This window comes from Salvelinus alpinus, chromosome 3 (assembly GCF_045679555.1).
Source record: "Salvelinus alpinus chromosome 3, SLU_Salpinus.1, whole genome shotgun sequence".
Taxonomy (NCBI): domain Eukaryota; kingdom Metazoa; phylum Chordata; class Actinopteri; order Salmoniformes; family Salmonidae; genus Salvelinus; species Salvelinus alpinus.
Genome location: NC_092088.1, coordinates 46051070 through 46123158, shown reverse-complemented (window position 1 = coordinate 46123158; position 72089 = coordinate 46051070). Strand labels below are relative to the sequence as shown.

Below are 72089 nucleotides of genomic sequence, written 5' to 3'. Positions count from 1 at the left end.
AGGCTAATCTGAAAACAAAACTCCCTAAATTCTATCAGCATATCGATTGTGCTACCAGGGCTGGTAAAACCCTGGATCATTGTTATTCTAACTTCCGCGACGCATATAAGGCCCTCCCCCGCCCACCTTTCGGAAAAGTTGACCACGACTCCATTTTGTTGCTTCCAGCCTACAAACAGAAACTAAAACAAGAAGCTCCCGCGCTCAGGTCTGTTCAACGCTGGTCCGACCAATCTGATTCCATGCTTCAAGACTGCTTCGATCACGTGGATTGGGATATGTTCCGCATTGCGTCCAACAACAACATTGACGAATACGCTGATTCGGTGAGCGAGTTCATTAGAAAGTGCATCGGCGACGTTATACCAACAGCAACAATTAAAACATTCCCAAACCAGAAACCGTGGATTGATGGCAGCATTCGCGCGAAACTGAAAGTGCGAACCACTGCTTTTAACCAGGGCAAGGTGACCGGAAACATGACCGAATACAAACAGTGTAGCTATTCCCTCCGCAAGGCAATCAAACAAGCTAAGTGCCAGTATAGAGACAAAGTAGAGTCGCAATTCAACAGCTCAGACACAAGAGGTATGTGGCAGGGTCTACAGTCAATCACGGATTACAAAAAGAAAACCAGCCCCGTCGCGGACCAGGATGTCTTGCTCACAGACAGACTAAATAACTTTTTTGCTCGCTTTGAGGACAATACAGTGCCACTGACACGGCCCGCTACCAAAACCTGCGGGCTCTCCTTTAACACATTTAAACGTGTTAACCCTCGCAAGGCTGCAGGCCCAGACGGCATTCCCAGCCGCGTCCTCAGAGCATGCGCAGACCAGCTGGCTGGTGTGTTTACAGACATATTCAATCCTTATCCCAGTCTGCTGTTCCCACATGCTTCAAGAGGGCCACCATTGTTCCTGTTCCCAAGAAAGCTAAGGTAACTGAGCTAAACGATTACCGCCCCATAGCACTCACTTCTGTCATCATGAAGTGCTTTGAGAGACTAGTCAAGGACCATATAACCTCCACCCTACCTGACACCCTAGACCCACTCCAATTTGCTTACCGACCCAATAGGTCCACAGACGACGCAATCGCAACCACACTGCACACTGCCCTAACCCATCTGGACAAGAGGAATACCTATGTGAGAATACTGTTCATCGACTACAGTTCAGCATTTAACACCATAGTACCCTCCAAACTCGTCATCAAGCTCGAGACCCTGGGTCTCGACCCCGCCCTGTGCAACTGGGTACTGGAATTCCTGACGGGCCGCCCTCAGGTGGTGAGGGTAGGTAACAACATCTCCACCCCGCTGATCCTCAACACTGGGGCCCCACAAGGGTGCGTTCTGAGCCCTCTCCTGTACTCCCTGTTCACCCACGACTGCGTGGCCATGCACGCCTCCAACTCAATCATCAAGTTTGCGGACGACACTACAGTGGTAGGCTTGATTACCAACAACGACGAGACGGCCTACAGGGAGGAGGTGAGGGCCCTCGGAGTGTGGTGTCAGGAAAATAACCTCACACTCAACGTCAACAAAACAAAAGAGATGATTGTGGACTTCAGGAAACAGCAGAGGGAGCACCCCCCTATCCACATCGACGGGACAGTAGTGGAGAGGGTAGTAAGTTTTAAGTTCCTCGGCGTACACATCACGGACAAACTGAATTGGTCCACCCACACAGACAGCGTTGTGAAGAAGGCGCAGCAGCGCCTCTTCAACCTCAGGAGGCTGAAGAAATTTGGCTTGTCACCAAAAGCACTCACAAACGTCTACAGATGCACAATCGAGAGCATCCTGTCGGGCTGTATCACCGCCTGGTACGGCAACTGCTCCGCCCACAACCGTAAGGCTCTCCAGAGGGTAGTGAGGTCTGCACAACGCATCACCGGGGGCAAACTACCTGCCCTCCAGGACACCTACACCACCCGATGTCACAGGAAGGCCATAAAGATCATCAAGGACAACAACCACCCGAGCCACTGCCTGTTCACCCCGCTATCATCCAGAAGGCGAGGTCAGTACAGGTGCATCAAAGCAGGGACCGAGAGACTGGAAAACAGCTTCTATCTCAAGGCCATCAGACTGTTAAACAGCCACCACTAACATTTAGTGGCTGCTGCCAACATACTGACTCAACTCCAGCCACTTTAATAATGGGAATTGATGGAAATTTATGTAAAAATGTATCACTAGCCACTTTAAACAATGCCACTTAATATAATGTTTACATACCCTACATTACTCATCTCATATGTATATGTATATACTGTACTCTATATCATCTACTGCATCTTGCCTATGCCGTTCTGTACCATCACTCATTCATATATCTTTATGTACATATTCTTTATCCCTTTACACTTGTGTGTATAAGGTAGTAGTTGTGGAATTGTTAGGTTAGATTACTCGTTGGTTATTACTGCATTGTCGGAACTAGAAGCACAAGCATTTCGCTACACTCGCATTAACATCTGCTAACCATGTGTATGTGACAAATAAAATTTGATTTGATTTGATCCAGCTGCATTTACTGCTAAGTGAAACTGAAAGTGAAAAAAAAGTTACGAAATCTCTCTTGCTTCTCCTTCATTAAAAAAAAAATGGATTTGTTGAAAACTGTTAAACTATTGTCTTTCTCTCTCTTTGAGTGAACTACTCACCACATTTATGCACAGCTTATGCTTTAAGTACTAGATTCATTCTCCGATTCTTTGATTGGGTGGACAACATGGACGTCCTCCAGAAATTGTCATAATTACTGTTTAAGTCTATGGAAGGGGGTGAGAACCAAGACCCTCCTAGGTTTTGTATTGAAGTCAATGGAGGACAGAAGCTACCTGTCTTCTGGCTACATCATGGTGCTACCCTACAGAGTGCTTTTGAGGCTACTGTAGACCTTCATTGCAAAACAGTGTGTTTTAATCAATTATTTGGTGGCGTGAATATATTTAGTATAGTTTTATCTAAAAAGGATATATTTTTTCCAATGTTTCACAATTGACATTTTTATGAAATTCACTGAGGAGGATGGTCCTCCCCTTCGTCCTCTGAGGTGCCTCCACCGCCTTGGGGATAGTGTATACCCCAAAAAGTAGACTTCTAAATATTGTGATGTTGGTGAAATAAAGCAAATAACAGACGTTATGGACGTTACATGACATTTACATTTTTGGGGAGATTGAACATATTAGAAAATGTCTGTGAGTTTGTAAGTCTTAGGTAAAAACATGGATAACCATTACGAAGGAAACGCTCGGCAGAACAATTTGTTGACATCTGGAACATTTGTAAGTGTCAGCAGAAGCCATAATACCTTAGAACTAAATAAAGGTAGCTTGAACTGCATACTGCATAGGCTAAAGCCAGGCACCACATCTGAATAGAGCATATTCACTTTTTCCATATTTTGTTACATTACAGCCTTATTCTAAAACGGATTAAACTTCTCTAGGATATGTGGGACGCTACCGTCCCACTTGGCCAATAGCCAGGGAAAATGTAGAGCGCCAAATTCAAAAAAATGATATAAAATCAAACTTTCATTAAATCACACATGTAAGATACCAAATTAAAGCTACACTCGTTGTGAATCCAGCCACCATGTCAGATTTCAAAAGGGCTTTTCGGCGAAAGCATAAGATGCTATTATCTGATGATAGCACAATGTCAACAAAGAGAGAGTAGCATATTTCAACCCTGCCGGCGCTACTCAAAACACAGACATAAAATATAAAACATGCATTACCTTTGACGAGATTCTTTTGTTGGCACTCCAATATGTCCCATAAACATCACAAATGGTCCTTTTGTTCGATTAATGTTGTCCATATCCAAATTGTCCATTTATTTGGCGCGGTTGATCCAGAAAAAAACAGCTTCCAATTTGGGCAAAGTCACTACAAAATATCAAAAAAATTACCTCTAAACTTTGCCAAAACATTTCAAAGTACTTTTGTAATACAACTTAAGGTATTTGTAAACGTTAATAATCGATCAAATTGAAGACGGGTCTATCTGTTTTCAATAAAGGAGATCAACAAACTAACGCTACTTTTTTTAGTCTTGTGCAACTCTCAAACAGTACACATGACGTTACACTGCTTCCTGATGGCCTTCTTCTTCATTGCACAAATGAATAACCTCAACCTATTTCCTAAGACTGGTGACATCCAGTGGAAGCAGTAGGAACTGAGAACAGAGTGATTAGAAATCTGGCTTCCCAATGAAACCTCATTGAACAGACAGTGACTTAAAAAAAAAAAAAAAATGAATGGTTAGTCCTCGGGGTTTTGCCTGCTACATAAGTTCTGTTATACTTACAGATATGATTCAAACAGTTTTAGAAACTTCAGAGTGTTTTCTATCAAAATCTACTAATAATATGCATATCTTATATTCTGGGGATGAGTAGAAGGAAGTTGAAATTGGGCATTTATCCAATAGTGAATTTGCTGCCCCCTATCCTAGAGAAGTTGTTAAATAGTATTTTCCCCTCATCAGTCTACAAACAATATCACATAATGACAAAGCAAAAACAGGTTTTTAGACATTTTTGCAAATGTATTAAAATAATGAACTGAAATATTACATTTACATAATTACTCAGACCCTTTACGCGATACTTTGTTGAAGCACCTTTGGCAGCGATTACACAGCCTTGCTTCTTCTTGGGTATGACGCTACAAGCTTGGCACACCTGTATTTAGGGAGTTTCTCCCATTCTTCTCTGCAGATCCCTTCAAGCTCTGTCAGGTTGGATGGGGAGCGTTGCTGCACAGCTATTTTCAGGTGTCCCCAGAGATGTTCGATCAAGTTCAAGTCTGGGCTCTGGCTGGCCCACTCAAGAACATTTGGAGACTTGTCCCGAAGCCATTCCTCCATTGTCTTGGCTGTATGCTTAGGGTCATTGTTCTGTTGGAAGGTGAATCGTCTGAGGTTTTGAGCACTCTGGAGCAAGTTTTCATCAAGGATCTCTCTGTACTTTGCTCTGTTCATATTCCCCTCAATCCTGACTAGTCTCCCTTTCCTTGCCACTGAAAAACAACCCCACAGCATGATGCTGTCACCACCATGCTTCACCGTAGGAGCAGGTTTCATCAGACTAGAGAATATTGTTTCTCATGGTCTGAGAGTCTTTAGGTGCCTTTTGGTGAACGAGCGGGCTGTCATGTTTCTTTTACTGAGGAATGACTTCCATCTGGCCACTCTACCAGAAAGGCCTGATGGTTGTCTTTTGCTGGTTCCAAACTTCTTCCACTTAAGAATGATGGAGGCCACTGTGTTCTTGGGGACCTTCAATGCTGCAGACATTTCTTGGTACCCTTCTCAAGATCTGTTCCTCGACACAATCCTGTCCCGGAGTTCTACAACAATTCCTTCAACCTCATGGCTTGGTTTTTGTTCTGACATGCACTGTCAACTGTGGGACCTTTATAGAGACAGTTGTGTGCCTTTCCAAATCATTTCTAATCAATTGAATTAACCACAGGTGGACACCAATCAAGTTGTAGAAACATCTCAAGGATTATCAATGGAAACAGGATGCACCTGAGCTCAATTTTGAGTCTCATAGCAAAGGGTCTGAATACTTATGTAAATAAGGTATTTTTTTATTTATTTGTAATACATTTGCAAAAATGTCTAAAAACCTGTTTTCACCTTGTCATTGTGGGGTATTGTTCCTTGAGGATAATTAGGAAAGTGGTTCCATTTTGATGAATCCCAAAAAAATCTCAGATTGACATTCCGCTGGAATTGCCCTAATACCTACATAGTTTGTTTATAATGTTCTCAAATTTGGACAATTTGGACCAAAAGGTGACCACTGCATATATTCTTACATGGTGTCTCCCACACATCACACTTTGTAAGAAAGTTAGAACCACTGGGGTTGGCTATAAACAACGTTCGCTCTAAGCTGCGCAAGGGGAGAACACAGAAGAAATATCAGCCCGCACAGAGAAGAACGATTACTGACCTTCACTCAACTTATACCTTCCCTATATATGTCACTCCCTGTGGTTCCTTCCCCAGGCGTCATAGTTTCTGTTTCAGTTTCATGTGTGTGCGTTGTTCATGTTTCGTTTATTGATTAAATCACTCACTCCCTGAACTTGCTTCCCGACTCTCAGCGCACATCGTTACAGAATGATGCCTCACCTAAGGGAAGCATCAGGGAGTGTTTTTTTCCTTTTTTCGGTGTGGTCAGGGAGCCGCTACAGGCTCTCATGCCTCAGACAGATCGCCAGGCACCTCGGCCTCCGGCGGTTCGTCAGGCTCTCATGCCTCAGCCTGCTCGCCAGGCTCCCCTGCTTCCACAGGCTTGTCAGGCTCTCAAGCCTCAGTCGGATCGCCAGGCTCCCCTGCATTAGCAGGGGTGACCGGTCCGCCCCTGATCCCCGGGATCGTCCCTTTGTTTGGCGTCCTGCGACGGGAGCCAAAAACGCTTGGGAGGGGGTACCATCATGTATGCTCTCTCTCTAGCCTCTAGGTCACCAGGCTACTCGTTATGGCGCACACCTGTCACCATCATTATGCGCACCTGCACATCGTCAGACTCACCTGGACTCCATCACTTCCCTGATTACCTTCCCTATATATGTGTCACTCCCTTTGGTTCCTTCCTCAGGCGTCATTGTTTCTGTTTCAGTTTCATGTCTGTGCATTAGTCGCACATCGTTACAGCTTTAAACATTTTCAAGGAATTCTGTGTATGTCAATTGGCCTTGAGGTACAAGATTATAGATATCTTTGTGTAGTCATGTCAATACATATTAGTCAAATGAACTAATACAAGTGTGGTCACTAACAGCCATTATGCCTTTATTGTTTTATCCATTGCACATTTTTCATTCAGACTCATGGCAAAATGTGTAGAATATCAGGAAATTAGCTAAATTAAATAAAAAACATTTAGTGTTAGATTTAACATCAACTAACTCTAAAAGTTGTGATCTTATATATCAATTATCACAAAGTGTTGGTTTATCTAACACCAAATGTGCAGTGGCCTCGTCTTTAAAGTAACACAATAAGCCAGACAAAATATAACAGCACTATAATTGCATCTACAGTATGAAGATTCCAGGTAGCTTAGGTAGGTAATAAAGGTGTTTGCGTGAAATCATATCTGATAAATGAGGGCAGTGCTCCTGTGGGCGGGAGCACTTCAGTAGTATTAATGTGCTATTTTTTGCATGCAGTCTAAAACTTTTGGATAGGCTCTCCAGGGACTACGGGAATGGGTTGTGTTGTCAGATTCCCCACTGTAAAGCTTACCCACTTCAATTTGTAGTGCTTTTTCTGCCATCAGAGAGCTGGAGTGAGTGAGTGAGAGTGTGTGTGGGGGGAGGTGGGCAGTTAAGAGCACTGGGCCTGTAACCGAAAGATTGCTGGTTTGAATCCCTGACTCGACTAGGTGAAAAATCTGTTGATGTGCCCTTGAGCAAGGCACTTAACCCTAATTGCTCCTGTAAATCGCTCTGGATAAGAGTGTCTACTAAAATGTAAGTGTGTGTCGGTTGGGTAGGAAGCAGAGGTTCAAAACCAACTTCAAACGTTCACTTTTTAACCAATTGTGCTGGATGTGCTGCTTTAAGTGAAACAGGATCAGTGATGTTTTTACCTGGCACTCAAAATAAGTGATAACGCACTCACCAGGACAACGTGTCAGTGTGAGACACATGTGGTTTCAGAAATCTGGAGCAAATACTCAAGCTAAGGTCACAATGCACTAGCAGGTCACCGATTTTGATAGATCACTAACTCGTGTACGGTAACAATAGGTTATGTGGAATATACAGACAAAGCCTCTCACTTTTGCCATACATTAGATCAAACTAAATTACAAGGTGAGAAGTCATGATTTTCATTCATGACTCATGAGATTCTAGTGGGCATTGCATTTTGCTGTTCTCTCATAATTTTCTAATATAGTACCTGAAAAAACAAAACATCATAGGGAAAAGCAAAAAAGTTCAAATAAAATAATTTTCACATGCCTAAGATATTAGACATTGAACGTTCAGTGAGGCTTTACTGCCACACTGGCGGTGAGAAGTCATCCAATTTGGGTATTTTGTAGCACTGTTTTAAAATGTAATTTTTAAATGTAACCTTTTATTTATCCAAGCAAGTCAATTAAGAACAAATTCTTATTTACAATGATGGCCTGGCCAGTGACGACTTGGAAGTGCGGTTCAAGAAAGGTGTTCAGGTATTCAAACTGAAGTAGCCTACTTTCAAGGACCTTTTAAACTATATGCACTCAATATACAAGTACCCTTGCCCGACCCTGGCCGTTCTACTGCTGTAGGCTAGGCAAAAAAATCGCCACTCTCCTATATCCTGCAAATCTACAATGGTCCCAGTAAGCAAAATGTCATTGAAAAGATGTCTAAAATATGTATTTTCCAGATGTTGAAGTTAGGTTCATTTTAGGGTCTGAATGAAAGGTGAAAAGACGTATTTTACAGACGTTTAAGACACAGTAACAGTCAAACGTTTGAACACACCTACTCAGGGTTTTTCTTTATTTTTACTATTTTCTACATTGTAGAATTATAGTGAATACATAAAAACTATGAAATAACACATATGGAATCATGTAGTAACCAAAAAAGTGTTAAACAAATACATTTTATATTTGAGATTCTTCAAAGTAGCCACCCTTTACCTTGATGACAGCTTTGGACACTCTTGGCATTCTCTTAAACAGCTTCATGAGGTAGTCACCTGGAATGCATTTCAATTTACAGGTGTACCTTGTTAGAAGTTAATTTGTTAAACGTAATTTAATGCATTTGTGCCAATCAGTTGTGTTGTGTCAAGGTAGGGGTGGTATACAGAAGATATGTCACGCTCATCATAAAGATTGGACCAAGGCGCAGCGTGGTATGTTTCCATCCTTTTATTTGGAATAGAAAACTCAAAGGGAAAAAACAAACAAACGAAACGTGAAGCTCAAAATAGTGCTCACAGGCAACTATACCTAGACAAGATCCCACAAAACAAAATGGGGAAATGGCTACATAAATATGATCCCCAATCAGAGACAACGATAAACAGCTGCCTCTGATTGGGAATCACATCAGGCCAACATAGACATACAATTCCCCTAGATAACCCACCCTTAATCACACCCCGACCTAACCAACATAGAGAATAAACAGCTCTCTATGGTCAGAGCGTGACAAGACAGCCCTATTAGGTAAAAGACCAAGTCCATATTATGGCGTGAACAACTCAAATAAGCAAAGAGAAACGACAGTCCATCATTACTTTAAGACATGCAGGTCAGTCAATCCGGAATATGTCAAAAACTTTTAAAGTTTCTTCAAGTGCAGTTGCAAAAACCATCAAATGCTATGATGGAACTGGCTCTCATGAGGACCGCCACAGGAAAGGAAGACCTATTGCTGCAAAGAAACCACTACTAAATGACACCAATAATAAGAGACTTGCTTGGGCCAAGAAACATGAGCAATGGACATTAGACCGGTGGACATTTGGAGAATTTGGTTCCAACTGCCGTGTCTTTGTGAGACGCAGAGTATTTGAACGGATGATCTCCACATATGTGGTTCTCACCGTGACGCACAGAAGAGGAGGTATGTTGGTGTGGGGGTGTTTTACTGGTGACACTGTCTGTGATTTATTTAGAATTCAAGGCACACCTAACCAGCATGGCCACCACAGGATTCTGCAGCGATACGCCATCCTATCTGGTTTACGCTTAGTGGGAGAATCATTTATTTTTCGACAGGACAATGACCCAACACACCTCCATGCTCCATGTAAGGGCTCCATAATCACCCGATCTCAACCCAATTGAGATGGTTTGGGATGAGTTTGACTGCAGAGTGAAGGAAAATCAGCCAACAAGTGCCCAGCATATGTGGGAACTCCTTCAAGACTGTTAGAAAAGCTTTCCTCATGAAGCTGGTTGAGATAATGCCAAGAGTGTGCAAAGCTGCCATCAAGGCAAAGGGTGGCTACTTTAAAGAATCTCAAATATAAAATATATTTTGATTTATTTAACACTTTTTTGCTTACTACATGATTCCATACGTGTTATTTCATAGTTTTGACGTCTTCACTATTATTCTACAATGTAGAAAATAGTAAAAATAAAGAAAAACCCTTGAATGAGTAGGTGTCCAAACGTTTGATTGGTACTGTATGTATTTTTCGGACACTGAAATCAGATACATTTTAGATTCTGAATGAAAGAAGAAAACAGTTATTTTCCAGACATTGAAAATATGTATTTTCCCGGCGTTGAAATCAGGTTCAATTTCAGTTCTGAATTAAAGTAAGAAATAGGTAATTTGCAGATATACATTTTTGGACAAACTTAAAGCTGGTCCAGACCGGACCAAATCGGAACCAAACATTGACGTCTATGTTTGTGCCAATTCAAGGCTGATCCAGACAGGACCAAATCTGAACCAAACATAGACTTCTAAAATTGGATCAAGGCCGGTACAGACCGCACCAAAAAAAAGACAGACGTTCTGGTCCGTGCTTACTGGGGTGTCGCCTACACTGTTGGCCACAATGGAATTTTATGAATGTTTATCCATGTGGTAGGGCAATGTTTGTAAAACACCAAAAAAGTAATCCGGACAGGACCAAAAAAAGATGTCCAAAAGACGTTAGCGTCAGTCCGTGCTTACTGGGGCGTAGCATTGAGTGTCAGCCCACAATGGAATTGTATAAATGCCCATCCATTTGGGAGGCCTACTGTTTGTAAAACAGGCAGTTGCATTGGCTTTATTAGTCATTATTTCTGTGACTAATCAATTTGGCTGTTTAAGCTTTGAATATCAGCTACCCAACTTAACAGGAGTTATCCTGAGTCTATTTGCAATGTGTTTACGCAGTGGGAAATGCAGAAGTATTTTCTTTTTCGCTATGATCAGCCTGATACAAACTTTAAACCACGGATAATTCCTCTCACGGGGTAAAATTCCTGGACAGCTGTGAGTAGCCTGATTGTCCATTCCATATTGTCCATTTTACTCTGACCTGTTTTCATGAAATGGTGTTTGTTAACATGTCAGCACATTTTTTATGTGATCAGGCGCCATTTAGGTTACAGGCTGACTACACTGTTTGCGTCGCGTGCGCGAGCATTGCAATTATTTTTGTTGAAATCTATATTATTCAATTATTGCACCCACACTGTTCGTGCGCTCCAACGAGCTTCTGCGTTGCCAAGGGTTAAAATAGATGTCAGTTCTATTTCTGACGCAGATTGCGCTGCGAGTCCTGCCTCTCCAATCTCCGCATTGGTTATACCCACGTGGGTGACTGAAAGACGAATGAGGTCAGTGGCGGTAATGCACCTAATTTATGAAAGTTGCCAATCGCAATATAAAGTCAAGAGAAGAAAAAGCCTAGAAGGAGGAGAGATGACTAGAAACGATTAGGGTTGACCGTTTTATGTGTGGATTAATATTGTGTGGATTAATAGGGACAGGTCGAAAAGCATGAAACATTTATGGCAATTTAGCTAGCTAGCTTGCACTTGCTAGCTAATTTGTCCCATTTAGCTAGCTTGCTGTTGCTAGCTAATTTGTCCTGGGATTTAAACATTGAGTTGTTATTTTACCTGAAATGCACAAGGTCCTCTACTCCGACAATTAATCCACACATAAAACGGTCAACCGAATCGTTTCTAGTCATCTCTCCTCCTTCCAGGCTTTTTCTTCTCTGGACTTTATATTGCGATTGGCAACTTTCATAAATTAGGTGCTACCGCCACCGACCTCGTTCGTCTTTCAGTCACCCACGTGGGTATAACCAATGAGGAGATGGCACATGGGTACCTGCTTCTATAAACCAATGAGGAGATGGGAGAGGCAGGACTTGCAACGCAATCTGCGTCAGAAATAGAACTGACTTCTATTTTAGCCCATGGCAACGCAGACTCTCATTGGCGCGCGAGAGCAGTGTTGGTGCAATAATTGAACAACATAGATTTCAAAATTTATTTTGCAATAAATTAGTCAGCCTGTTAGGCTATTTGATCAGAGAAACGTGCATGATGTAAAAATGTCTTTATTACATTGTCATACACTTTATCTACAGCCTGTAGAACACAGAAAGAACACAAATTATTTATACCTTAGGCTACAGTATATTTTGTACATGATTTATGTTAGATAATTTTTTGATGGAATGTTGCTGGCTCCAACCTGGAGAGGCGCGCTGGGAATGGACAAGCGTTATTTTTCGCACCTGCTTAGAGGGCACTGCTTATCACAGGGCGGCTCAGCACTCACCTAAAAAGCCCAAATGCCACTGGTTGAAAGAAATGTTCATTGTTTTTGAGCAGAATTATGTGAGGTTTTATGTGTTGTTGGAGGTGAGTATTGGTCAGTTTAGCTTGGAAAATGCCCCCCTCATCATAGCCTAATCTTGTCTAATGGGCAGGTTGGCCCTGCAAGTACCAGTGGACTACTTTTGTGAAGAAAATGATAACAACAATACAATTAAAATAATAATAATTTCAGGGGGGTACTGCAGCACCCTGCGCATCCCTACTTCCCACGGCTATGGGCATGCTGGGTGTCACGCCCTGACCTTAGTTCCTTGTTTATGTCTCTATTTTGGTTTGGTCAGGGCGTGAGTTGGGGTGGGCATTCTATGTTTTGTTATATGTTTTGTAGTTCTATGTGTTTGGCCTGGTATGGTTCCCAATCAGAGGCAGCTGTCAATCGTTGTCTCTGATTGAGAACCATACTTAGGTAGCCTGTTCCCACCTGTGTTTGTGGGTAGTTGTTTTTTGTTTTGTCTGCACCAGACAGAACTGTTTCGTTTCGTTCACTCTCTTTGTTGTTTTTTGTTGTTTCAGTGTTCAGTTTATTTATTAAATTAAAATGAACACTTACCACGCTGCATTTTGGTCTCCTCCCTTAGACGATCGTTACACTGGGAGAATGTATATTTCTTGATACCATACCAAAATGTAATCCCCATAGGTGCTGGGAAAAACAACCTACACTGAACAAAAATATAAACGCAACATGTAAAGTGTTGATCCCATGTTTCATGAGCTAAAAAAATCCATATGCACAAAAATCATATTTTTCTCAAATTTTGTGCACAAATTTGTTTACATCCCTGTTAGTGATAATTTCTCCTTTGCCAAGATAATCCATCCAACTGACAGGTGTGGCATATCAAGAAGCTGATTAAACAGTATGATCATTACACAGGTGCACCTCGCACTGGGGACAATAAAAGGCTACTTTAAAATGTGCAGTTTTTCACACAACACAATGCATAGATGTCTCAAGTTCTGAGGGAGCTTGCAATTGGCATGCTGACTGCAGGAATGTCCACCAGAGCTGTTGCCAGAGAATGTAATGTTCAGTTCCTTGACAAAAGCTGCCTCCAACATCATTTTTGAGAATTTGGTAGTAGGTCCAACCGTCAAAACCACATTGGGGGGGTATTTCTGTCTGTAATAAAGTGTTTGTGGGGAAAAAAGTGGCCACTGCTTATCACAGGGCGGATCAGCACTCACCTAAAAAGCCCATCGTGTTTTTGTGGGGAAGAACTCATTCTGATTGGTTGGGCCTGGCCTATGCCCGCCAAGGCCCACACATGGCTGCACCCCTGCCCAGTCGTGTGAAATCCATAGGTTAGGGACAAATGAATTAATTTCAGTTGACTGATTTCCTTATATGAGCTGTAACTCAGTAACATCTTTGAAATTGTTTCATGTTGCGTTTATATTTTGGTTCAGTACAGATCATCACATTTTAATTTGGAATTATAAGATCTATCAAGTGTGTGTGTGTAAAAATGTTCACTTTCCTCCAATTCTTCGGTTGAGAGTCGTGTTAATATCATTATTTAGTATAGGATCGGTCTGTATCCCATATTCACTATGTAGCGTATATTCAAAAAAATGTGCCTGTGATACAGAGGCGCGCGCAGGCAACCGCAACGATCATGTGAACGCGCCCTCTGTCGTGGCTTCCAATGTCATATGACTAGCCGCCGCAGTGTCATTTAATACCGTACAGAAATAGCTAGCTTGTTACCAGTATCTTTGAGTTAATACCCTTAGCTACTAGCACACCAGCTATACTGTAGCTCAGGTAGAGGGTTTCGTTTATGGCAACCTTGGTGGGAAACAGAACAATGGACATCAACGGTCCTGCTGCGGCCAGGACACACACACAAGCTGTGACCAGAAACTACATCTCTCAACCAAGGCTGAGTACGTAGCTAGCTACCTAGCCAGATGCTTGATTCTCCATAGCTTGCTAACTACTGGATTGTTTGCGCGAAAACAAATACTTAGTGTATGTGAAATATTCGATATAAAATGCATTACCATTGAACCGACTGTCACTGCAGCGACATAAGTAAAATGCTTAAAGGTGTGAAATGGCTAGCTTGCAAACGAATATTAGCAAGCTAGCTAACCTGTGTGCGGAGCTATTTTGCAACCGTCCATTTATAATTTTGCTTGTATGTTATGTAAAAGTATAATCTACCAGTTTAATATTAGCGTACACTTATAAGTATAGCTATGCATGTAACTATTTACTATTTGTTAGTCATCAAGCGTTGTGCGAACATTAGCTAGCTAGTTTAAGGTAAAGACAAAGTAAGCTAACTAGCTAGCATAGCCAAATCAGCTGACTGCTCTTGACAGAATAACCGTGTGATAGCAAAATATAGCGTGTCACGCAATCAACACCTTTACTCTAATGTACAGAAGATTGATGCATTTCATGGAAATTGTAACTATGTAGCTAACTAATCGTATTGGTTTGTGGTGTGGAAATTATTGCTAGGAAGATATAGTTATAGACTGACAAATGGGTTGATTATCCCACTAAGACGTAATCACGTGAGGCTGAAGGCACAGAGAACAATGAGACGGATGTTTCACTGGATGTACAAATGTGACGCATCCGGTTAGCTTTTCTACTCACTACCAAATATGGTAGTGAGAGGAAGCCAACTGGCGTGCAGTGGGAGAAGATGGATTTTGGCCGATATTCAGCAAATCTATTCCTCAATTAAACATTTTAATCTCAATACAGTTTTCTGTTCCCCAAACTAGAATCTGTTATAAACAGAACGGACTAAGTTTTGTAGACTTCACCTGTTGCAAAATTTAAAAAAAGTGCGCTGTTTGAGTGTGAAGGTGAACTGAGTTATTGCACACGGTCACCTCAGAGTAGGCGTTCCCTTACAGAATATGCAGATGTGTACTAGAACGCGCCAATAGGATATAGTTATTGCTTGTTCTGCCCACTGACTAATTTGTTCCTATTGGAAATGACAAGCTGTGGTCTATCTTGGTCTAGTTATCACTGTACATTGTTTTTTTCCTATTGTGTTTTTGACTGTACGTTTATGTGTAACTCTGTTTTTGTCGCACTGCTTTGCTTTATATTGGGCAGTTGTAAATGAGAACTTGTTCTCAACTGGCCTACCTAGTTAAATAAAGGTGAAATAAAAAAACATAATAAAAAAAATCTTTGTAGTAGGCCTGCTGCTGGTAGTCATTAGATATCACGTTTTTGCCCTAGCAGTACACAACTGACTCAAATAACCAACTCATAATCAAGCTTTGATTATTTGAAATGACTTGTCATGCTAGGGCAAACAACAAAAAGTGCACCCCTGGGTGGGTGGGGGCAGGACAGAGTTTGGGAAACCCTGATGTAGACCACCATGGCCAGTGAAATGCTACTTACGGCCTTTCCCAACAATGCATAGAATTTTAAAACACAATAAAAGATACAGTGAGTAATGATAACTTGGCTATATACAAGGAGTGCCAGTAATGAATCGATGTGCAGGGGTACGAGGTAATGGAGGTAGATAAAGTGCATTCGGAAATTCATACCCCTTGACTTCTACATTTTCCTACATTACAGCCTTATTCAAATTGATTAAATAGTTTCCCCTGATCAATCTACACACAATACCCCATAATGACAAAGCAGAAACAGGTTTTAGAAATGTGAAAATGTATTAAATTAAACATCACATTTACATAAGTATTCAGACCATTTACTCAGTACTTTGTTGAAGCACCTTTGCAGCAATTCCAATCAAGGCTTCTTGGGTATGATGCTATAAGCTTGGCACACCTGTATTTGGGGAGTTTCTCCCATTCTCTGCAGATCTTCTCAAGCTCTGTCGGGTTGGATGGGGAGTGTCACTGCACTGCTGTTTTCAGGTCTCTCCAGAGATGTTAGATCGGGATCAAGTCTGTGCTCTGGCTGGGCCACTCAAGGAGATTCAGAGACTTGTCCCGAAGCCACTCCTGTGTTGTCTTGGCTGTGTGCTCAGGCTCGTTGTCCTGTTGGAAGGTGAACCTTCGCACCCCGAGTCTGAGATCCTGAGTGCTCTGGAGCAGGTTTTCATGAAGGATCTCTACTTTGCTCTGTTAATCTTTCCCTCAATCCTGACTAATCTTCTAGTCCCTGCTGCTGAAAAACACCCCCACAGCATGATGCTGCCACCACCATGCTTCACCGTGGGGATGGTGCCAGGTTTCTTCCAGATGTGACACTTGGCATTCAGGCCAAAGAGTTCAATCTTGGTTTCATCAGACAATCTTGTTTCTCATGGTCTGAGAGTCCTTTAGATGACTTTTGGCAAACTCTAAGCGGGCTGTCATGTGCCTTACCGAGGAGTGGCTTTCGCCTGGCCACTTTACCATAAAGGCATGATTGGTGGAGTGCTGCAGAGATGGTTGTCCTTCTGGAAGGTTCTCCCATCTCCATAGAGGAACTCTGGAGCTCAATCAGAGTGACCATTGCTTTCTTGGTCACCTCCCTGACCAAGGTCCTTCTCCCCTGATTGCTCAGTTTTGGCCGGGTGGCCAGCTCTAGAAAGAGTCTTGGTGTGTTCTTGGGGACTTTCAATGCTGCAAACATTTTTGGTACCCTTCACCAGATCTGTGCCTTGACGCAATCCGGTCTCGGAACTCTACTGACAATTCCTTCGACCTCATTACTTGGTTTTTGTTTTGACATGAACTGTGGGACCTTATATAGACAGGAGTGTGACTTTCCAAATCATGTCCAATCAATTGAATTTACCACAGGTGGACTCCAATCAAGTTGTAGAAACATCTCAAGGATGATTAATGGAAACAGGATGCACCTGAGCTCAATTTTGAGTCTCATAGCAAAGGGTCTGAATACTTATCTAAATTCATGTTTCTTGTTTTTTTTTTAATACATTTTGTTAAAAATAAAACAATGTTTTTTGCTTTGTCATTATGGGGTATTGTGTGTAGGTTGAGAATTTGTATGTATTTAATACATTTTGGAATAAGGCTGTAACGTAACAAAATGTGGGAAAAGTCAGGGGCTCTGAACTTTCCCAATGCACTGTATGTACATATCTCTAGGAATAAAGTTAGATTGTTAACAGTAGCAGCAGCAGCAGCATATGATGAGTCAAAGTTTATACAAAAAGGGTCAATGAAGTTAGCAGACTTATGGCATGGGGGTATAAACTGTCCAGGGTCCTGTTGGTTGCAGACTTGCATCTGTTCTGCTTGCCATGCTTAAGCAGCGAGAACAGTCTATAACTTGGATGGCTGGAGTCTTTGACAATATTTAGGGCCTTCCTCTGACACTGCCTGGGCTGTCCACACTACCCTCTGTAGCGCTTTATAGTTGGATGCCAAGCAGTTGCAATACCAAGCGGTGATGCAGCAAGTCAAGATGCTCTCAATAGCACAACTGTATAACTTTTTGAGGATCTGAGGGCTCACTTCAAATAATTTCAGCCTCCTGAGGGGGAAGAGGTGTTGTCGTGCCCTCTTCATGACTGTTGGTGTGTTTGGACCATAATAGATCCTTAGTGATGTAGACACAGAGGAACTTGAAGCTCTCGACCCGCTCAACTACAGCCCATCGACGGAGGGCCGAGCACGCCCCCATTCACGTTTCCTGTTGTCCATGATCAGCTGCTTTGTCTTGCTGACATTGAGGGAGATGTTGTAGTCCTGCCACACCACGCTGCCAGGTCTCTGATCTCCTTTTACGCAGTCTCATTGTCGTCGGTGATCAGGCCTACCACGTCGTGTTGTTGGCAAACTTAATGTTGGTGTTGGAGTCATGCGTGGCCACACAATCGTGGGTGAACAGGGAGTACAGAAGGGTATTAAGCTCGCACCCCTGAGGGGGCCCAGTGTTTAGGGTCAGTGTGGTGGATGTGTTGCCTACATTCACCACCTGTGGGCATCCTGTCATGAAGTCCAGAATCCAGTTGCAGAGGGAGGTGTTCAGTCTCAGGATGCTTAATTAGGTTAATGATGAGCTTTGTGGGCACTATGGTGTTGAACGCTGAGCTGTAGTCAATGAACAGCATTCTCATTTTGGTGTTCTTTTTGTCCAAGTGGGAAAGTGCAATAGAGATTGCATCATCTGTTGGGGTGGTATGCTTATTGGAGTGGGTCCAGGGTGTCTGGGATGATGGTGTTGATGTGAGCCATGGCCAGCCTTTCAAAGCATTTTATGGCTAAAGATGTGAGTGCTACGGGGCAGATAGTCATTTAGACAGATTACCTTGGCGTTCTTGGGCACAGGGACTATGGTGGTCTGCTTAACGTAGGTATTTTTTTTAAATTGCTCATTGTAAGCTCATTTACTTGTGTGGCTGCTAGCCAAATAGCATTACAATTCTGTCATCTGATGAAAAGGAAGCTATATTCAGCCGAATGTGTTACAGTAATATATTTTCTGTGAAGGAAAACTTTAGTTGCACGCCACTGATCACTATTGAAGCAAAAACAAACACTGACTTTTAATATAAAACACAGGTGAAATGGATTAAAACACAGATGTTTGAAAATGCAGAATTCGGGACTCTAACGCGACCCCTGAGTATTAGACTGGGTCAGGGAGGTTGAAAAAGTCAGTGAAGACACTCGCCACTTAGACAGCGCATGCTCTGAGTACGCGTCCTGGAAACCCGTCTGGCCCTTTCCCTTTGTAATCCGTGATAGTTTGCAAGCACTACTATACCCAACAAGCATCAGAACCGGTGTAGTAGGATTCCATCTTAGTCTTGTGTTGACGCTTTGCATGTTTGATAGTTCGTCGGAGAGCAAAGCAGGATTTCTTATAAGTGTCCGGGTTAGTGTTCCGCTCCTTGAAAGGGGAAGCTCTAGCCTTTAAAAAAAATAAAACTGTAATCCTTGGCTTCTGGTTGGGATATGAACGTACGGTCACTGTCGGGATTATGTCATCGACGCACTATTTAATGAAGCTGGTGACTGATGTGTTAACCTCTTCAATGCCATCGGATGAATCACAGAACATATTCCAGTCTGCTAGCAAAACAGTCCTGTATCTTAGCATCCACTTCATCAGACCGTGTCCGTATTGAGCACGTCACTGGTACTTCCGGTTAGATTTTTTGCTTGTAAGCAGGAATCAGGAAGACCGTTATGGTCAGATTTGCCAAATGGAGGGCAAGGGAGAGCTTTGTGTGCGCGTTTGTGTGTGGAGTAAATGTGATCTACAGTTTTTATTTTTTTGTCTCTAGTTGCACAGGTAACATGCTGCTAGAAATAGGTAAGACGAATTGCCGTTTTCCTGTATTAAAATCACTGGCAGCATCGGTTTGCGGTGGTAAATATACGGCTATGAAAAATATATATCTAATTTCTTGGTAAATAGTATGGTCTACAGCTTATCATGATTCAAGCATTAAAAAGCAAATTCCTTCCCAAACCATACATTTTTCAACAAAACGTGATACTACATTCACTAAAACTGTCAAGTGCAATTTTAGGCGTTCTCTGGTCATTAGTTCTATTCGTATTAACTGCCATGTAAAGCAAAACTACCCAAGCGCTGGTTGATAGTTCCAGAACTTTGCAGGTTCTTATGGCAAACAAAAATGGTTATGGCAAACTATCTACGTTTCGTGTTACCTGTTTCTATTGGCATTGCTTTGTATATATCAATACAACTTATGCTGATTCAGTCTCATCCCGACACTTTAATTATTATGGGACACATTGTAGATCAAATGTCAATATTGCAACAGTGTTGCAAATGTTGGTGATGGTGTCTAGATGCTTTTTTTCAGTGGATATCAAGTTTATAAATTGCCTGGCTGGGTAGATGAGACAGTGGCTCTGTAGAAGTAACAGTTGCTAGGTAACGTTGTCAACAATGGCGCTTTTTAGGAATGTACTGGCCATGTGTATATGTTGTCTAGTATATCGTGTGCAGGATAGACTCTAACAATGGGAATTCCAAATCAACCGTTGTTTAAATCAAGATGGTTTACCCAGAGGCGCAACCTCGCTAGACTTCCGGGAACACTTGTGAAACAGACCAAGCAGATCAGGCTTTGAGAAGTCAGAGGGAAGTGAACAATTCTTACTTAGTTCATTTTCTCAATCTAAAGGCACAACCTTGATTCGAGCCAATATCTTAAGTACTTCAACATGTTATTACTCCAGCCCTGTGAAAGTGACAAACTGACATGTTCTTCAAAAACAACTAATATCGAAGTAGTGCCTTTGATTTGACGGCCTGCGCAGTTAGGCTCAAGACGACAGTTAGACCCAATGACGTGTTCCTGCGCATAAGCTTAGCTAGCCATCGTTGCCATGACATCGCCCACAAGTGAGGTCTGGAATTTCTATTGGAGAAGCATTTTCTGTCCATCTTCATACGGTCTTTCGTTTACCATTGATTGAAAATAAAATTTGGCAGTTCCGGTCTACTGTACCAGGATGGGTCTCCCATAGACACCAATGCAATAGCAGCTTGGTCTGGTCTACTTAGTTAATTTACTTTAATTGAACCAGAAAAAAACAGCGGGTGGGGCATCTAGCTTCCTTTCAATCTCTGAATGTGTCATGCATTAATTTTTTCATTGATTCATTCCCTCTTGTATTGCCATCCTGTATATATATTTGTAAACATGTTTGACAATGACTTTGTCTACGACACTGCAAATATTAAAACTAATCATCTAGCTGATGCCCCGTTCTAAAATATCCATTCAATGGTTGAAAAAGGCCCAAGATATAGCCTAGCCGACTGCAATTTAGGTGAATTGACTCATGTTAGCAGTAGGGCAATTCCATGGTAATGAAATTACGCTGACTCAGATTTTTCACTTTACAATGTATACCAGATGAACAATTGATTTAAAAGTTGAACAAACCATAGAAATCTATGCACTATGACTACTTTTAACAATTTCCACAGAAAATTGTACAACACATTTACAGGAAGAACTGTGCAGATACAAGGTTTGGTTTCTGTTACCTAACTGGACTTGCCCATTATCAAATTATGACTAGCTTTATCAATTGAACTGGAGCTTGCAGATCTTTTTTCTTGTCTGTACAAAAATACCTGTCTGCATTGTGTTGCTAAATAATCAATTTTTTGCAGCTCAGCTTTTACTTACATTTTTATGAATCTTTTTGCCTAAAAATGGATAACATGTGGTTTTTGATGTGTTCTTAAGTAGTGGCCAAAATTTAATACTGGATTATATGAAAGAGAAATCACATCCCCATGTTATTATTTCATGGTACAGTTAATGGGGTCACCATCCATCTGTGATATGCCTCCATCTCGCAGGCCTTTTAGCAGTGGTGTATTGGGAAAGGCTGCCTTTCAGAGATCTATTCTTCACCACAGTGTGAAAATAGGCCTGGCCATCATCCTGCTGTCTCTGATTCCGTCTAAAGGCAGTACACAAACAACCTTAGAACCATATTAGGAACACAAGCATTTCTCTACACCTGCGATAACATCTGCTAAATATGTGTATGTGACCAATAAAATGATTTGATTTGATATTGTAGTCTCAATTCAGCCTTCTGCTCTTGGTGACCATATGCGACCTGTTTCAAAAAACTAGGCGTATTTCGCACGTCACTACTTCCCAGGAGAGGCATTTTAACGTTTTTTTGTAGTTGATCAAAATATGTTTTTTTTTGGTCAAATTTCTTCAGGAACATGTTCATGTGCCTTAACAAACTTGTATGCCATCTGTTAATACGAATAAAATATGTAAATAACAAGCCTAGTTGGTTTACCCACGGAAGAAATGCCAGCCATGATTGGCTGAGATAATGGATGCTTCTGTCTATAACATGAGCTGCTAAGTATGTGTGGATAATTCGGTCTACCGCAGCTTTTTTTGAAAGCTATCATGAAGAACTGAACGGTTTGCTACTGCTCTCTACACTGCTGCCCTGAAGTTAATAGCGCTATCGACAAAGCTCAGTGAGAAAAATGTTGGAGTACTTTCTAGAGGATGATCGTGCCATGCTTACTCTCATTGACTATGAAAATGAATCAGCAAATGAGGAAACCCCTGATTTAGTTAACATTTTCATTGAACCAGATGTTATAGTGTCTTCTGATGACTGGTGGGGAAGGCTGGGTCGCTAGCTAACGATAGCTGGCTGGCTCGCTAGCTAACGATAGCTGGCTGGCTCGCTAGCTAATGTTTACGATCTGTGTAGGACCCCTCCCGAGTTGGATGACCGTTGGATGACCGTTCAAATTGTATAAAAAAAATTCCCCCCCAGTCAGTTTTTTTTCTCTTGCGTTCCCAGTTATTTTCAGCGCAGTATTAGAGTTGGGATTATGGTTCATTGTTTAGCAAGCTAGCTAGCTACATGTCTTAACTTCTTTGATATAGGGGGCAGCATTTTCACTTTTGGATGAATTGCATGCCCATAGTGAACTGCCTCCTACTCTGTCCCAGATGCTAATATATGCATATTATTATTACTATTTGATAGAAAACACTCTGAAGTTTCTAAAACTGTTTGAATGATGTCTGTGAGTATAACATAACTCATATGGTAGGCAAAAACCTGAGAAAAATCCAAACAGGAAGTGAAAATTCTGAGTGGTCGTTGTTAAAGTCATCGCCTATTCAATTCCCTGTAATATATGGATCTGTTTGCACTTCATACGCCTTCCACTAGATGTCAACAGTCAGAACGTGGAATGAAGCTTATGCTGTGTTGTGGGACCGGATGGGAGGGAAATTAGTCAGTGGTCTGGCAGATTGCCAGTTCTTGGTCACACACGCTTTCCTCATGTTGTCGCCTTGCGTTCCATTACTTATACAGACATGAAAGAATGCTTCGGTTGGAACGTTATTGGATATAAATGATAACAACATCCTGAAGATTGATTCTCTACTAAGTTTGACCAGTTTATTCGACCTGGAATATAACTTTTTGAAGTTTTCGTCCGACGTTTGCCTTCATCTGCGCGAGCGTTTGGACACGTGTACTACACATGCTAGCAAAATTAGCTAATTGGACATAAGTAATGGACATTATCGAACAAAACAACGATTTATTGTGGAACTAAGATTCCTGGCACTGCATTCTGATGAAGATAATCAAAGGTAAGGGAATATTTCTGATGTAATTTCGTATTTCTGTTGACTCCAACATGGCGGAGAAATGTTGTTAAATCTGAGCGCCGTCTCAGGTTATTGCATGGTGTACTTTTTACGTAAAGTTTTTATTAAATCTGACACAGCGGTTGCATTAAGAACAAGTGTATCTTTTAATTATATGTAAAACATGTATCTTTCATCAAAGTTTATGATGAGTATTTCTGTTATTTGACGTGGCTCTCTGTAATTACTCCGGATATTTTGGAGGCATTTCTGAACATGGCGCCAATGTAAACCGAGATTTGTGGATATAAATATGCACATTATCGAACAAAACATAAATGTATTGTGTAACATGATGTCATCTGATGAAGATGTTGAAAGGTTAGTGATTCATTTTATCTCTATTTCTGGTTTTTGTTACTACTATCTTTTGCTGGGAAAATGGCTGTGTTTTTCTGTGGCTATGTACTGAGCTAACATAATTGTTTGGTGTGCTTTCCCCTTAAATCCTTTTTGAAATCAGACATGTTGGCTGGATTCACAACATGTGTAGCTTTAATTTGGTGTATTTCATGTGTGATTTCATGATAGATTTTTATAGTAATATATTTGAATTTGGCACGCTACATATTTTTCTGGATTTTGGCCAAGTGGGACGCTAACGTCCCACCTATCCTGGAGAAGTTAACAAAAGACTCCACTATGCAAGTAACAATTTCACTGTACTGTTTACACTTACTGTATCCTGTGCATGTGCGTTTAGGGATCCTGAGTGGCGCAGCGGTCTAAGGCACTTCATCACAGTACTCTAGGTGTCACTACAGACCTGGGTTCGATCCCGGGCTGTATCACAACCGGCCGTGATCGGCAGTCCCATGGGGCGGCGCATAATTGGCCCAGCGTTGTCCGGGTTAGGGGAGGGTTTGGCCAGGATAGGCTGTCATTGTAAATAAGAATTTGTTCATAACTAACTTGCCTGTTTGAATAAATAAAAACGTGACAAACAGATTTTATTTTATATAGTATATGTTTACCAGAGACTGTAATGTGAAGAACAGCATTTTGTTGTTACATCCTGAATTTAATATTGATAAAATATTTTTTCCCTCACTCCTCTACACACAATACCCCATAATGACAATGAAGACATGTTTTAGCACATTTTTTGAAAAATGAAATACAGAAAAATAATTTGTACTGTACAAAAATATAAACGTAACATGCAACAATTTCAAAGATTTTACTGAGTTACAGTTCATATAAGGAATCAGTTAGTTAATTTAAATGATTAAATTGAAGCCCTAATCTATGGATTTCACAAGACTGGGAAACCAGATATTCATCTGTTGGTAAGATACCTTAAAAAAAAGTAGGAGCGTGGACCACCACTTGCCTCATGCAGCGTGACACATCTCCTTCGCATAGAGTTGATCAGGCTGTTGATTGTGGCCTGTGGAATGTTGTCTCACTCCTCTTCAATGACTGTGTGAAGTTGCTGGATATTGGTGGGAACTGGAACACTGGTGGAATATTCAATTCAAGTGAGAGACTTTGTCATGTCTTCAAACAATCATCTTTATTTAATATCGATACATTTTTGCAATAATGAAACCGATCAACTCCACAGTCTTCACTGTTGGGATGAGCAGCCTAACTGAAAAGGAACAAACAGATATTATATAGGACCTAAAAATGCTTAGTCAGACTGGTTCCAACCTTCCCATAAGCCACCTTGGTCCATCTCCTGGTTATCTGCACGGGATGTTTGACTAACAACCCTGCTTAGTTTCCCAGATGCCAGGAAGATGAGACGATGAGGCATTGTTCTAAACTCTCCCAGGCTATCTCGGGTCACACACACCACAGGTTTTTATCACCAAGTCATTGTCAGCTCAAGCTATCTCTAGCAAAACCTATTTTTCTTGACCATACGCCCAGAATAACTGCAGGAAGCTAGAGTGGAAACCACCTCTTTATAGAAACGCAGTTTTAAACAGAGCAGGATAGTCCTACTATTTAAGTATTGATTGCTAACTATTAATATCAAACAAATCAGGTAAAATTTATTTTTTCTATCACAATCCCCCATTTTGAGAATTCTCTTAATTTTTAAGAGAAAAATTACAAGGTTTTAAAGACATTTCCTCTGTTTAGTGCCTAATGAACATGACCCAGGACAAGCATCATGATTCCACTATGTATAAGGCAACGCCTATTAACTCTGTGCCATTAGCACAAACCTGCTATAGTTCCTAAGTATTATCATCAAAAATTGCAATTTGGCAATGGATATAAATCAAATAGATTAGGATCAGTTTGACTCAGGATCAGAGTTCACCCCTCCATTCACCAAGGCATGCTGGGAATAGTCTCAACATAGTACACAACTTCTTTACCCATGTCATCATTAGCATAACAATCGATCCATAATACATTCATTGCTCCACTCACATAGTTATCATACAAAACTTACTCAAATGAGTAATTAAAAAAAAAAAAAACATTCAGTTTCCAAATCATAAATAAAACACCAATTTAATTATCCAACCCAAATTTAGAATGACATTCACATTGGTTCTATCACTCAAAATGTAAAACCCTCAACTTAACACACATCAACACTGGCAGAATGTACATTTATATTAACATACAATACATTCACCTTATAATTAACCCAATAAACTTTCTCATCAGGGTTATAATTACAGATCAGTAGCAGTGTATAGACCTCAATCAACCTGATATTATAAATCAATTACGGGCACAGTTGGCCAACCCCCTCCCTTTCCCAGCACTCAATCTTCTGGCATTTCTTCATTTTTCTTCTTCAGATAGCTTCAAAGTGGATGGCACATGACGATGCCACAATTTCAATGTCTCACCTGAACCCCACCAAAATGATTGTCTTGTCAACCAGTATACCAGCAATGTGAGAAGTTTTGGAACGGATCTCTCTTCATGCTCACTCCACATGGACTTCTTTTGCACTCCTGATAGAAAAGGCAGTTGATAGCTTCAACTGGATGCTGTACACCGGTTGCTGGATTGGACTCAGATCTCTCGATAGAAGTGGTGTAGGACAAGGCCGTATTGAATGCCATTTCTTCAGCTGGTTAGAGGGGGTTTTGAGGTCCACACCCTGTTTGTCAAATGATCCCTTCCATGCATCTACAGTGGTTCCTCCTTTAAAAGTTGCAAGCTTACACCGCAGGACTTAGAGGTAATTTGTGGTTTAGTACGGTACCCTGCGTCACCACTTCATTGCTCCAGACCAGCGCAAGGGGGAGTTAGAACACTGATTATCCTTTTGGGTCCTACTGTGTCTCTAACTGACAATGAATGGGTGACATTAACCTAAATAGAAACTGATAATTGTGCACAACTTCAGTATTACTTACTAAAATATTATTTTATTTTGTTAGCATTATTTTGGTTTTACTGTAGTACTGTAGGCCACTCCCGACCAGTCACGTTGTACATGGCACAACGGTCTAAGACGCTGCATAGCAGACTGTGTTGCTGCAGATGCTGGTTCAATACCTGTGCCGGCCTCAACTGGGAGACCCATGAGATGACTAGGTTTTTGTTTTTTCTCCCTCTTAAAAACAGAAATAAATAATTCTAAATAACAAACTGGCTTTATTTACAAATTAGTAACAATGTCTCACCTCCTATTCAACAATGCCCTTTTTTATTATCGATTTAGAATTATATAAAAGCCCGTTGGATATTCTCACAAATATATTATTAACCCTGTTATTAGCAGGACAATATATTTTGGTCATGGCTCCCGAGTGGCGCACAATGGGATTGCCATGCAATTCTCCAGCTGTACCCACTGAAAACGTGCGACGTTCAAGGCACGAGGGCAGGGGGCACGGGATGGGCCGCAGAGCCGCGCACAGAAGACCGACCTAGCCCATGGGGAAGGGAGGAGGAGGACCTCCACACTGGCAACACTTTAATTAAAGGGCATTACACTAATAATGGCGCTGACTTGGGAAACGTTCCGTGTTAGGGCCAGTCTGCACGTTCAAACTAAAACCATGTAACTAATAATGGCATCTTTATGCTTTCGTTAATAAAATAATCATAAAAATACTTTCAAAATGTGGATGTTTATTTAGTTATGGATCCATAACAAATTACTATGGGAATATATATCACTGAATTACAGAAATATCTTCTATGTAATTATTGGCAGAGTCACATATTTTTCAATATACTGTAGGCCTACCGTAGACAACATGAGTCTCAATAGTGTTGTGTAATGTGCTGTTAAGTGGTGTAGGTCTTATTTATTTAAAGAGCATATTGAAGGTAGAAGCAATAGGATTTAAAGCGATAGCCTACAACTATTTTAGCACTGTTTCGCGCTGCTCTGAGACAAGCATGGAAACTGGTCTTGATAAATCAATAGATTTTTATTTTCACTGAATCTCCGTTTGGTTATTGGTTAGACTAGAATTAGAAAATTAGGGTATAGAAATGTTATGCTCTTAGTGTAACCTTTATTTAACTAGGCAAGTCAGTTAAGAACAAATTCTTATTTACAAGGACAGCCTACTCCTTCCTCGCCATCGGGGATTTGAACCCTGGTGTCCCGCTTGCCTGCAGGACATGGGGATTCTTTAGCTAAATAGCCCAGTACTGTACTCTCGACCGTCACGTTGTACAGAGCCATATTTTCAGTTCCATCCTAACGGAAACCCAGAGGGTATTTCTTGGAATCGAAACACTAACACTAACACACTATTTAATTAAGAAATTAACAGTCAAAAGTTTGGACACCTACTCATTCCAGGGTTTTTCTATATTTTTACTATTTTCTACATTGTAGAATAATAGTGAAGACATCACAACTATGAAATAACTCATATGGAATCAGTTAAGAACAAATTCTTATTTACAAGGATAGCCTACTCCTTCCTCCCCTTCGGGGAATTGAACCCCGGTCTCCCGCGTGCCCGCATTCTCTAGTACAGCCATTTTTGAAGGCTATCAAATGCTTCTCAAAGATGTCCTCTGGTGGTAAACCTAGCACTAACTAGCATTACTGGTACCAGTGGTTCACACTTAAATAACGTGCCATAGAATTCTGCCGCACCATGCAAGCTGCGCCGCAGTACGCTGCAACTTTTAAAGGAGAAACCACTGTAGGCAGGTTACCAAGAGTGACGAAATGCTCCTCGCCCCAGCAAATGGCTCTAAACTGTTACTATGGTGTCATTGTTCTTTCGATTTATAGTAACTGCACCACTCTGCCACCTTTTGCAGAGGCTGTGGGTTTAACCAGCTGTCTCTTTGAATAGGTGTCTCCATCAGTATGCGCCCTGCCAGCAAAAATATCCCACAGATTAGTGTTGCCAGCCAATTCTACCCCGTTTTCAAGCCTGATTACACATGTCCCAATCAATGCAGTCAGGTGGGGAGTCCTCTTTACATATTGGGTCCATCTACTTGCAGGGTTAAAAGCCTGCCCATTTGATTGGGTTGTCATCACTATAAGGAGCATTGTTAGAAGAGCCCAGCATTAGAAACTTGAAAGAGCAAGGTAATGGCAAATTCGGCAGCATCCACATTTTTGGTGAATGCCTCAGACCTAGGCTATTCATTAATTTAAACCTATTCATACTATTTGATTAATGTCTTAATCGTTTGCACGCTTACATTTTTGTATGATGACTGTTGGAATATTTCAAGATGCTTAAAATTAAACCTCCTTTTCCTTTTTCCTCTCCATCCATCATACGAGGGTGGATGTTCTATTTGGCTTCTCAGAAACGTGATACTTTCTAGTTTGAGGTTCTGCCATTTCAAGAAATTAGTCAACGTACCAATGCCTGTATGCAGGCTTTTATAGCCTTGAATGATTTTATGAAGCAGGCTGATTTAGGCTATTCAATGTCATATTCATTTAAATAATACTGCTATACTGTCCTTGTACCATATAATATATTTTTATTAATTGTTTTTTGTTTGTGATCTCTCTTACACTGATTTTAACAGCCATTGAGATTTTACTGAAGGTTGCTTTAATTCAGTTTTGCAAGGTCTGTCTTGACTCTTGTCCAATGTTCCCTCTAAGCTGCCACTCATCTCCCCCAGGACTGCTGCTCAGAAATATAAGTCCACAGAGAGAAGCACGAGATTGAACTTCACTCAACTTTATACAGCAGTGATCACCAACCTGGACTGGTTGATCTCCAAAGCAATTCCTAGTCGGCAAACATTTCTGTAAAAAACCCAACGATTGGCCTCCCGGGTGGCGCAGTGGTCTAAGACACTGCATCGCAGTGCTAGCTGTGCCACCAGAGACTCTGGGTTCGAGCCCAGGCTCTGTCGCAGCCGGAAGCGACCGGGAGGTCCATGGGGCGACGCACAATTGGTCTAGCGTCGTCCGGGTTAGGGAGGGTTTGGCCGGTAGGGATATCCTTGTCTCATCGTGCACTAGCGACTCCTGTGGCGGGCCGGGCGCAGTGCGCGCTGACCAAGTCGCTAGGTGTACCGTGTTTCCTCCGACACATTGGTGCGGCTGGCCTCCGGGTTGGATTCGCGCTGTGTTAAGAAGCAGTGCGGTTGGGTTGTGTTTCGGAGGACGCATGGCTCTCGACCTTCGTCTCTCCCGAGCTCGTACGGGAGTTGTAGCGATGAGACAAGACAATAACTACTAACAATTGGATACCATGAAATTGAATAATACATAATTTTTTTTAAATTAAAAACCCAACGATAAAGCCTTGTTCCTATTTTTTGGTGTTCTTCTCGGGCTGTTCGCGCACGATTCAGCTGACCAGCACGTCGGGTAGGCGGACTGTTTCCATTTTGAGACATTTCATGTCTCTGAAGGTACAAACTCCCTCTTCCCGGTGGGCCCAGAGCAAATCAAGTGCACCATACGCCTACCGCTGGCCAAACGGATGGCTCAGATGAACGCGTCTGCAGTAACGTAGCAGGCATAAAAGAAAGCGACAGCAACGTTGATACTGAGATTTGAAAAAGTTATCTTTAAACCATTACTAGAGAGAGACTCAACGAGTTCGTTTAAGATCTAACTCAGCACTGTCAACTTTTATAAGCCATAAAATGTACGTTCTTCCTATTTCCACTCAGCGCTACAACAAGCACTGCAGAAGTAATGAATTAGTAGGAAAGTGTATCTATAGGCTTGTTGTTATTATTAGTAGAGGAAGAGAGGAATATTTCACTTTCTCTGTTCATAGGAGTAACTCGAGTTTTGCATCTGGAAGATGTCCCTTTTTGGTCAGTGTCAGTGGAGGAAAGGGAGAGCGAGGGATGTTGAGAGGCAGACCCTCAGTCTGCTACTCTCTCTGTCAGCTGATACTGACCATCAGATGCAGGCACCATCAGCCCAGTAAAATAAAAAGCATTTTAATAATAACATAATCACTCAGCTGTGCTTCACAAGTAATGTAACAAGTCTATTACCGGTGTGATCATATCGCCTGTCTCAAATTTTTAAATATATATATTTTTTAAAGGCCTGACAACAGTACATTAGCAGGGTAATTGAAGCAAAGCCCATATGTGGTCTTAATGTATTGGGCCTATAGCTTACTGCAAAAATTGGTTAATGTTGCATAGGCTTAATGTTTAAAGAGTCATACCCCCCCCCAACAAAAAATACATGAAAAATAAATAAAATATATAAAATATAACACTTAACCTGCACTTTACCCCCCCTTCTAGCTCTGACTCTACTGATAGCTACATTATTTAGGAAACATTTACTTTCTATGCCTGTTAAGATGAATGCACTAACTGCAAGTCACTCTGGATAAGAGCGACCAGCTAAATGACTAAAATGTGTTTTTGTTTTTAAATACAAATAATAATCTGAGCGGTAGATCTTAGCTTGCATTTTGACTCAGTAATCTTGACTCAGAAAATGTTGGAGACCACTGTTCTAGTGTTTTCCCTGTTAGGACTATCAACGTCTCCCTTTACTGTGGAAATTGTGATCAAATCCAACAATATTAGCCACTTTCAATGCAACATACCGAAACAAAACGAACTATGCAAGAGATCTTTTTGTAGGCAGAGCGCATCAGCGTAGGATTCTATTGCATTGACACGCACTAATCAGCCCGGACTCTACACAGACCAGTGCAGCATAAGCAATCAGAGCTGCAGTAGGCCTTTATGCAAATAGACCACTTCCATATATGGATCTGTGCCATTTACTTTGAACTGGACTGTGTTTACTGCATGAGCGGTCGTGAGTAGATGCCTTGTTTTGAGATCAAAGCGAAAGCTGTATGTAGCCACACGTGCACATTTTGTTTATATCCTTTGCTAGTTAGAGTTATTAGCCGAATTCATAGATCATTTGTAGTCAGCGATAAGGGAGTGATTGTTAAGAGCACAAAACGTGTACATTTCTAGACATCTTTGACGTTACATCTTTTTTTTGTCTTCCTGACATTTAGTCCTAGTAAAAATTCCCTGTCTTAGGTCAGTTAGAATGACCACTTTATTTTAAGAATGTGAAATGTCAGAATAATAGTAGAGAGTATGATTTATTTCAGCTTTTATTTCTTTCATCACATTCCCAGTGGGTCAGAAGTTTACATAAACTAATTTCGTGAAACTTTGGTCAAACTTTTCAGGTAGCCTTCCACAAGCTTCCCACAATAAGTTGGGTGAGTTTTGGCCCATTCCTCCTGACAGAGCTGGTGTAACGGAGTCAGGTTTGTAGGCCTCCTTTCTCGCACACTCCTTTTCAGTTCTGCCCACAAATTTTCTATGGGATTGAGGTCAGGGCTTTGTGATGGCCACTCCAATACCTTGACTTTGTTGTACTTAAGCCATTTTGCCAGAACTTTGGAAGTATGCTTAGGGTCATTGTCCATTTGGAATACCCATTTGCGACCAAGCTTCAACTTCCTGACTGATGTCTTGAGATGTTTCGCATTTTGTGAAGTGCACCAGTCCCTCCTGCAGCAAAGCACCCCCACATCATCAAATCAAATGTATTTATATAGCCCTTCTTACATCAGCTGATATCTCAGTGCTGTACAGAAACCCAGCCTAAAACTTCAAACAGCAAGCAATGCAGGTGTAGAAGCTCGGTGGCTAGGAAAAACTCCATAGAAAGTCCAAAACCTATAGGAACCAGGCTATGAGGGGTGGCCAGTCCTCTTCTGGCTGTGCCGGGTGGAGATTATAACAGAACATGGCCAAGATGTTCAAATGTTCATAAATGACCAGCATGGTCAAATAATAATCACAGTAGTTGTCGAGGGTGCAACAGGTCAGCACCTCAGGAGTAAATGTCAGTTGGCTTTTCATAGCCGATCATTGAGAGTGTCTCTACTGCTCCTGCTGTCTCTAGAGAGTTGAAAACAGCAGGTATGGGACAGGTAGCACGTCCAGTGAACAGGTCAGGGTTCCATAGCCGCAGGCAGAACAGTTAAAACTGGAGCAGCAGCACGGCCAGGTGGACTGGGGACAGCAAGCAGTCATCATGCAGGTAGTCCTGAGGCATGGTCCTAGGGCTCAGGTCCTCCGAGAGAGAGAATTAGAGAGAGCATACTTAATTTCACACAGGACACCGGATAAGACAGGAGAAATACTCCAGATATAACAGACTGACCCTAGCCCCCCGACACATAAACTACTGCAGCATAAATACTGGCGGATGAGACAGGAGTGGTCAGGAGAAACTGTGGCTCCATCCAATAATACCCCCGGACAGGGCCAAACAGGAAGGATATAACCCCACCCACTTTGCCAAAGCACAGCCCCCACACCACTAGAGGGATATCTTCAACCAACTTACCATCCTGAGACAATGCCGAGTGTAGCCCACAAAGATCTCCGCCACGGCACAACCCAAGGGGGGGTGCCAACCCATACAGGAAGACCACGTCAGTGACTCAACCCACTCAAGTGACGCACCCCTCCTAGGGACGGCATGGAAGAGCGCCAGTGACTCAGCCCCTGTATTAGGGTTAGAGGCAGAGAATCCCAGTGGAGAGAGAGGAACCGGCCAGGCAAAGAAAGCAAGGGCGGTTCGTTGCTCCAGTGCCTTTCCGTTCACCTTCACACTCCTGGGCCAGACTACACTCAATCATAGGACCTACTGAAGAGATGAGTCTTCAATAAAGACTTAACCTCACTAGGGTATGTGGGACGGTAGCGTCCCACCTCGTCAACAGCCAGTGAAACTGCAGGGCGCCAAATTCAAAACAGAAATCCAATAATTAAAATTCCTTTAACATACATGTATTTTACACCATTTTAAAGATACACTTGTTGTAAATCTAGCCACAGTGTCCGATTTCAAAAAGGCTTTATGACGAAAGCAAACCAAACAATTATGTTAGGTCAGAGCCAAGTCACAGAAACACAGCCATTTTTCCAGCCAAAGAGAGGATTCACTAAAAGCAGAAATATAGATAAAATGAATCACTAACCTTTGATCTTCATCAGATGACACTCATAGGACTTCATGTTACACAATACATGTATGTTTTGTTCGGTAAAGTTCATATTTATATCCAAAAATCTCAGTTTACATTGCCGCGTTATGTGCAGTAATGTTTTGATTCCAAAACATCCGGTGTTCTTGCAGATAGCCACAGAAATCCCAGAAATACTCAAGTGTTTTTCACAGAATTAAAGATAGACTTCTCCTTAACTTAACCGCTGTGTCAGATTTCTTTTTAAATGTACGGAAAAAGCATAATCTGAGTACGGCACTGAGCCCAATCCAATCCAAATCCAGCCAAAGAAATTTCCGCCATGTTGGAGTCAACAGAAGTTAGAAATAACATGATAAATATTCACTTACCTTTGATCTTCATCAGAATGCACTCCCAGGAATCCCAGTTCGACAATAAATGACTGATTTGTTCCATAAAGTCCATAATTTATGTCCAAATAGCCACTAGTTGTTAGACTGTTCAGCCCAGTAATCCATCTTCGTGAGCACTAGGTCCAGACAAAAACTCAAAGTTCCTTTACAGGTCGTAGAAACATATCAAACGAAGTATGGAATCAATCTTTAGGATGTTTTTAACATAAATCATCAATAATGTTCCAACCAGAGAATTCCATCGTCTGTAGCAAAGCACTGGAACGAGAGGTAACTCTGTCGGGAGCGCGCGTCACGAGCCTGAGACACTCTGTCAGACCACAGACTCAAACAGGTCTCACGAGCCCCTCCTTTATAGCAGAAGCCTGAAACAAGTTTCTAAAGACGGTTGACATTTAGTGGAAGCCTTAGGAAGTGCAACTTAACCCCATAGACCCTGTATTCGGTAGGCCAAGCTTTGAAAAACTACAAACCTCAGATTTCCCACTTCCTGGTTGGATTTTTCTCAGGTTTTCACCTGCCATATGAGTTCTGTTATACTCACAGACATCATTCAAACAGTTTTAGAAACTTCCAAGTGTTTTTTTATCCAATACTACTAATAATATGCATATATTAGCATCTGGGACAGAGTAGCAGGCAGTTTACTCTGGGCATGCATTTCATGCAAAAGTGAAAATGCTGCCCCCTATCCCAAACAGGTTAACTGCCTTGTTCAGGGGCAGAACGACAGATTTTTACCTTGTCAGTACGGGGATTAGATTTTGCAACCTTTCGGTGACTAGTCCAACGCTCTAACCACTAGGCTACCTGCCACCCAGGCACATGGCCAGGAATCAGATTTGTATCAGACTTCAAACCACCTATGTAGGTGATTTGAATGTGGCTTGAAATATCAGATTACATGTGGTTTTTGGCTGTTCAGAATGCAGGAAAAATAACCAATTGGATTTTGATTCACTTCAAACTGCCAACGTGAACACTGCTTAAGAACCCTGTCTTGGTGAATTACTTTCAAGTTTCAAGTGCTTTGAGATTCTTTGCTTGTTGCTTCATGATTATTGGACAATTTAACAATTTGTTGCATGCTCCGTGATTTGTAGTTGCACAAACATGAAAGGCTCTGAGTTTGAACATTTCTGGGGGTGTGCTTCCTTGAATCCTTTTGTCCTGTAAATGATCATTGAAAGTCTAGGAATATACACTTTTATTTACCATCAAGGACATCAAAATTGAGTTGAAATTGCCTCCCTATTACAAATTGATTGATGCTCTTGGTCCATTTGTCTCCTTTGCCTTGGATTTTGCTCCATTGAAGATTCACCAAAGATCCAACACATCCATCTCAGAGTAGCATATCTGTCCAACTTGAGTAAGCCAGAGAATTGTTTGGCAATGGGCAGGCCTTTAATTTGCCTAAAGATAGTAGGGATGTTTTGATTCCAACATCCAATAAGCCTATTCTGATACTATACAGGATTTGTACTGTTTGTTTTAAATGCTGCCATATTTATTCTGATGAGTGGCAACAAGGAGGTTGTTAGGTTTAGGCTGATCTAAGCAAAAAAATTTGGTTGAGTGTGTTTGTTGGCTAAGAGTTGCATGTTTGAGTTAAGGAGGTTCCCTGGTTTCAGGCTTGGGCCAATTAGCATTCCCATCTCCTGGTGGCCTGTGAGAAGCCTCCTGCTTGTGGTCGGGTAGAACTTGATTGTGAGCCGCATGTCACTGTTACCACTGCTTTGTACCATGTATTCAGCGTTCGAATGATGCTGCGCCCCATCCCAGCACCCACAGAGCCCCTTCTTTTTAGCTGGGAAATTCAATTGTGTTGGAATGCTCTGTGCCTCTTTTCTCTGGTACTTGAATGGGCCCTTTAGTATTTCACACCAAGGTGTCCTTCAGGGTGTGAGGTCAGGCTACCAAAACAGTTTCTAGTGGTGGATTAGGACCAATTAACATCTTTGTACACAAAGGGCTCTGGCAGCTGAACAGGCCGGAGGGTGACCCACACTGCCGTTGCATGCCAAGCCAGGGGGCTGCTGCACTTGAGCTCAAGTAGCAAAAGAGGGGTGGGGAAAGTTTTTCAAACCTAATGAGAAATGTTGCTACTTCACATCATATGAATGTGTAGCGCATTGATTAATCATGATCTTGTGTAATGAGTGGGTACTATATTTCTTTTAGCTGTGTGCAACTGTCTCAGAGGATATCGCTGAGTTGTTTTTTTTCATTATTAGGGAAGTTCTGGTGGGCCTAGTCTAAACCATCATTTCAACAATGTGTCAGTGCAATGCACCACAACATTTTATTTGCTTTCTTGGAAGTACTTATTGTGTTCTAAAAGGGTACCATCCACCAGAGGCAACTATGGTCATTTTTTTCACACAATAAATATGAAGATGGTCTCTGCAAATAGGGCTATCTTGAAATTGGGCTTATGTTCCCATTTTCTGTTTTCAAATATTTTCCATTAGAGCTTTGTGGACTTGTGGAAAGATCTTAAGAGGTTGATGTACAATTGTACAGCCACAATTTTCTTGCATCATAATTATTATAACCCTTCAGTAAGTAGCCATATGTATCTCCTTTGAGCCATATATGGATAATTTGTAGGGTAAGTGTAGCTATTAAGTCCATAACAGGTCTAACACGACCAACCAACGTACATTCTGCAATTTGTCTGAGGAGAAAGGGGCAAACAAAAAAAACTGTACAACACATACATTAACCCGCTTTTTTAAAGGGGGTATTTGGATGCAAGATTTGTCAGAGGCGAAAGTATAATCATGTCAATCATGAGGCTAATCTTTTATTTAATTGACTGTTGAGCTTGTGGGCCAATAGGAGATAAGGGTGTGCTGATGACTAGGAGTATGTCACACATTTTTGATGGCCTGCACTACTCGTTATTTGGGATATTGACGGTGCTTCTGCATATTTCTGCAGTTACGTTTTTGTATTTTTAGTTTTGGGAACAAATTCAAGTGGGAACTCAAGAGCTTTAGGCTATGAAGTAGAAGTCCATCTGAGATGAGGTTGAATTTTTCCAGATTTTAGATGCAAGGTTATTTGCAAGGTTTGAATGCAACGTTTTCAGTCTGAGAAAAACTAGTCAATTGGCACCTAACCTTAAGTAAATAAAAATGATAAAGATTTGCCTATATTTTTATCGACCGGGTAGTTATAACCAAAACTCAAATGCTAGGCTGTATTATGGTTAATAATTCAATATGTCAAGATATCATCTAGGCTAGCCTACATCATGATTATCACCACTGCATTCTTATATTTAATTCATATAGGCCTACTTGCAGATTGTTTTGTTGTGCCAAGTTATGAAATAGAGCTAACCAGTATTCATAGCTCATTAGGAGATCATTTCAAATAAAACAGTTTTGAGACGGGGATCGTGGTCTCGCACTGAGACTTAATCCTAGACTACTCATTAGCCTACGTTCAAGGCCTGTGCTGTAGGGTAGAGGGAGGCCAAACGGAATTAATCAATGGCTTTACTTTCTTTTTCACTGGTAGGCGCTATGTTTCTATCAGGATGAGATGCTGCATAATTGTATTGTAGATTTTGGAATCTTTAAGTCTCTTTACGCCTCTACAAATGTCTTTACTCCCAGTGCCAGGAGTTGATAGAGTAGTCCGAGCAGAGGCAGTTTATTTGGAGAAGGAAGGGAAACTAGTGCCCCTCTGTTGGGGTGGTCCTTTTATCACACTTGAGCACTCCCTTTGTCTCTCACACTCTGTCTCACTCTCTCTCACTCTTCCCCATCTCTCTCTTACAGCCTGTCTGGGTAATAGGGGTTGAAATGCAGGTGTGTGTGTGTGTGGGAAATGGCTATAGCGCTATAGTGCATTGACAGGTTATTTGTTGGCCACTGCCTAATTAGTGGCAAAGTGGATGCACCCCGCCAGGCTTTAGTGCTCTGTGTTAGAACCAGTCTGCTCTAATTTCCTTGCAGCTTTGATATTGGCCAAGAGATTGACGGTTCACACAAAAAAAGAAACACAAGGGCATGATGGAAGACCTGGTGAAAACAATGCCCCCGTACTCCCCTTCACTTCGCCTCCTCGGGCTATAGCTGTGCGAGGAGAAGCAGACGGAGGCCCCCGGTTTTTGCAGACACTACCAAATTGGCTCTAATGTCAGCAGAGCTAATGTTTTCCCAAAGAAAGTAAGAGGACAAAGTTTTGGACCACACCTATGCTCTTCTGTTTCTCCATACTTGGGCCTTTAAAGGGGGGCCTGAACTTCCTGATTTTGGCCTAGTTTTTCGTCTTGGTCATTAAGCAATGCAGCGGCCATGACTGAAGCCAAACAAGAGTTGGTGGTTTCAAATCAAATCAAAGCACCTTACAGATGAAATGCTTACTTACTTGCCCTTACCAACAATGCAGTAAAAAAATAATAATATATGAATAAGAAATAAAAGTAACATTAAAGAGCAGCAGTAAAAGAACAATAGCGAGGCTATATACAGGGGGTACCGGTACAGAGTCAATGAGCAGGGGCACCGGTTAGTCGAGGTAATTGAGGTAATATGTACATGTAGGTAAAGTTATTAAAGTGACTATGCATAGATAATAACAGACAGTAGCAGCAGTGTAAAAGGGGGAGGGGGGGGGCAATGCAAATAGTATGGGTAGCCATTTGATTAGATGTTCAGGAGTCTTATGCCTTGGGGTTAGAAGCTGTTTAGAAGCCTTTTTGGACCTAGACTTGGCGCTCCGGTGCCGCTTGCCATGCGGTAGCAGAGAGAACAGTCAATGGTGGTTGGAGGCTTTGACAATTTTTAGGGACACCGCCTGGTATAGAGGTCCTGGATGGCAGGAAGATTGGCCCCGGTGATGTACTGGGCCGTACGCACTACCCTCTGTAGTGCTTTGTGGTCGACGACCAAACAGTTGCCATACCAAGTGGTGATGCAACCAGTCAGGATGCTCTCAATGGTGCAACTGTAGAACCTTTCGAGGATCTGAGGCCCCATGCTAAATCTTTTCAGTCTCCTGAGGGGGAATAGGTTTTGTCGTGCCCTCTTCACAACTTTCTTGGTGCGCTTGGGCCAAGTTAGTTTGTTGATGTGGACACCAAGGAACGTGAAGCTCTCAACCTGCTCCACTACAGCCCCGTTGATGAGAATTGGGTCATGCTCGGTCCTCCTTTTCCTGTAGTCCACGATCATCTCCTTTGTCTTGATCACGTTGAGGGAGAGGTTGTTGTCCTGGCACCACACAGCCAGGTCTCTGACCACCTCCCTATAGGCTGTCTCATTGTTGTCAGTGATCAGGCCTACCACCGTTGTGTCATTTTAATGTGTGTGTCTCTTGTGTGTGTGTTCGCACGTAGCAAAAGTTTGTACATTCACCTTGCCAAAACAGTACACAGTTAGTCACTCACTCTTCTCGATAACTTGAAACAGTCTAACCAGGCCTTGTCTTGAAGTCTCCTAGGCTAGCTAGTGCTAGCCAATTTACAGTTAGTTATGGACCGTCAATAAATTACACAATGTAAATGGGACAATCTTTTCATGTTTAGTTGTCTCAGAAATTATTTCAATAGTTGTATATTCATTTCTATAAACAATAGTTGGTTTGAGATTAAGTCATTGAAATTTGGCGCTATTTACATTTTACAATATTGTCCCATGTAATTAACCGACGGTCCCTAACTAGCCCCTTAGGGAAATCAAATGTCAAAGCAAATTGACCATGGGAATTACAATTGGGTCGCACCCAATTTATGATTACTTACTTACAGCTGCCAGCTGTGGGCAGGATCGAAATAAACCCAACCTAAGGAAAACTGTTAGAGGACATGAGTGTTTCAGCATGATATAGATAATGTTTAATGGGGTAGGGGAGGGTTTTTTGGGGGAGGGTGTGGTGGAAATTAGTAGGGATTTATTAGGTTTATATTTTATTATTGTGGTAGTACAGAATTGGGCAGATCATGATTGATCGTACATTCCAGCACAGTAAGTTGCGGCATGCACTTAAACGGTTGTTTGCGGACCGCCATGATATCATAGAAGAAGTAGAAAACTGTTATGGTACCCTTCATTCCGTGACACAGTTTTTTTCTGGCATCTTGCAAACTTCTGTTTTGGACAAGATTAACTTTATGACAAATTATCCTATTTACACTTTGTAGTCAATTTTGACACTAGATTAAGTGTTTATGACTCATTGATGCCACATAGGCTGTTTTCAAAATGAGAAGTTGCTTTTTAGGGGCAGTCGCTCTTTAATCATAGCCTCCTGGCCCGCCTCCATCTATTCCTCCACCTGCATATTTTCCCTTGACCGTGACGGCTTCGGCTCCTTAATACCCAGCGTGGTGAATTTGGTTAGTTAAAAGTCCTATTTCAGATGAAATTATTCAGCAAACATTATTATTGGGTGTTCTGTAAAAAAATGCATGATCGTCTAGTTTGCCCTGCATTGGTTGGCAAAGAGATGGTTTTGATGGGGAGAGCCGGTGTTTGTGTTTTGGAAGCAGGAAATAAACAAAAGAGAACCAAAGCGGCCCACCCGTGCTGTAGTAGAAAGTCGGTTATCTACCATACCATGTGTGTTTGGGAGGGCTCTGATCACTGGCGTGGTGTTGGGCTCCTAGCCCGTCCTTAAGGGAGGGATGTGGCCCTTCAGGTGGTAAGTGTTCTAATATGCGTATTTACAAAGGGGTTAGGATCACGGAACCAATTGAACACGAGGGCTGAATTCTCCTTGATACATCTAAAACTGATGTTATGGAGTTGGATAAAATACATTTTAAAGATTGAGTATTAGGCTAATCATTAATTGTTTTATTGCACAGACAAAAGAGATGGTGGGAGCCATAAAACCTAACATACTAGCCAAATCCGAGACACTGGGGTGAATCTTTGAGTACAGGGAATGAATTATGGATTGTGTTTAGGCAGGCCTAACTTATAATCATACAAAATTCCCAGTAATTAAGTAACATTCACCACTACGTGTCTGGCGTATTGTTTAATAAATTGTAAACTTTGGCCTATGTAAATTCCATTTTAGCCCATATGTTCAAACTGCATCATGTTTTCCTTGATATTTTCCTGGTCTTGACATTTGGCCATGAAATGCATGAAAAGGATTTAAACCCCTTTACGAAAGTATAGTTTTAATTGTTTTTTAAATGTTTTTCATGTTTTTTCCCCTATTCTGATGGTCATTGTTTTGATCAACTACTTGTAAAAAAAAAAAAAAGAGGATTTTAAATATATGATCTTTTTTTAATGTATTTATTTATTATTATTTATTTTTACTGTTATTCTCTATTTCAGCATATTCTACTGTGTCTGGAGTGAATGGCCCCCTGGTGATTCTGGATAATGTGAAGGTGACTAAAGATTTAAAATGACTTTTCTATTAGGGCTCAGACACACCAATAGCATTTCCTGAATGAGTACTTAGCACCTCGATCAGCAGACCCACGCTAGATCCACATTCGGTGCGATGTGTGCAAGCCTTTAATCTCTTGTGGAGAGACGCACATAACATGAATGGTATTGTAGCTTCTGTCAACAGACTGGGATGCGACGACTAAGGAGGAACTTTTTTCCGGTATGCAGATTTTTTGTCGCTGATCATTTAGAACAAATCACAATTTCTCAATGCTCGCATAATTTCAATTTTGAAAGGGAATGGAACATTTGGCCATAGACTTGCGTGAAACTTGCAGAGTTTTCTTTAAGGAGGGTGGAGACTTTGCAAATCACGTTTGTATCTTTCCCTTGTGATGCAATTATGCAAGATTTTTGTTCTGTGGTTCTGGCTTGCTTAGTGAAATTGATAGTCTTATTTTCTGCAGGGTAAGCCTAATTGCTGGTCATGTATGTTTTCTGTTTTGAAAGACCCGAAATAAACATGTTTGTTAAATGGAGTTTTCCAACCTTTTTTTATGTGGCAGTTTCCCAGGTATGCAGAGATTGTGCACCTGACTTTACCTGATGGCACCAGGAGGAGTGGCCAGGTGCTGGAGGTGATAGGCACCAAGGCTGTCGTACAGGTGAGTCCCTCACAACACACACACACACACATACCGCAAACAACTGAAAGATACCGTTTAATGTCATTTTCAGGTGTTTGAGGGGACATCTGGTATTGATGCCAAGAAGACGGCCTGTGAGTTCACCGGTGACATCCTGCGCACACCTGTGTCTGAGGACATGCTGGGTAAGATGAGCCTTTCACGACGAGCGGAGTGGCATCCGGTGGGCGCTAGGCAGGAGGAAGCATGAAATCCACCACTGATTAAGACTAATGTTTTCATCACTCTGTATAACTGTTTCCGCCCACCCTCCTTCTCACACAGAAGAAAATACCCTGCAGGCTTTACTCTCTTGGTGTGCTAAATACAATTGTTCTGTTCCATTTTTACCTCGCCTCTGTTAATGCCTCAATTTGAGTCCTGCATTGAGTCTTCTCCGTGAGCAAATTAGGGGAACAAAACATTGAAGAGAATCTTTGAGGCTTGTATGACTTTTTGTAAATCTCCCAGTCATACCACCTCAGTGGGACTCAAGGTTAGGTGTATTTGAATAGTTGAGTGAACCATCTGTTGCTAGTATCATTTAATAATGGACCTAAATTAATTGGAAATATAAAATGCAGCATCTCTACTATTGTCTGAAACCTGAAGTAATTGCTCATATTCTTTAACGAATCAGAGGTAGAGATAATTATGTAGATAGCAAATTAAACTAAAAGAGAATGTCTTTCATTTCAGGACGTGTTTTCAATGGCTCAGGCAAGCCCATTGACCGTGGCCCCACTGTGCTGGCTGAAGACTACTTGGACATCATGGGTAGGACGGAGCTATGATTCAGTTCATTCAGGAAGCAAAAGATATTCTTAGATAACATTGTCTGTTTTGAAATGCAATTGACCCTGATGTGCAAAAATAGAAACATGGTACCTGGGCTATATTCTTAGTATACTGAGCTTACACCGATCAACCCCATCTTTACTCTGCTAGTGGACTTAGATGTGAAGCTATACATTAGCTTGTATAGTGTGAGTTCAGTCTTTAGTTGTATCTCACTTCTACAAGGCCAAACACTGTCTTTTATATTGACTGTTGATCCCATCCCTGAATCCCTTTCACGTGTAGCATACCATTGTGTAGGCATGGCATCCCAATGAATAGATGACTTGAAGAGGGTCATGAGTCTTCCATCTTAAGGGCAATAAGGTCTTTGATCCTGACCTCTGGTCCGACCATTTGTTCCATCTCGGGACCATGTATGGATGTATAACCTTTTGGGGATTTCATGCATCTCCTACAAGTGTACTTACTTCATTTTCTTTTCTAAACCATAGTTTATGTGTATGTATGTGTGAAACTGCACATACAGTGTAAATGGCTGAATTGAAACTATTACAAGGCCAACTCTACCATTTATATCCCTAATATGACTACTACCTGGGCAATACCTGGGTTGAAAGTGGCTAACCCTCTGGTATGTGTTTCTGAACCTCTGCTGTGACCGCTGCCCTGTCCCAGGCCAGCCCATCAACCCTCAGTGCCGTATCTACCCTGAAGAGATGATCCAGACCGGTATCTCTGCCATCGATGGGATGAACAGCATCGCCCGAGGTCAGAAGATTCCCATCTTCTCTGCAGCCGGCCTGCCCCACAACGAGGTACGATGGAGACGCTTGCTCTGCGAAGGCTAGGACACCCAAACGCATAAGCTATATGTGCCTTAGGCTGCATTTTGCCATATTATAGCCTCAGTCAATAGCATTGGAGATGGGTTTTCTAACATTACCAGTGGACTAATCTGATCTGAAACCTGAGGCAGTCCATTCTGTTAGACACCTCAGCCATTCGTAATATCGCAGCCAGGTTGATTCTAAGTTAGTGTTGTCTGTTTTGGTATGTTGTAATCTATTCTTCTGTGCTTAATTTATTTGTCAAACACCCCTTTGTGAATGTGTGTGTGTGTGTGTGACCAGCAAATTGAAAGTATTTGTGCTAATAGATGGAAAATATTTAATTGTTTTGTCCCTGTGGTGCAGGAGCTGGCAGAAACAGCAAAGTGGGTCTGGAGGACATCTCAGAAATCCACTGACATTTTACTGATTGTGGAGGGTGTTTTCTTATTTCACAGAGAGCTTCGCCCTGTCTATCGTCACACACAGCATTCCAGAAATTCACACACATCTACTAATTTTACTCACTCCATATGCCTTGTAGTGTTTGTTCAATCACGCACCTGTCATATTTGATAGTCTGTATCAGACACACTGTTAACTAGATGCTTATTTTATATTTCATTTTAGGCTCATATATTAACAGCCTATTTAGTTACAATGGTGTGAACACATTGCATTAAACCTACTAAAGAGAAACCTGAAGGTAGCTTATAACATTATTCTACGGCACTGCTATTAGTTGCCAACCTGCCTCTAAACATGAGTCAGATCCATGTCTCTGTGTGTCAGTGTGTTAGCTATGGGCACATGGCAGCCGTCTGGACTTCACTTCCTGTCTCACCGCCTAAAAAATAGGATGGACCAACCAAACCACTGGTGTCATAAAGTATTTAATTTGGATTTGGAGAACAGAGTTGAACATATTTGCTTATCGCAGACAGTCATTTAAAATTGGATTCATTGGAGAAGTTTACTTTTTGTGGAAAGTGCCACAGTTAACTTACTTGGCGTGAACTCAAGTGAAGAGGACATTCGTCAACTCTTGGAGGACAGTCGAAGTTGGTAAAAGTGCTTATTTATTGTTGAAAGTAAAACCAACATGTTTCTGTCAGGGTTTTACCTTTGAATGAACTTGGAATGGGGTGAAAAATAATCTCTTGTCATTGCCAGCTTGACTGTTGTTCATCTGACTCAATCTTGGGAGTTATGGCACATCACAGGTGCAAGGTGCTGGGCACTGTTAAGGAAGTCAGAATCATTCTCAATTCCAACATGTTCTTATTACAAGCCTCATTTTGTGTTAGTTTTATCAGTCTCCATGAGCACTTGAAATCTCAGGGAAAAGATAAGAAATATCAATGCTAAAGGACTAACCAAACTATTGCACAAAACAAAGCAAAGTTACGAGTTTCAATAGTTCATATTGTCATATCAGACCGTGTCCATAGTTTCCCATGACTGAAGAGAGGCTATTTTCTGATGCCTTGGGGAGAGAGCGTGATGGCTCCCGAGGCCTCCTGGTTGAACTGGTAAACGAATTAAACTAATAAGACAATGGTGGCGAGAGGAGATTAGGCGATCGTGTGAATAGCACTGATTTAATGTAGGATTGGTAGCCCAGCCATGAGGTCGTTAACGCTTGAGGTGGCTGTCCTCTCACCAGGCGTCACTGTTTGTAAACAGCCTCATTATGACCTTATGACCGTCAGGGCACACTGCCAAACTAAAGCATGCACGATCAAATTCCACCGGAGGGGGAGCCTCAAACAAATGCATAGAATCCCACTGAAGCAACGGAATAACAGTGATTTTGGGCAGTGTAAATAAATAAAGAAGATAATCTGGTCGCTTGATTAGCAACTTTGTTTTGGATGTGAATAAAATAATCAAAAGGGGGTGGTTGACTGGAGCGCCCACTGTAGAATCCTACTGTACTAAAAACAGTGAACAGGGTACGCCTTGTCTGACTAATGATGCTGGTCGACTTCTCGTGTCACTGGAATGGTATAAAACGCTTCTCGTTTCATTAAACAGATGTCATGGGGTCATTTGTGCCGCGGATCTCAATGGGCCAGGTGTCTCAGCTCAGGGTGCACTGAGAGGTCAACCCTGATTTAACAGACAGCAACCATTTTAAGTGATAAGCGTGAAATTCCTCCCCTCTACATTCCTAATCACTGAGTTTTTATCCAACTATGCACCTCCGACACAAGCATAGTTGGTCACACACGCATGCCGACACACACAGAAGACTCCAGTAACTAGCTGGCTGGACGGGGCGCTCGCTGATGTCCAAACATTTGAATAGACTGGCTGTTTTATCAACGTATATGTTTCAAGACCTCGTCATTTTTAATCCTGTGTTTTGGTTCTCAGATTGCTGCCCAGATTTGTCGTCAGGCTGGCCTGGTGAAGAAATCCAAGGATGTGATGGACTACAGCGACGATAACTTTGCCATCGTCTTTGCCGCCATGGGGGTGAGCTGAGCGGCACCAGATAGACAAACATAAAAAATCTTCTGTTTTTCCTCTAGTGTGTGGCTAATTCTTCCTCTTAACCCAACGTGACACTGCCCCGGCTCCTTTTCTCACTCTCATTCACCAGGTGACTTAGCGTTTAAGTCCCCTGTTACGTCTGCTCCTTTGAGCAGGTTCTGGCCACGTCGACAGGTTATTATTCAGCAGTCTTGAACACATTCAGCCGGCCAGTATCAAGTTCTCTCTAGTTCAGCTGCTCTGCTCATGACTATTTAACACCGGGTGGGGAATCTTCTGTGACCTGTGGCAGAGATGTTAGTGACCCCCACCTCTGCTCCTCTGGGCCCCTTTATCCTCTCCCTGCTGATGGCTAATTCACACACCATTGAGGGCCTTGTAACATAAGCACAAACTCTGTAACAGGGTAGCGGAAATGCAATGCATAGGGGCAGACTGGTATGAAAAGGGATTAGGACATTTTGAAGCATATGTAAAAGAGATTCCAATTTAGGGAAAGGACACTGTGTAAAGGACAGTGTATTAACACTTAACCCTGTTTTCACATATCAGAACATATTAAGTTACCTTGAGTTGAAAACTGTTGAACCAGTAAGCTGCAGAATAATTTGCACTACATTGCCCTCTGTATAGTATTTGGGAAGAATTTACCCTAATTTGTTGTGACATTTGAAAACAGGAGCTCCTTTTTCTGATATGCATGTTTTTTTTCTTCTTACCCATGGGTGACTAATATATTCCTGCTTTTGTTGAAGAATGTTCAAGGCCTTCTACTATAAACTTGGTGTGTCATCTCAAACCGAAACTATCTTTTCAGGTGAACATGGAAACTGCTCGCTTCTTCAAGTCCGACTTTGAGGAGAATGGATCCATGGACAATGTTTGCCTGTTCTTGAACCTAGCCAACGACCCCACGTGAGTTCATTTGCATAAGCTCTGTGCCAAATCAGTAATGCACTAGCTCCCTCCTATAATAAATAATCTATGGAGTCATGGATTCACGGCAATAAAGTGTCTGTATAATATTGCTACCTTTTTTTATTATGTTAATTAAAATTGAATTCCTTCCTTCTTCTTTCCTTTCTCAGTATTGAGCGCATTATCACCCCTCGCCTGGCTCTGACCTCAGCTGAGTACCTGGCCTACCAGTGTGAGAAGCATGTCCTGGTCATCCTGACTGACATGAGCTCATACGCCGAAGCTCTGAGAGAGGTGGGCAACCAAACTAACTCAATGAAGTCTGCTGTTTACTCCTGGGAAAAAAATAACTCATACTTTATTTTTGTGACGTGTCAGACTTGCACATTAATTCTGTCAAAGTTTGAGAGCCTTAACTTTTCTTTTGAATATGGGTAGAAAATTCAATATGCTGGGTAAAGTTTGGTCAGTACAGGCTACATGGTTGTGATATTGAAAACCTCCACAAATCAAATAACATTTTATTGGTCGTATACACATATTTAGCAGATGTTATTGCAAGTGTAACGAAACGCTTGTGTTCCTAGCTCCAACAGTGCAGTAATATCCAACAATACACGCATCTGAAAGTAAAAGAATGGAATAAAGAAATACAGAGATGTTAGGGTGAACAATGTCGGAGTCCGGTGTGTGTACAGTGCATTTGGAAAGTATTCAGAGCTCTTGACTTTTTCCACAATTTGTTACGTTAGTCTCATTTTAAGATGGATCAAATAATTTTTTTCCCTCATCAATTTACACACAATACCCCATAATGACAAAGCGAAAACAGGTTTTTAGAAATGTTTGCTAATTTAATAAAAATACAAACTGAAATACCTTATTTACAATCGTTACGAATCCAACCACCCAAGCCATAGACTGTTCTTTCTGCTTCTGCACGGCAGGTGGTTCCGGTGCATCAACTCTGGCACCAACAGGCTCTTGAACAGCTTCTATCCCCAAGCAATAAGACTGATAAATAGCTACACAGACTATCGGAGGTAACCTTGTATCCTCATTGACTTATTTATTTTTGTATCTATTCACACTCACAGGGCCCTACACACTCACACATTCACCCCATCATCATCTGCTCACTCACATAACATCTGTCGTGGAAATTCTCACACAGGGGACACTTGAAGTCAATCTTAAATGAATCATCCTTTATTTGTCAGCGCGCTGGAGAGTTTCCAACCAACTAAATGCACCATAGTACACATGTTAATCAGGAGCTCTGCCTGTGGGCAGTCCCAGCAGTTGTCTTATATACGGCTATGCACAGACAAGTTAGATTTGCATGATTTAGCATAATTAATTAATCATTACCGTTTTGTTTCATTCATGTGACCGACCAATACCTCACGAGACTTCTCTCTAAGCTGAGACCTTGAAACTGAGATCTTTCGTTCGTACTCAAAACAAGGTCTGGGCGTACTGCCAAATTGCAGCTACTGATAGTGAGGATTTGTACAGTCAGCCACTTGCATGAACACAGACATTGGTTTATAGAACAGCGCATGAATAGAACACAAATTAGTTATAAGAAAGGCACAAACATAAACATTTCCATTACACATCCACATACATTGCCTTTGGAAAGTATTCAGACCCCTTGACTTTTTCCACATTTTGTTACATTACAGCCTTCTTCTTAAATGGATTAAATGAATTTAAAAAACAGCGCAAACAACACAATACCCCATAATGACAAAGCGAAAACACAAATACCTTATTTACATAAGTATTCAGACCCTTTGCTATGAGACTCATAATTGTGTCCAGGTGCATCCTGTTTCCATTGATCATCCTTGAGATGTTTCTACAACTTGATTGATTGGACATGATTTGGAAAGGCACACACCTGTTTATATAAGGTCCCACAGTTGACAGTGAATGTCAGAGCAAAAACCAAGCCATGAAGTCGAAGGAATTCTCCGTAGAGCTCGGAGACAGGATTGTGTCGAGGCACAGATCTGGGAAGGGAACCCAAAACATTTCTGCAGCATTGAAGGTCCCCAAGAACCCAGTGGCCTCAATCATTCTTAAATGGAAGAAGTTTGGAACCACCAAGACTCTTCCTAGAGCTGGCCTCCCGGCCAAATTGAGCAATCGGGGAGGTGTGCAGGAGGTGACCAAGAACCCGATGGTCACTGACAGAGCTTTGGAGAACCTTCCAGATGGACAACCATCTCTGCAGCTTGACTGGGATGTGGATTTTAAACGTGTTTACATACTGTTTTACCCATTTCATATGTACAGTGCATTCGGAAAGAATGATGGAGGCCACTGTGTTCTTGGATCTTCAATGCTGCAGAACTGCTTTGGTACCCTTCCCCAGATCTGTGCCTCGACACAATCCTGTCTCCGAGCTCTACGGAGAATTACTTCGACCTCATGGCTTGGTTTTTGCTCTGACATGCACTGTCAACTGTGGGACCTTATATAAACAGGTGTGTGCCTTTCCAAATCATGTCCAATCAATTGAATTTACCACAGGTGGACTCCAATGAAGTTGTAGAAACATCTCAATGATGATCAATAGAAACCGGATGCACCTGAGATCAATTTTCGAGTTTCATATCATAGGGTCTGAATACTTATATAAATAAGGTATTTCTATTTTTGCCTTGTCATCATGGGGTATTGTGTGTCGATTGCTCAGGATTCTTATTTTTTTGAATCCATTTTAGAATAAGGCCGTAACATAACAATGTGGGAAAAGTCGAGGAGTCTGAATACTTCCCGAAGGCACTGTAAATGTATGTGGATGTTGTGTGAGTGAGCAGATGAAGTGAGTGTGTAGGGCCCTGTGTGTGCAATAAAAAGGTCAATGAGGATACAAGGTTAACTCCGATAATCCATGTAGCTATTTTGTTAGTTATTTAGCTGTCTTTATTGCTTGGGATAGAAGCTGTTCAAGAGCCTGTTGGTGCCAGAGTTGATGCACTGGAACCGCCCGCCGTGCCGAAGCAGAAAGAAGAGTCTATGGCTTGGGTGGTTGGATTCTTTAACAATTTTCCAGGCCTTCCTACCACACCGCCTGTAGATGTCCTGGATGGCAGGAAGCTCGGCCCCAGTGAGCTCGGCCCCAGTGATGTACTAGGCTGTCCGAACCCACTCTTTGTAGCGCCATGCGATCGAGGGCGGTGCTATTGCTATACCAGACAGTGAGGCAGCCAGTCAAATTGCTCTCAATGGTATAGCTGTAGAACTTTTTGAGGATTTGAGGGCCCATTACAAATCCTTTCAACCTCCTGAGGGAGACGAGACGCTGTCGCGCCTTCTTCACGATTGTGTGAGTTTGGACCATTATAAGTCTTTAATAATTTGGACACCGAGGAACTTGAAGCTATCGACCTGCTCCACTGCGGCCCCGTCGATGTGGTTGGGAGCGTGCTCGCCCGCTCCGTTTCCTGTAGTCCACTATCAGCTCCTTGGTTTTACTGACATTGAGAGAGCGGTTGTTGTTCTGGCACCACACTGCCAGGTCACTGACCTCCTCCATGTAGGCTGACTCGTCGCCGGTGATAAGGCCTACCACCGTCGTGTTGTCAGTAACTTGATGATGGTGTTGGAGTTGAGCATGACCACACAGTCGTGGGTGAACAGGGAGTACAGGAGGGGACTAAGCACACACCCCAGAGCGGCTCCCGTGTTGAGGATCAGTGTGGCAGATGTGAAACTGACAGTGTTCACTACTTTTGCAGATATGAAACAAACTATCAAAAAAATATCAGTCAACAATATCAAATTCCTAGTTTATGCTACAAAACCAACTTTATAAGATGTTTTAAAAATGGGTTCTATTTGACTCAACATTCCATGATGTCCACTAAGGCATTGTTGGCAGAATAGATGGATGCAGTTCAATGCATGATTAATATAATTCACCAATACTTCCTTGGTAGTCCCAAAAATATTGCTACCAGGTTGTAAATCACAGCTGGCCTGGTACATTGTTTGCTGCCTCCATTCAGGATGCACTGTTTCAGTTTCAATGACTCAATATTTTGGACAAAAACAGACGAATATAACTAAGGCTGGGAATGTCATTACAATCCAACTAGCAAGGGCAATGTCAGTCATAACGTGGCTAATATGCTAGCATATCTATATGTAGCAAACTAAAAACACAGAGCCTAACAATAGCTAGGAGGACGTCATGTCATTGGAGGAGTTGGTGAGTGACTGACTTTTTTCCCCCTCGTATCGTTTTTCGGTGGCTACACAGCTAGATGCACATGTCATTTGGTTAGCTAGTAAGAAATGACTGTTATCCATTTAGCATATCTTGCGTTTGCAAATTCACTCTGGCTAGCCATCTAGGCAAAACGTAGGGAAAATAAGTAAGTTAGTCACGAACACTCTATAAAACATGTCAACAGCCTAACCAGCTCTGCTAGAGTGAGTGAAATGGTCAGTGAGGTGTTCTCATGTGTGTCTGGAAGTAGCTAGCTACTAAGCTAGCCAACTTTAGCCAGTTAGCTTGGGTGCTTGGTTGGGACAACGCGTGCATTGACAGGCAAGTTGCAGAAGGACGAGCAGGCTATTCCCCATTTGTTTATCAGTGCAATTTTGATGATCATCTAGCTTAAAAGGTTTGAGAGGGTTTAATCAAATCAAATCAAATTTTATTAGTCACATACACATGGTTAGCAGATGTTAATGCGAGTGTAGCGAAATGCTTGTGCTTCTAGTTCCGACAATGCAGTAATAACCAACAAGTAATCTAACCTAACAATTCCACAACTACTACCTTATACACACACAAGTGTAAAGGGATAAAGAATATGTACATAAAGATATATGAATGAGTGGTGGTACAGAACGGCATAGGCAAGATGCAGTAGATGGTATAGAGTACGGTATATACATATGAGATGAGTACTGTAGGGTATTACATTACATTTAAGTCATTTAGCAGACGCTCTTATCCAGAGCGACTTACAAATTGGTGCATTCACCTTATGATATCCAGTGGAACAACCACTTTACAATAGTGCATCTAACTCTTTTAAGGGGGGGGGGGTTAGAAGGATTACTTTATCCTATCCTAGGTATTCCTTAAAGAGGTGGGGTTTCAGGTGTCTCCGGAAGGTGGTGATTGACTCCGCTGACCTGGCGTCGTGAGGGAGTTTGTTCCACCATTGGGGTGCCAGAGCAGCGAACAGTTTTGACTGGGCTGAGCGGGAACTGTACTTCCTCAGAGGTAGGGAGGCGAGCAGGCCAGAGGTGGATGAACGCAGTGCCCTTGTTTGGGTGTAGGGCCTGATCAGAGCCTGAAGGTACGGAGGTGCCGTTCCCCTCACAGCTCCGTAGGCAAGCACCATGGTCTTGTAACGGATGCGAGCTTCAACTGGAAGCCAGTGGAGAGAGCGGAGGAGCGGGGTGACGTGAGAGAACTTGGGAAAGTTGAACACCAGACGGGCTGCGGCGTTCTGGATGAGTTGTAGGGGTTTAATGGCACAGGCAGGGAGCCCAGCCAACAGCGAGTTGCAGTAATCCAGACGGGAGATGACAAGTGCCTGGATTAGGACCTGCGCCGCTTCCTGCGTGAGGCAGGGTCGTACTCTGCGAATGTTGTAGAGCATGAACCTACAGGAACGGGTCACCGCCTTGATGTTAGTTGAGAACGACAGGGTGTTGTCCAGGATCACGCCAAGGTTCTTAGCACTCTGGGAGGAGGACACAATGGAGTTGTCAACCGTGATGGCGAGATCATGGAACGGGCAGTCCTTCCCCGGGAGGAAGAGCAGCTCCGTCTTGCCGAGGTTCAGCTTGAGGTGGTGATCCGTCATATGTAAACATATGTATGTAAACATAAAGTGGCATAGTTTAAAGTGGCTAGTGGTACATGTATTACATAAAGATGGCAAGATGCAGTAGATGATATAGAGTACAGTATATACATATGAGATGGGTAATGTAGGGTATGTAAACATTATATTAAGTGGCATTGTTTAAAGTGGCTAGTGGTACATTTTTACATAATTTCCATCAATTCCCATTTTTAAAGTGGCTGGAGTTGAGTCAGTATGTTGGCAGCGGCCGCTAAATGTTAGTGGTGGCTGTTTAACAGTCTGATGGCCTTGAGATAGAAGCTGTTTTTCAGTCTCTCGGTCCCTGCTTTGATGCACCTGTACTGACCTCGCCTTCTGGATGATAGCGGGGTGAACAGGCAGTGGCTTGGGTGGTTGTTGTCCTTGATGATCTTTATGGCCTTCCTGTGACATCGGGTGGTGTAGGTGTCCTGGAGGGCAGGTAGTTTGCCCCCGGTGATGCGTTCTGCAGACCTCACTACCCTCTGGAGAGCCTTACGGTTGTGGGCGGAGCAGTTGCCGTACCAGGCGGTGATACAGCCCGACAGGATGCTCTCGATTGTGCATCTGTAGAAGTTTGTGAGTGCTTTTGGTGACAAGCCGAATTTCTTCAGCCTCCTGAGGTTGAAGAGGCGCTGCTGCGCCTTCTTCACGACGCTGTCTGTGTGGGTGGACCAATTCAGTTTGTCCGTGATGTGTACACCGAGGAACTTAAAACTTTCCACCTTCTCCACTACTGACCCGTCGATGTGGATAGGGGGGTGCTCCCTCTGCTGTTTCCTGAAGTCCACAATCATCTCCTTTGTTTTGTTGACGTTGAGTGTGAGGTTATTTTCCTGACACCACACTCCGAGGGCCCTCACCTCCTCCCTGTAGGCCGTCTCGTTGTTGTTGGTAATCAAGCCTACCACTGTAGTGTCATCCGCAAACTTGATGATTGAGTTGGAGGCGTGCATGGCCACGCAGTCGTGGGTGAACAGGGAGTACAGGAGAGGGCTCAGAACGCACCCTTGTGGGGCCCCAGTGTTGAGGATCAGCGGGGTGGAGATGTTGTTACCTACCCTCACCACCTGGGGGCGGCCCGTCAGGAAGTCCAGGACCCAGTTGCACAGGGCGGGGTCGAGACCCAGGGTCTCGAGCTTGATGACGAGTTTGGAGGGTACTATGGTGTTAAATGCTGAGCTGTAATCGATGAACAGCATTCTCACATGGGTATTCCTCTTGTCCAGATGGGTTAGGGCAGTGTGCAGTGTGGTTGCGATTGCGTCGTCTGTGGACCTATTGGGTCGGTAAGCAAATTGGAGTGGGTCTAGGGTGTCCGGTAGGGTGGAGGTGATATGGTCCTTGACTAGTCTCTCAAAGCACTTCATGATGACGGAAGTGAGTGCTACGGGGCGGTAGTCGTTTAGCTCAGTTACCTTAGCTTTCTTGGGAACAGGAACAATGGTGGCCCTCTTGAAGCATGTGGGAACAGCAGACTGGGATAAAGATTGATTGAATATGTCCGTAAACACACCAGCCAGCTGGTCTGCGCATGCTCTGAGGACGCGGCTGGGAATGCCGTCTTTATCTAATGTTCCTTCGTTAGATTTTTGCTCATCTTGCTCTGACTAGCATTAGTTGTTGATCTTGTTGTTGAAGTGCATATAGGGAGAGATGGTCTACCTTTTTATGGTTGTTTAATCGGTAGCACTGTAAAATTCCCAAATGTAAGAGGACTCTTGTAGTATTTAGCTACGTATTTGCAGAAATCCATTCAAGTGTGTTTTGTGGCTTTTGACGAATGCATTCTAATGATCTAAGGTCGCACTGTTGCAATTGCATGTAAACACAGTCCAATTCAAAGTGAATGATGGCAGGCCCTTGTGGAAAACTGCTTATTTGCATATAGGACTACTGTACCGCTGATTGGCAATGGCGCACTAGTCTGCATACTCCGGTCCTGGATGACTCCGGTCCTGGATGAGACGGATGTTTTTATTAGGTTTGATTAACTGAAGTGTCTTAATTGTCCAAACGCATGACGCTTTCCCACTCTATATTGCTATAGAATTTTCACAAATGCCTTAGTATACGTAATTCCTAAACTTTCTAACAACTTATGAAAATGACAATGTCTAAGCGCTTGCTTGTCAGAATTTTTTAAGTGTAATTTTTTAAGTGTAATTCTTCCTGGGAGTGTACAGTTGAAGTTGGAAGTTTAAATACACCTTAGCCAAATACATTTCAACTCAGTTTTTCACAATTCCTGACATTTAATCCTAGTAAAAATTCCCTGTCTTAGGTCAGTAAGGATCACCACTTTATTTTAAGAATGTGTAATGTCGAAATAAGAGTAGAGAGATTGATTTATTTCAGCTTTTATTTCTTTCATCAAATTCCCAGTGGGTCAGAAGTTTACATACACTCAATTAGTATTTGGTAGCATTGCCTTGAAGTTGTTTAACTTGCGTCAAACATTTCAGGTAGTCTTCCACAAGCTTCCCACAATAAGTTGGGTGAATTTTGGCCCATTCCTCCTGACAGAGCTGGTGTAACAGTCAGGTTTGTAGGCCTCCTTGCTCGCACACACTTTTTCAGTTCTGCCCACAAATTTTCTATATGATTGAGGTCAGCGCTTTGTGATGGCCACTCCAATACCTTGACTTTGTTGTCCTTAAGCCATTTTGCCAGAACTTTGGAAGTATGCTTGGGGTCATTCCGGACTGATGTCTTGAGATGTTGCTTCAAAATATCCACATAATTTTCCTGCCTCGTGATGCCATCTATTTTGTGAAGTGCACCAGCCCCTCCTGCAGCAAAGCACCACCACAACATGATGCTGCCACCCCCGTGCTTCAGTTGAGATGGTGTTCTTCGGCTTGCAAGCCTCCCCCTTTTCCCTCCAAACATAACGATGGTCATTATGGCCAAACAGTTCTATTTTTGTTCCATCAGACCAGAGGACATTTCTCCAAAAAGTACGATCTTTGGCCTCATGTGCAGTTGCAAACCGTAGTCTGGCTTTTTTATGGCGGTTTTGGAGCAGTGGCTTCTTCCTTGCTGAGCGGCCTTTCAGGTTATGTCGATATAGGACTCATTTTACTGTGGATATAGATATTTTTGTACCTGTTTCCTCCAACATTTTCACAAGGTCCTTTGCTGTTGTTCTGGGATTGATTTGCACTTTTTGCACCAAAGTACGGTCATCTCTAGGAGACAGAACGCATCTCCTTCCTGAGCGGTATGACGGCTGAGTGGTCCCATGGTGTTTATACTTGCGTACTGTTGTTTGTACAGATGAACGTGGTACCTTCAGGTGTTTGGAAATTGCTCCCAAGGATGAACCAGACTTGTGGAGGTCTCCAATTTTTTTTCTGGGGTCTTGGCTGATTTCTTTTGATTTTCCCATGATGTCAAGCAAAGAGGCACTGAATTTGAAAGTAGGCCTTGAAATACATCCACAGGTACACCTCCAATTGACTCAAATGATGTCAATTAGCCTATCTGAAGATTCTAAAGCGATGACATAATTTTCTGGAATTTTCCAGGCTGTTTAAAGGCACAGTAAACTTAGTGTATGTAAACTTCTGACCCACTGGAATTGTGATACAGTGAAATAATCTGTCTGTAAACAATTGTTGGGAAAAATACTTGTCATGCACAACGTAGATGTCCTGACCGACTTGCCAAAACTATAGTTTGTTAACAAGACATTTGTGGAGTGGTTGAAAAACGAGTTTTAATGACTCCAATCTAAGTGTATGTGAACTTACGACTTGAACAGATTTGAATAAGATTTCATGTTGCTAAACTGCTGTCCATTCCACTTTAAATCTTTGACTCAATCACATGCTCTAACAATGAAATGTTCAGTAGTTTGTGTTCAGGGTCCCATTTCCTATTACCTGGTTCCACCTATGGCTCACTGCTTTGTCCCATGTCTCTTCAGGTGTCTGCTGCCAGAGAGGAGGTCCCTGGTCGTCGTGGTTTCCCTGGTTACATGTACACTGATCTGGCCACCATCTACGAGCGTGCTGGGAGAGTGGAGGGCAGGAACGGCTCCATCACTCAGATCCCCATCCTCACCATGCCCAACGATGGTGAGACATGCTGGCTTTTCTCAGAGAAAAACAACCTAGATTTATTTAGAAAAGAATGTATTTATATAATGTATTATTTTATTTATTTACTTGTCACATTAGCAATATTGGCCGGTGTAGGCCGTCAATGTAACTGACTTGCTTAGTTAAATAAAAAAATAATTGTTTATTCTCCGGTTTCGTCTCTGAAGAGCTGCATTTTTTTTGGTTGTTGACAGGGAACAAATTGTTGCTTGCCGTTACTATAGTAACCTCTTGATGGGCCTCCAATCTGTATTTGAATGGGAGTCCCCCCCCTTTTAACGTCAAAGAGAATTTGAGCGAGCATATTTTAGATCACTATCCTCCCAAGATGTGGATCAAAACACTCATTGTCCTTAAACTGGGAAATGCTGTAAACTTTACATTGGATCTGCATTCCAGTATCTATATGCATTATACTCTTAAGTTGTAGACATTTTAAAGTGTATGCCTGGTTCAATGACAGTTATTTGGGGAAAAGTGATTTAAGAGCGTGCTCAGTGAATGCTTTATCAAACATACGCACGCATATACTGTACATTCAAAGGCCACTTGATTTATCGTGACTTGAACCCTGGATATTATCTCTCGACGTTGACCTCCAATGTTAACTGTGTTTTCCAGATATCACCCATCCCATTCCTGATCTCACAGGGTACATCACTGAGGGACAGGTCTATGTGGACAGACAGCTGCACAACAGACAGGTAAAGACATACTCACTGATGATAGACGTGTATTCACATTCTCACTAATATGTCTCAAACCCACCCTTTGTACCTGACTATTGAGGAGTATCTTGAGTACTATAGTTCTCTCCTGACAATTGTCCAATTGTTGCCCAATGATCATTTGTTTACTACTTCTTTGTTGAACATTGAATTGACTATTATTGTTCTATTATTTCATGCTTTCCTTTCAGATTTACCCACCCATCAATGTGCTGCCCTCTCTGTCTCGATTGATGAAGTCTGCCATCGGTGAAGGAATGACCCGTAAAGACCATGCTGATGTCTCCAATCAGTTGGTAGTTGTCAATATCTTCTATAATGAAGCCTAATTTCTAATGAACTACAATACACATTAATCGTTTGTTGCATTCAGCCCCTTTAATTCAATGACCTCCCTCCACGCTTCTCTCTCAATGGCTCACATCAACACCATCATCCCAGAAACCCTAGACCCACTCCAATTGGCATACAGATCCACAGATGACGCAATCTCTATTCCACTCAACACTGCCCTTTCCCACCTGGACAAAAGGAACACCTACGTGAGAATGCTGTTCAATGACTACAGCTTAGCATTCACCTCCCTCTGCAACTGGATCCTGAACTTCCTGATGGGCCACCCCCAGGTGGTAAGGGTAAGCAGCAACACATCTGCCATGCTGATCCTCAACACGGGGGCCCCTCAGGGGTGTGTGCTTAGTCCCCTCCTGTACTCCCTGTTCACCCGTGACTGTGTGACCAAGCACAACTCCAACACCACCATTAAGTTTGCAGACGACACAACAGTGGTAGGTCTGATCACCGACAACGTTGAGGCCGCCTATAGGGAGGAGGTCAGAGACCTGGCAACAACCTCTCCCTCAACGTGACCAAGACAAAGGAGATGATCGTGGACTACAGGAAAAGGAGGGCCAAGCACGCCCCCATTCTCATCGACAGGGCTGTAGTGGAGCAGGTTGAGAGCTTCAAGTTCCTTGGTGTCCACATCACCAAGAAACTATCATGGTCCAAACACACCAAGACAGTCGTGATGAGGGCACGACAACACCTATTCCCCTCAGGAGACTGAAAAGATTTGTCATGGGTCCTCAGATCCTCAAAGTTCTACAGCTGCACCATCGAGAGCATCCTGACTGGTTGTATCACCGCCTGGTATGGCAACTGCTTGGCCTCCGACCACAAGGCACTACAGAGGGTAGTGCGTACGGCCCAGTACAGCACTGGGGCCAAGCTTCCTGCCATCCAGGACCTCTATACCAGGCGGTGTCAGAGGAAGGCCCTAAAAATTGTCAGACTCAAGCCACCCTCGCCGTCATAGACTGTTCTCTCTGCTACAGCACGGCAAGCGCTACCAGAGCGCCAAGTCTAGGTCCAAGAGGCGTCTTAACAGCTTTTCCCCCAAGCCGTAAGACTCTTGAACATCTAATCAAATTGCTACTCAGACTATTTGCATTGACTCTGTTTTGATCTATGCATAGTCACTTTACCCCTACCTACATGTACATATTACCTCGACTAACCTGTACCCCCGCACGTTGACTCTGTACCGGTACCCACTGTATATAGCCTCGTTATTGTTATTTTGTTTTTGTGTATTTCAGTTTATTTAGTAAATATATTTTTTGACTGCATTGTTGGTTAAGGGCTTGTTAGTAAGCATTTCACGTACTACACCTGTTGTATTCGGCTTATGTGACAAATAGAATTTGATTTGAATCTCCATGTCTTGATCTACCTCTTTTCCCATGCCTTTGTCCCCCTCCAGTATGCCTGCTATGCCATTGGTAAGGACGTGCAGGCCATGAAGGCCGTGGTGGGAGAGGAGGCCCTCACCTCCGATGATCTGCTGTACCTGGAGTTCCTGCAGAAGTTTGAGAAGAACTTCATCGCTCAGGGTGAGACAGATGAGACTCAATTTATGACCGTAGCACCACAACCAGAGAGCATGCCTAGTAAACATCTAGTTGTATGGCATGATTAAATCAAAAGGTGAAAACGGTGGCATGGCATTCTCCCGGGGTCCAGTTTTTGGTAACAGAATGAATGGGTGTTTTGGCAGGCTTTTCACACCGTTAAGTGAGAGACATTATGCTTGGCCAGGTCATTGACACTCCTGCTCAGCGATCTTGTCTGGAGATTTTATTTACATGTTGCATTAAATATGAGATATTATACATTTGCCACCATGGCTTCTCCTGTATCTTATGTTTGTCTTACCTTTATTCCACAAATTCCTTTAAATCATTGACTGGTCATGTGTTGCCTGAGGTCTTTGACCTTATTACCCCAAAATTCTGCCTGAATAGCGGTATCATTCAAGTGTGATATTAAAATGGAGATTGATTTTGCCCAATGACTGAGAAATATTGTAGTATTATTGGATTAATAATATTTTGTATGCATGTTGAATCACATTTCAGCTATTTAAGGTTTGTTAGATGTTTCTTAATAAACCATTTTGTTTTGCATGTCATTAATTGCCGATATTATCATAAAATGTTGCATCGCTGGGTTTTGAAATATATTTTACTGAGATCTGCCAGCTCTTGGCTCGAGCAAAGGACCTATGAATGCTGGACCTGTTCATTCTTCTTTCCTTCAGGTCTTAGTTAGTAAAAGTTAATTTTCAATGCCTTCAGGCATTATCATTTTTATCAGCAGAGGGAAACAAAAACCAATGGCAAACTTCATGTCAGATAAAACATTTCCCCTCAACACCTTGGTGACATTCAGCGATAATGTGTGCATGTCGTCAAAGCATTATGCCAAACCTATTCTCACACTTGTCCTTGGATTGATGAGATTGCTAAAGGAAGGATTTGTGAGCAAATCTATCCAGCCGAGTGTGTAGTGAGCCTGAATTCCTTTTTTAACATGAGTCCAAGCCTAATGCGATCCATTAAAATGAGAATCTCATTAGTATCGAGTCTACTGACGTGAATTGAAACCTCAAATCGAAAACCTCGCTCCGTAGAAGTAATATGAAATGCAAGTATCATGTCAGACTTTTGCGTCTTCTCTCTCAGCTGAAACAGACAAATGGGGACCGTCTTTTGGGCGAAAAACAAGTGCCTGCCGTTCAGTCTTGTCCTTCAGATAATGAGATTACAAAGCAGGGATTGCACTATTGTAGGCGATGTTTCACAGGGACCTGATGCTTGAAATCCTGTTGTGACACGATATGATTATTGACTTAATATCTAGCCTATAAATGATCTCTTTCCGACAGAGTAAGCTGTGATGTATTGTGTGTGGGGGGGGGGGGCAGGGCATTTCAGACATGTTAGCTCCATGACCTGACATTGACCATGGCGCCCACAAGTGTTCTGGAATATTGTTGTATTCATACTCTTAATAAAGCCTCTGAATAAAATATTAAATTGGCAATTAGTCATCACATGGAATATTGTCAAATTGTCATAGCATTCAATATCTAAAACAATGTAACTTCACCCCTCAGGCCCTTATGACAACAGGACTGTGTATGAGACCCTGGACATTGGCTGGCAGCTGCTCCGAATCTTTCCCAAAGAAATGCTGAAGCGGATTCCCCAGAGCACCCTGGCTGAGTTCTACCCCAGGGAGTCTGCAGCTCGTCACTGAGCGCCCCTCAACTCAGAGATCAGAGCAATAATCTCAGCTCCCTCTGTAATGTATTGTACTGTATCTGTGTCCAGAATCCCGTATGGATTGTCTGATTTATCTCATTTTATTTAGAGATTTAAGCTTACCCTTAAATCAAAGAATGATCCTGTTATTTATTGGGGTATGTTACTGTTGGATTTTGTTCATTGAATGTTGTCCCCGCCTAAAGTAAATGAAACTTTCCAAAAAGGTGAAACATCCTATACATTTAGATCTCAAAGGAAGCTGTGTGTTCTCTTTCACATTTCAATGGTTTAAATTTGTCCAATATGTTTGTTACTGTCACCCTGAAGATAGCACTTCAATCACTTATTTCAGATGGTGTGGCAATTACTGTCAAATTGTAGGACTTCATCAGGTCCTACAATTTGAAAGTGACATCACATAGTTTAATTAATTACACTGAACCTCATTGGTACTTAAATGTTTACTTGTGTAGGCTTCAGGTAAGGGTTTCGATATTGGACAAATTTTTGGGCTACTTGAAATTGATTTATATTGTAGATGTTGAACTTTGTAGACTGTAATTGCTTATTTATTGGCCTCTAATTACTATTGAAAGAATTGTTTACATGGTTTGTTATTGCTATATGTATGTGCTGTAAAAAGGATACTAAACATTCCCCTGTTTCGTTGTTAATTCTCTTGTTCGTTTGCCGAAATCATCTCTGTTATGGTTCTTCTGTTTTCCTGTCCATAAATAAATTGTATTAGAACTATGAAGGATATGACATGTTTGTAATCCCACCTGACATTGCATGCAAAATCGATGTTATTTAAAGGGGCAATCTGCAGTTCAAACAGCCGCTACGCTACCACTGATTTGGTAAATAGCTTAGGCATGGGGCTTTAGAAACGTGAACACTGTCAAATTCATAGATGGAGCTATGGTTGCAAGGGCGGCCTGTCCATCCATGATAATACAATTATAGTCTAAACCATGTTTTGAGGCTATACGGTGTTTGTTTAAAAATAGGATGGGTTAAGACCAATTAACGAAGCTCATGAGGCATTTATAAGTCATACCTTTCGAGAAACAATGGGTATAAATGAATTTAAGAATCCCAAAATGGATATAGCAACAGCAGATTGACCCTTTTAAGGTTGATGGTCTCGCACACTTGTAGTAGGGCTTAGTAATGACTGTCAGCAAAAAAGCCCAATCGTAATCCAAACTCGAAGAATTTTTTTTTACATTAAGTGTCTGAGTCATAGACCGTAATATAGGCCCAAGTTAACAAAAACATGCATTTGTATCCTAGATCAGACCTGAGGTTGTAAAATATGGCCAAAGGTGAGTCTTGTACATAGGCAGAAAGGGAGAGGCCTAGCGAGAGGGTCCACTCCCATTAAAATCTGTCCACATGGAAATACAGCTATAAGCAGAACACCTGCCTTACTGTGTTTGGGACAATGACTCCCATTGCGGAGACGAGACCATCTCGCCATTATATACAGTATATCTGGCACAGGTGTGTCAAGGTATCAATTTCCTGTTGCACGTGCCAGTAATGTGTAGCCTACTCACTGTACTGTAATTTTAGAATTTCTCGCAATAGTGACCCCAGAGGAACTAAATCAAATAAAACTATACTGAACAAAAATATAAACGCAATATGTAAAGTGTTAGTCTGTTTCATAGAGCAGAAATAAAAGATCCCCCAAATTTTTGTGCAAAAAAAGCTTATCTCAAATTTTGTGCACAAATTTGTTAATCATTGATAAGCATTCCACCTGACAGGTGTGGCATATCAAGTAGCTGATTAAACAGCATGATCATTACACAGGTGCCCCTTGTGCTGGGGACAATAATAGGCCAGTCTAAAATGTCCAGTTTTGTTCCACAACACAATGCCACAGATGTCTCAAGTTTTGAGGGAGTGTGCAATTGGCATGCTGACTACAGGAATGTCCACCAGATCTGTTGCCAGAGAATTTTATGTTAATTTCTTTACCAAAAACCACATCCTACCGGCCTCACAACAGCAGACAACCTGTAACCACGCCAGCCCAGGACCTCCAGCTTCTTCACCTGCTGGATCATCTGAGACCAGCCAACCGGACAGCTGATGAAACTGGGTTTGCACAACCAAAGAATTTCTCCACAAACTGTCAGAAATCATCTCAGGGATTCTCACCTGCCTGCTTGTGATCTTCACCAGGGTCTTGACCTGACTACAGTTCGATGTCGTAACCAACTTCAGTGGGCAAATGTTCACCTTCGATGGATACTGGCACGCTGGTGAAGTGTGTTCTTCACAGATTAATCCCTGTTTCAACTGTATGGCGTCCAGTGGGTGAGCGGTTTGCTGATGTCAACATTGTGAACAGAGTGCTTTGTGGTGGTGCAGTTATGGTATGTGTAGGCATAATCTACGGACAACGAACACAATTGCATTTTATTGATGGCAATTTCAATGCACAGAGAAACCGTGATGAGATCCTGAGGCATTGTCGTGCCGTTCATCCACCGCCATCACCTCATGTTTCAGCATGATAATGCATGGCCCCATTTCCCAAGGATCTATACACAATTCCTGGAAGCTGAAAATGTCCCAGGTTTTCCATGGCCTGCATACTCACCAGACCCATTGAGCATGTTTGGGATGCTCTGGATTGACGTGTACAACAGCGTGTTTTCCAGTTCCCACCAATATCCGGCAACTTCGCACAACCATCGAAGAGGAGTGGGACAACATTCCACATCTTTCAGAACTAACCTGCTCCGGGGTAGGCTAACTCCACTTACCCTGAATGAAATTACTGAGCCATTACTGAGCCGTGAGGACCAATGAAATCAGATTCCCTCCATCTTGCAAAGATTGCGTCATCATCCCCTTAATTTGAGGAAGGCGACTGGTTAAATATTGTATTAATTATATTGTATATATACACATACATACTAGCTACTACTTTGAAATATTTTTACCCTAACTGAACGTATGATGTCAATGTAGTCTGTCTGAGGTGTCCTCTGAATCACCTATTTGGAACACCGTGAATGCACATTATTCACTCCATTATTCACCCACTCAACCCCAAATTCCAGCTCCTTCTCTCTGGCTGCAGCTACAAACTACCTAAGGTTAAAAAAATAGGGCCAAGTATTATTTTATTCCGAATGCAATTCTGCACTTTAGCGCTTGTACTTTAACTATGAAATTGCACTTACACAGCCTACTGCTTGTTTTATTATGATTTTTTATATGTTTTATGACTGCTGCAAAATGAATTGCCTCTGAGGACATAAAGGTTTTCTGAATCTGAATTAAGTGTGAAATCCCAGCAAAAATGAATCACTGCATTCAGAGATAGGATGCGTTTGGGGGTAGGGTGCTAGCCAGCATGATGTGTTAGAGCAGCAGTGTTGAGTAAGCACATGTGACCTGAATGTTGTACCCTAAAGGAAATAGTACTTGACCTGGTTTGTAGATTGAAATATGACTTCACAGTGCCTCACAGTAGGGTACCTACTAAGCAACCAATGCTGATTATGTTACATGTAAGTCAGAGTTATCCTCAACTGCAATTAGTACTAAAGGTACAGTAGTAGACTTTTATCATACCACTGTGTAGAAATATCACACTGGGCGCTCGTGCTAGTGAGTGAGAGAAAGATGCTTTATTGTGGCGGGGTTTAGAATTGTGGCAGACATGGCTTGGGAGACCAGGGGGCAAATTCAACCAGTGTCATTTCCCTACAATTCTCCAGATTGTGGTTGATTTAGCATGGCAGACAAAACAAGCAAACATGAACTGCCCTGGACATATGATACTTGTCAGGACTCACTGAACTAACTCGATTATCCACTGCCAGGCTGGTCACATATCTCTTACTTTTAAGAGGGAAAATAGAACATTCATTGTACTATCATATCAAATTAAACTACTGTTGTGATGAAATCTCAATCTCATGCAGTACACGCTTAGAAAAAAATACTTCCACAAGGGTTCTTCGGCTGTTCCCATAGGAGAACCCTTTTTGCTTCCAGGTAGAACCCTTTTTGCTTCCAGTTAGAACCATTTTGGATTCCATGTAGAACCCTCTATAAAAAGGGTTCTACCTGGAACCAAAAGGGTTCTTTCTACCTGCAGCCAAAAAGGGTTATTCAAATGGTTCTCCTACGGGGACATCTGACGAACCCTTTAAGTTTCTAGAAAGCACCTTTTTTTCTAAGAGCGTATGCATTGTGCCTTAGGACCATCAATGTAGTCTGACTTTGGATGTTTTTGCTTTTCTCATTTCACTTTAAAGCTATATGGCAGCGGTTTATATAGCACTTGTTAAGGTTCACATAAGGTTCATTCATATTGGGAAGCTTTATTACATCGCCCATCATCCTCATGACCTCAGCTTCTCTCCCTCTGAATATCTAACTCAGATTGAGTTTAAGTGGAGTCTGATCTTGCATTGACTGGCTCAGTGAAAGTAGGCCACTAATGAAAATGAAAAAGAGACATTGTCAAAGTGTTTTGTTCTCTTCTGTGCTTTTGGTCATATCAGTGTCAACGTTTACCTTTGGTAAAAAGCACACCCTAGCAGAGATTTATTTACTCTTGCTGCCCCTTCTGTCAATGCAAAATGTATTCATCTTTAGTTTAATAGAGAAACATACAGTAATTGGATTTTCTTTTGTGAATGCTAGTGTTCAGAATGCAAAATGACACCTAAAGCATCTCTGCCACTTCTCCTCTTTTACTTTTTCACATACACATACAAATGTGCTTGAAATACAATGTATTTCTGTGTTATTTTGCAGGGACAGTTTTTCTTAAAACCAAAAAATGCATCACTCAAGCCAGTGATTTTGATCTCTGGAATTTAAAAAAAATATCTAAGATATTTGAAATAGTTCTTTGTAATCGTTGCAGTCGAGGGATTTTTATCTGAATAAATGTGGCCTTTGCTCATACATCCAGTGTTTCTCCAGTCAAAAAACACACATTGTGTTTGACTTCCACTTTAAGAGTGGAAGCTGGATATGTGTAAGAGTGGAAGCTAATATGCAGCTGATATGCAGCTGCTTGGCATATGCTATGCCAAGCAGCTGCATATTAGGACGTGATTTCATAGCTCTTAGAAAATTGCTCCTATTCACGACGAAACACCGGGGCTACAGAGGGAGAGAGAAAAAAAGCCCCCCAACACACAATCATGTCTTTTCAATTGACGATGGCAAGGTTGATGACAACATGACCATTGTGCTATAATGATAACACCACAAAGGCATCTGCCCCCTCATCAAGGCTTCCGTACGGCTGCAGATACAATTTAATTCACTTCTCTGTCTGCGCTGATACCATTATGTAGCACGTCGGCACAGGGGTAATCACTGTCTTCCCCGATAGGAGGGAAAAGAGGGGAGAAAAAAAGATGGACTGATGATGGTGAGGCCGAAACTTACAATTAAGACGGCCAAATCTGACGTGTCAGAACCCCTGTCACCCCGCACTTGTACACTTCCAGGCCTGTTTATTTACCATGTCGACCAGCAATTATAATTAACGTGTAATTTAGTTCAAGACGTCCTTTTCTGGTGTTGAGTGAGTTGGGCATTATGGAATCTGTGAAAGAGAAGAGCAAGAGAGAGGCTGGGATGAAACTGGCAGTTAAGTGCTGTTGAATGAATGACGTGAAGAGGGTGCAGGAGGAACTTTGATATCGCAGGCACAGACGTTCATCAAGTTTTAATTAGGTGTCATTGGGAAGGGAACGGCCTGTGTTAACGGCATTAATTCCTATTTTTCCCCTTCGACCACAATGTTTAATTAGTTAAGTGGCAGTAAGACTCTTTCACTGGGGTTTGTGATTACGCCTGCACATTATGTCAATGTTTATAGTATTAAGTGTGTCTCTGAATGTTTCTGTTTTTATAACAACTCTAACTGGCTAAAGTCAGATTTTATACTTCAATGTTTAAAAAGTCTAACATCAGGGGCTAAAAAATAACTTTAATAATTCATCATAGCTTCAATCTCATGTCCTTTGTTTCCATCAACAATTTATAACCACTCTGGTGATAAGATCTATTATGTTTCTATAATAATTTGCCTTTCTGACCTTGATCACACAATGACATTAATTACATTGTAATAAAATGCACCCATTGTTGCAGGGTGATTATTTTCTTTGACCTTTGTATAGTGGTCTCAAGTAGCCTCAAATGTGTTTCAGTAGTTCCACTGATGTTGTGGTTTTCCCAGAAAGCAGAATAGTTAACACCTCAGTCGCAGTGGTAATATTAGTTCACCTTTTAAATTGAAAAGAGAACAAATGTGGTTCATGGCAAAGCTTTGACATAACAGAAAACGCAAACATACATACTTATATTGTTAAGATGTCAAGTAGATTTCTTAGTAAAGTTTCCGATTTCACAGTAAGCGAGTCTACAGAAATGCTCATGTTTCTGCTTGTTTTGTAAAGAGCTCATAAGAAGTGCACAAAGCGTCAAAGTCCTAGTCGTCTCATCCTCCAGCGTTACCTCTGTCCTTGAGATGTAAAGCTAATTGTGAAAGCAACTGAACATGACCAACCAAAGACAGGTAAAAAAATAAATGAATCTGTATGATATTCAAGATTGAAACATAAAGAGATGAGTTCCAATAAGGTGAACCTTAGGATCAGACAACATGGCAACATTTGTGTTGTCTACAGTATGCCAACAACAAAGCTACTGTAGGCCTACCTCTCTAGTGTAACTCTGCTATTGATCAAAATAAAAAATAGATGTAGTACTTGGGCTCCAATTCAATCAAATTGTTCTCGTCACATGCTTCGTAAACAACAGGTATGTTCATGAACAGTGAAATGCTTACTTACGGGCACTTCCCAACAATGCAAAGAGATAGAAAATAGAGAAATAATAGATAAGTAAAACTCGTAATAATAAATACATAATGAGTAATGAGAACTTGGCTATATACAGTACCAGTCAAAAGTTTGGACACACCTTCAAGGGTTTTCTTTATTTTTACTATTTTCTACATTGTAGAATAATAGTGAAGACATCAAAATTAGGAAATAACACATATGGAATCATGTAGTAACCAAAAAAGTGTTAAACAAATACAAGTATAATTTATATTTGAGATTCTTCAAAGTAGCCACCCTTTGCCTTGATGACAGCTTTGCACGCTCTTGGCATTCTCTCAACCAGCTTCATGAGGTGAACTGGAATAGATGTCAATTAACAGGTGTGCCTTGTTAAAAATACATTTGTGGAATTTCTTTCCTTCTTAATGCGTTTGAGCCAATCAGTTGTGTTGTGACAAGGTAGGGGTGGTATACTGAAGATAGCACTATTTGGTAAAAGACCAAGTCCATATTATTGCAAGAACATCTCAAATAAGCAAACAGAAATGACAGTCCATCATTACTTTAAGACATGAAGGTCAGTCAATCCGGGCGGCAGGTAGCCTAGTGGTTAGAGCGTTGGACTAGTAACCGAAAGGTTGCAAGATCGAATCCCCGAGCCGACAAGGTAAAAATCTGTTGTTCTGCCCCTGAACAACCCACTGTTTCTAGGCCGTCATTGAAAATAAGAATGTGTTCTTAACTGACTTGCCTAGTTAAATAAAGGTAAAATAAAACAATTAACAAATCTGGAACATTTCAAGACCTTTGAAAGATTCTTCAAGTGCGCTAGCAAAAACCATCAAGCCAAAAACCATCAAGCTATAATGAAACTGGCTCTCATGAGGAGGAAAGGAAGACCCAGAGTTACTTCTGCTGCAGAGGATAAGTTCATTTGAGTTAATTGCAGCCCAAATAAATGGTTCACAGAGTTCAAGTAACAGACACATCTCAACATCAACTGTTCAGAGGAGACTGCATGAATCAGGCCTTCATGGTCGAATTGCTGCAAAGAAACCACTACTAAAGGACACCAATAAGAAGAAGAGACTTGTTTGGCCAAGAAACATGATCAATGGACATTAAACCGATGGAAATCATATTTGAGATTTTTGATCCATCCGCCGTGTCTTTGTGAGACGCAAAGCAGGTGAACGGATGATCTCTGCATGTGTGGTTCCCACCATGAAGCTTGGAGGAGGAGGTGTGATGGTGTGGGGGTGCTTTGCTGGTGACACTGCCAGTGATTTATTTAGAATTCAAGGCACACTTAACCAGCATTCTGCAGCGGTACGCAATCCCATCTGGTTTGCACTTAGTCCCACTATCATTTGTTTTTCAACAGGACAATGACCCAAAACACACCTCCAGGCTGTGTAACAGCTATTTGACCAAGGAGAGTGATGGAGTGCTGCATCAGATGACTTGGCCTCCACAATCCCCCGACCTCAACCCAATTGAGATGGTTTGGGATGAGTTGGTCCGCAGAGTGAAGGAAAAGCAGCCTCCAAGGGCTCAGCATATGTGGGAACTCCTTCAAGACTGTTGGAAAATAATTCCTCACGAATGCCACGAGTGTGCAAAGCTGTCATCAAGGCAAACGGTGGCTACTTTGAAGAATATCAAATATATTTTAATTTGTTTAACACTTTTTGGGTTACTACATGATTCCATATGTGTTATTTCATAGTGTTGATGTCTTCACTATTATTCTACAATGTAGAAAATAGTAAAAAAATAAAGAAAAACCCTTGAATGAATAGGTGTGTCCAGCCTTTTGACTGGTATTGTACATGGGATACCATTTCCGAGGTGATGTATGGGGGTACGGGGTAATTGATGTAGATATGTACATATAACTTGGAATAAAGTGACAGATAATAAACAGTAGCAGCAGCGTATGTGGTGAGTCAAAAAAGTTTGTGCAAAAAGTCTGAAAGAGGATAGTCTGGGTAACTATTTAGCAGTCTCATGGCTTGGGGTTAGAATCTGTTCACTTGGCATTGCGTATGGTGATCTTAGGCTTGAGTGCGGCTGTTCGGCCATAGAAACCCATTTCATGAAGCTCCATACGAACAGTTATTGTGCTGACGTTGCTTACAGAGGCAATTTGGAACTCGGTAGTATGTGTTGCAACCGAGGACAGACTATTTTTACGCGCTGCGCGCTTCAGCACTCAGGTGTCCTGTTGTGTGAGCTTGTGTGGCCTATCACTTCGCAGCTGAGCAGTTGTTGCTCCTATGCATTTCCACATCACAATAACAGCACTTACAGTTGACCGGGTCAGCTCTAGCAGGGCAAAAATTTGACAAACTGACTTGTTGGATAGATGGCATCCTATGACGGTGGAACATTGAATTTTATACAACTGTCAGCAACGGGTGTGGCTGAAATAGCCAAATCCGCTCATTTGAAGGGGTGTCCACATACCTTTGTATATATAGTGTACTGTACGTATAGTCACTGTGGGGATGACGTCATTGATGCACTTATTAATGAAGCCAGAGTTTTTTCGCCTCTAGTTGCATGCTGGTAGAAATGAGGTACAACGGATTTCCGTTTCCCTGTATTAAAATCACCGGCCACTAGGAGCATCGCCTCTGGATGAACATTTTCTTGTTTGCATATGGCCCTATACAGCTCGTTGAGTGCGGTCTTAGTGCCAACATCGGTTTGTGGGGGTAAACAGCTACGAAAAATATAGATGAAAACTCTCTTGAGTTTAGGATAGTCTCGAACGGCGCTCGTACTGTTTGTTCTGCAGTGATTGTACGTCCGCCAATAGACTGGAGGGTTGCGGCGGTTTATATTCTAGTGGACATACTGTAGTTTCATCAGGGTTCCCGCACGTCGGCTTAGTTTAAGCCGCCTTTTCCTTTTCCCGGGCTTGGGCATTACGGCCTGGTCCGGGGTGAGCGTGTGCTGTGATTCCGACTCGTTGAAGTAGAAATCCTCATTCAAATCGAGGTTAGTGATTGCTGTTCTGATGTCCAGAAGCTATTTTCGGCCATAGGAAACGATGGTGGAAACATTATGTACAGTTAAGATCAGCTAAAATAAACACACAAAATAGCAGAATTGGTCAGGAACCCGTGAAACGGCTGCTAGCCATTGCAGCGCCATTCTCTGTGTCAATTAATCGCAGATAAAGGAAAACTGCGATGTGCAATGTTTATGCTGGTTTGGAGATGATTAACAGTGTTGTTTCTGTCGCTCTCCTACAGTGTCCCACATGGTCATGGAAGAGGTCAACAGCATTCAAGAGAACCTGGACATAGAGAGGACATGCAGACATAGTGTGGAAACCCTGGCCTCCAAGGTAGATCAGCCTAATGAGCAATGCCCTTTGTTTTCTTTCAATTCTAACTTTTGTATGCTCTCAATTCTTCTAATTTACTAACACTTTCTGTGGTAAAATTGGTCCTTTAATCCAGTGCACAGATATTGTTGTGAAAAGCTTGCCAAATTTCTAGGTCTAATCATTACCCACACAATATTTTGGACAGAAGCCCTCTGTGTCCACCTGG

The 72089-nt window shown here is 42.0% G+C and overlaps 1 protein-coding gene across 1 annotated transcript; it reads left to right on the top strand.

Moving 5' to 3' along the window:
* Positions 1-13695: 13695 nt before the first annotated feature.
* Positions 13696-62432, top strand: LOC139570822 (V-type proton ATPase subunit B, brain isoform-like). Its single transcript, XM_071393031.1, has 14 exons — positions 13696-14252; positions 41576-41631; positions 42202-42300; positions 42374-42467; positions 43021-43098; positions 43798-43937; positions 46329-46430; positions 47266-47363; positions 47537-47660; positions 57162-57312; positions 57958-58040; positions 58256-58360; positions 59830-59959; positions 61525-62432. Exons 1-14 carry the CDS (start codon positions 14147-14149, stop codon positions 61665-61667), a joined length of 1509 nt encoding a protein of 502 aa, XP_071249132.1. The 5' UTR covers positions 13696-14146; the 3' UTR covers positions 61668-62432.
* The last annotated feature ends 9657 nt before the right edge of the window (positions 62433-72089 follow it).

Coding starts and splice junctions, on each gene's coding strand:
- LOC139570822 (XM_071393031.1), top strand. CDS start 14,147: ATGGCAACCTTGGTGGGAAACAGAACAATGGACATCAACGGTCCTGCT. Junction 58,041..58,255: donor GACAGCTGCACAACAGACAG/GTAAAGACATAC, acceptor CTTTCCTTTCAG/ATTTACCCACCCATCAATGT. Junction 58,361..59,829: donor CTGATGTCTCCAATCAGTTG/GTAGTTGTCAAT, acceptor GTCCCCCTCCAG/TATGCCTGCTATGCCATTGG.